At 41.5% G+C, this 72,089-nt stretch overlaps 1 long non-coding RNA gene across 1 annotated transcript; it reads right to left on the bottom strand.

Moving 5' to 3' along the window:
* Window positions 1–18,394: 18,394 nt before the first annotated feature.
* On the bottom strand, window positions 18,395–64,542 carry LOC122562113 (uncharacterized). Its single transcript, XR_015759082.1, has 4 exons — window positions 64,424–64,542; window positions 53,963–54,050; window positions 41,367–41,494; window positions 18,395–19,103 (listed from the first exon to the last, which is right to left on the bottom strand). It is a non-coding gene; the product is annotated as an uncharacterized LOC122562113 (long non-coding RNA).
* Between the last annotated feature and the right edge of the window lie 7,547 nt (window positions 64,543–72,089).

Raw genomic sequence — 72,089 nt, 5'->3', positions numbered from 1 at the left:
TGGGCCAAGGAATAGCAGATGGAGTTTAATTCAAATAAATACAAGGTGCTGCATTTTAGTAATACAAACCAGGGTATAACTTGCACAGTTAATATTAAGGCCCTGGGGTGTATTATTGAACCTAGGGATACAGGTACATAGTTCCTTGAAAGTGGCATTACAGGTAGACAGAGTGGTCACAGAATCCATTTGGCACACTAGCTCGGAGCACTGAGTACAGGAGTTGGGAAGTCATGTTCCAGCTATAAAAGGCACATTTGGAGTATTGTGCCAAATTCCATTATTAAACTGGGAAGAGTGCAAAAAGGATTTACAAGCATGTTATCAAGAATGGAAGGCTTAAGTTATTAGGAGGCTGAATAGGCTGGGACCTTTTTAACTCTGGAGCATAGTAAGTTCCGTGGTGACCTGAAAGAAGTTTATAAAATCATGAAGGCATAAATAAAGAGAGTAGCCAAGGTCTTTTTCCCAGGGTAAGGAAGTTTAAAACTGGAGGACATAGGTTTAAGATGAGAGGGAAACGTTTTAATAGGGGTCTGAGAAGCAACCTTTTCACACAGAGGGTGGTGCATATATGGAACGAGTTGCCAAAGGAAGTGGTAGAGGCACTTGTACATTTGAAACATGAATAGGAAATATTTAGAGGGAAATGGGCCAAACACAGGCAAATGGGACCAGTTCAGTTGAGGAAAGCTGGTCAGCATTGACAAGTGGGAACAAAGGGCCTGTTTCCCTGCTGTAAACCTTTATGACTCTATGTCTCTGTCACTGATATTAAGGTTTCTTCCTTAGAAGGTGAGATGATGAAATGCTCAATGTGAGCTTGAACTTTCTCAGCATCAGGCAACAGATTTTTCATAGAATCATAGAAAACCTACAGTGTGAATCATGCTAATCAGTCTATTGAGTTCACACTGACCCTCCGAAGAGCATCCCTGTCACCCTGTATTTCTCTAGCTGGTACATCTTTTATGGGCAATTTAACAAGGCCAATTTACCTAACCTGTACATCTTTACACATGGGAAGAAACCAAAGCACCTAGAGGAAACCCACGCAAACATGGGGAGAACGTGCAAGCTCCACACAGACAATCGCTCAAGGGTGGAATCAAACGTGGGTCCTTGATGCAGTAAGGCTGCAGTGTCAACCACTGAGCCACCAAACCACCCCTTTTGTTTGTCATAATGGTTTATTTCCCACACCGCATTGCTATCTGCATAGTTTCTGTTCAAGACTCATCAATAAGCTCAAGTGGGATATACTGCTCATTATTTTTATATCATTTGTACCTCCTCACAAACTTTGTTCACATTTGAACAAACAAATTTGCTACTATCACTACCATATTACTTTTACTCTTCTCTGAAATGGGCGTACTTAAATCTAGACTTACCTTCCAGAGGGACTGTTATGTGCTTAGTTTCACAGAGGTATGGCTCATTCTTGCCATACCTGACTGTGTATTGTAAACTGAGGGTTTCTTCTTACATCATATGGGTTGCACGGTATCCTTGGATAAGGCAATGGATGGAGGGGCCTACTTCCTGATCAATACCTCCTGATGCTCAGACGTGGTGACCCTGGCAAGCCACTGCTCCCCGGACCTAGAATACCTTGCAGTGAAATGCTGTCCCAACCTTCTGCCATGCAAGTTCACCTCCGCCATCCTGACAACAGTCTATAAACCAACTCAGGCAGATATGAAGAATGCCACAAACACTCTGGAGATGAAATTTCTGAGGTCTTATTCATCGTAGCCAGCAACTTCAACCAGGTCAACCTCAAGAGGATGCTATCAAAATGCCACCAACACATCTCCTACCCCACTAGAGGAAGGAACATCCTGGACCACTGCTACACAACCACAAAAGATGCCTACTACTCCATCCCACATCCGTACTTTGGAATATCAGATCTCAACACTGTGTTTCTCCTCTCAGCCTACGAGCAGAAGCTGAAAGTAATACAACGCTGGTACGAGGCAGTGAAAGAACGTCTCCAGGCACTGCTTGGAATCATGAACTGGGCTTTACTAAAGTACTCAGTGAAAAACTTAGACAGGTACACCACTACCGTCACAGACGTCATTAGTAAATATATGAAGGACTGCATGCCAAAGAAGTCAATCTGTGTGTTTCCTAACTGGAAACCCAGGATGAACGGGGCACTGCCTACTGAAGATCAGGTGTGGCCAATTCAAGTTGGATGACCAGGAGCTATACACAAAAGTCAGCTGTGACCTCTGCAAAGCCATCAGAGATGCCAATAGACATTACCAGAACAATCTAGAGGCCCAAATCAACCATACAGACAACCGCTGCCTATGGCAAGACTGAAGCAACATAATGATTTAAAACGAAACAGAGCAAGATAGTGTCAAAAGCATACTTCTTCCTGATGCTCAGTTTGAGCAGAATGCCAGTGGTGCGGTGTCACCTGCCCTGACAGCCTTGGACACACCTGTTCCCTCTATCACTATTAGCTTGGTCTTCCTAAGAGTCTAGATTAGAGTGGTGCTGGAAAAGCACAGCAGGTCAGGCAGCATCCGAGGAGCAGGAAAATCAACATTTCGGGCAAAAGCCCTTCATCAGGAATGAAGGCAGGGAGCTTCTAGATTCTGATTTCCAGCATCTGCAGTCCTCGTTTTTTCCTGAGTCAACCCAAAGAAAGTATGGGTTCAGACAGAGTTCTTGGCCATGCATTTAGATCCTGTGCAGACCAGCTGATAGCAGGATTCACTGATGTCTTCAATCTTTCCCTCCTACAAGGCAAAGTGCCTACCCATTTCAAGAAGCAGCTCCCCCCGCACTCCCCAATAATCCCAATACCAAAAAAAGGACATGCAACTTACCTTAATGATGTTGAAGAACAAGGAAATGGCTGAGGAACTGAATAGTTACTTTGCGTAAGTCTTCATGGTGACGTAAGTAATATGCATAAATTCAAGAAAGTCAGAAGGCAGAGCTGAGTATAGTGAGCATGGATCTGGGGTGAGGTGGGGGTATGCCTGCCTCTTCACCAGATACATGGATCAGTCCATCTTCCGTAATTACACTGGCACCATTCCCCACTTTTTCCTCCAATATATTGATGATTGTATTGGCGCCACTTCCATGCTCCCACGAGGAGGCTGAACAGTTAATCAACTTCATGAACACCTTCCACCCTGACATCAATTTCATCTGGACCATCTTGCACACCTTTCTCACTTTCCTGGACCTGTCCATCTCCATCTCCAACAATCAACTCAAGACGGACATCTACTTAAAACTCACCGACTGCCACATCTACCTGGACTACATTTCCACCCAACACCACCACCCCATAAAAACGCTATCCCTTACTCCCAATTCCTTCGCCTCCGCTGTTTCTGCTCCCAGGAGGAGCAATTCCCATCCAGAACATCCCAGGTGGCCTCCTATTTGAAGGACTGCAATTTCCCCTCCTCAACAATGCCTTCCAGTGCATCTCCTCTACTTCCTGCACCTCCACACTTGAACCCCACCCTTCCAACCACACTAAGGATAGAACCCCCCGGTCCTCACCTTCCATCCCACCCATCTCCAGATACAGTGTATTATTGTCCACCATTTTCGCCACCTAAAGTCAGACTCCAAAAACAGAGATATATTTCCCTCCCCACCCCTATCAAGCAACCTGAGCCCACACCTCCCTCCTCACCTCCATGCAAGTCCCCAATTGATTCTTCTACATCTGGCAGAGATTTTCCAGCAAATTCAAACACTGCATCTAATGTGTCTGTTGCTCTCGATGTGGTCTTCTCTACTATGGAGAGCCAGGACGCCAAGTCACGCAACATTTCAGAGAACATCTCTCAGATATACACACCAGTTTCCTCATCTCCCATGCCCCCACCTCACCCCAGATCCAACCCTCCAACTCAGTACCTCCCTCTTGAACTGTCTTACCTGTCCATCCTCCTTCTCACCTATCCACTCCTCCCTTTGCTCTGACCCATCACCATTACCTCCCACCTGCATCTACCTATTGCCTTCCCAGCTACCTTCTCCCAGCCCCACCTCCTCCTCCTATTTATCTCTTGTCCCCCCACCCACATTCCTGATGAAGAGCTTATGCCCAAAACATCAATTCTCCTGCTTCTCCGATGCTGCCTGACCTGCTGTGTTTTTCCAGCACTACACTTTTTGACTTTCTCCTGTGGTGGCCATCACCAAGGAGAAGGTTCTAGAAAAACTGAAAGTGGATAAATCACCTGGATCAGATAGACTATACCCCAGAGTTCTAAGGGGATATTGGAGGTGTTAGTGGTGATCTTTCAGGAATCACTAGAGTAAGGGATGATCCCTGAAGACTGGAAAATTGCTGATGTGACACCCCTGGTTAAAAAGGCAGTAAGGTAAAAGATGGGAAATTATAGGCTGATTAGCCTCACCTCAGTCGACGGTAAGATTTTGGAGTCTATTGTGAAGGATGAGTTTTCTGAATACTTGGAAGTGTATGGTAAAATCGGGCAAAGTCAGCATGGTTTCATCAAGGGAGAATCATGCCTGACAAATCTATTAGAATTCTGTGAGGAGGTACCGAGTAGGTTAGACCAAGGACAGCCAATGAACATTATCTACCTGGACTTTAAGAAGGTCTTTGACAAAGTGCCACACAGGAGGCTACTGAGTAAGATAAGGGCCTATGGTGATAAAGGCAATGAGCTAGCATGGATAGAAGCTTGATTATCTGGCAGAAAGCAGAGTGTGGGGATAAAAGGGTCTTTCTCAGAATGGCAGCCAGTGACAAATGGTAGTCTGCAAGACTCAGTGTTGGGACTACAACTTATCACATTGTACATTAATGATCTCGATAAAGGAACTGAGGGCATTCTGTTACATGATACAAAGATACAAAGATAGGTAGAGAACTAGGTAGTACTGAGGAGGTAGAGAGGCTGCACAAGGATTTGGACAGTTTAGGAGGGTGGGCAAAGAAATGGCAGATGAAGTACAATGTGGGAAGGTGTGAGATCATGTACTTTGGTAAGAAGGATAGAAGCATAGACTATTTTCTAAAGGGGGGAAAGCATTCAGAAGTCTGAAGTGCAAAGAGATATGGAAACTCTAGTCCAGTATTCTCTCAAGGTAAACTTGCGGATTAAGTCAGTAGTTAGGAAGGCAAATGTACTGTTGGCATTTATTTTGAGACAACTTGAATATAAAAGCAGGGATGTACTTCTGAGGCTCTATAAGGCTCTGGTCAAAACACATTTTGTATATTGTGTGTGGTTTTGGATCCCATATTTCAGGAAGGATGTATTGGCCCTGGAACGGGTTCAGAAGAGGTTCACGAGAATGATGCCAGGAATGAAAGGCATAACATATGAGAAACGTTTGAGGACTCTGGGACTATACTCGATGGAGTTTAGAAGGATGATCAGGATCTAATTGAAAGTTACATAATACAGAATGGCCTGAACAGAGTGGATGTTGGAAAGATGCTTCTATCGGTAGGCGACACTAGGACATGAGGTTACAGCCTTAGAGTAAAGGGAAGACCTTTTAGAACAGAGATCAGGGGAAACTTCTTCAGCCAGAAAGTGGTAAATCTATGGAATTCAGTGCCACAGAATGCTATGGAGGCCAGGTCATTGAATATATTTAAGATGGAAATAGATAGGTCCTTGATAGTCAAGGAGATCAAGGGTTATGGGGAGAAAGCGGGAGAATGAGGTTGAGAAACTTCTCAGCCATGATTGAATGGTGGAGCAGACTTGAAGAGCTGAATGGTCTAATTTCTGCTCCTATGTCTTCTGGTCTTATGGCCTAATGACTACCATCCAGTGGCTCTGAGCTCCATAATCATGAAGTGCTTCAAAAAGCTGGTCATGGCTGGTCATCAACTCAAGCCTCCCAGCCTGCCACAATCCCCTACAATTTCTGGCAACCTGTTCTCATGACTATTAATTGGATTGCAGCTCTTTTTTACAACCAAAGATTAGATTCTAGTTGTTAAAGGGATGAGAGTCCCAAAGAAAATGCATAAAGAACTGAGAGCACGTATATTTTCTTTATTCTTCCACAGATGTGGCCACGGCCAGCATTTATGGCCCATCTCAGTTACCCACAGAGCAGTTAAGAGTCAAGCACATTGTTGTGTGTCAGGAGTTACATGTAGGCCAGACCAGTAAGGAGAGCAGATTCCTTCCCCAAAGGACATTAATGAACCAAATGAGTTTTCCTGACTACCAGCAATACTTTCATGATCATCATTAAACTCTTCATTCCAGTTTTTTTGAATTCAAATTCCACAACTTGCCATAGTGGGATTTGAATCCAGATCCCCAGAACATAACCTTGGTTTCTGATTTAATAGTTTAGCAATAACACATCGGACATTACAGCACATCAGTTCTAATTTTTCCAGATATGTAGATACACTGGGAATTAGAAATAAGGAAAGGCTGACGTTGTCTGTGACAAAAGAAAAGTATTTACAAGCTGGAAGGTTTTTGGTGTGCACATATAACAATGTAGATTATGCATTATAGTAATTGCGATAATATTTCCAATTCTGTTTCAGGACTGGTTTCAGTAGTGGATAGGAATAGCTTTGACAAAATCTGTGGCTGTTCTATGTCAAGTAAAATGTGTTTGAATCCCCATATTCAACCCGTCTCTCAACTTGGCTAATTTATGTCTGATCAGCTGTGTGAATCTGAACATATACTGCTTGGCTTATTCAGTATTAAAAAACAGAAGCAACCTTTCAAATTGCAGCCTTTAATTCAGATGCCTAACAGATCTAAGCGCTAGCCTTTTCTTACTGTTGCAACATGGACTCAAGAAGAAAAGAGACATCACAGCAATCTTAATAACTTGCCACCTTTCTTTTATTTATGAACTACACAATACTTCCTCCATAAATTGGTGCTGTTTAATAGAACTGAAATCTATTTTATGAGGTGCTGCACATTTCATAAATTGCCTCATGCTATTGTACAAGTGACTGCATACAACCTCAGTTTTTATTTCACCCCATCAAATTTTATTGCCTTAAACACCACTGCAAAGCAGAATGTGCTTAAAATATGCGAAATGAACATTTTGTAATTATTTCCTTTTCATTATATGGATCTGATATGTGGTAAGATTCTGTGCATGCTTTACATGGCTCTTTATTCATGCTTCATTATTACTTGATCTCTCAATGTGTTATCTCTAAATTAATGACACAGTAAAGAACAACATACTTCCATATATATCAGTGAAAGGACGATACTTTAAATATATTTTAGCCATATTAATTTTCCTGAAATATTATTTCACTCATTGGGAGACTTTAAAACTAAGGGGAAGATTTTTAAGGTGAGAGGAGAAAGGTTTAAAAAAGGATTTCAGAGGTAACTTTTTCATGCAAAGTTTGTTCATATCAGGAATGAACTGCCAGATGAGATGGTAGATGCAGGTACAGTTGCAGCACTTAAAAGGCATTTGGATCAGCACATGAATCAAAAAGGTTTAGAGGGATATTGGCAAAATGCAGGCAAGTGGGACTAGTTTAGTTTGGGAAGCTTGGTTGGCATTGACAAGTTGGACCAAAGGGTCTGTTTCTGTGACAATGATTCCATGAAATTCATAAAATTAGAGAATCAATAAGTAGTTAAAGCATGGAAGGAGATTATTCAGACTATCATGACTTTTGCTCCTTGCAGGAGCAACAGATTTTCCTTTTCCGCTGATGATCCAGTATCCTTTTGAAAGCTATGGTTGAATCTACATTTGCCAAACTCATAGGCAGCTCATTCCAAACCCCTGCCACTTGCTGTGTAAAACATTCATTTCTGATGCAGCAATTGATTATTTTGTCAAACCTCTCAAATCTGAGCCCTTTGACTGTCAATTCTTCAATCGTTTACTGGACCTTTTCATGGGAAGGACGTCTGCAAACTTCATTAATGGATGAAACTTATTTTACAGTGGTTGGGGAATGCATGACATGAAGTGGAGAGTTGAGCAGTGTTCATCAGGGTGAGTGCTAATATTAAATGGCATTGCCAGAGTTGAGGAGAGAGGAAGGGCCTAATCCTTCAAGTAGGTCATAGAGTCATAGAGATATGCAATATGGAAACAGACCTCTGGTCCAACTCATCCATGCCGACCAGTTATCCTAACTTAATCTAGTCCCATTTGCCAGCACTTGGCCCATATCCCAATAAACCTTTCCTATTCATATACCCTTACAGATGTTTTTTAAATGTAATTCTCCCAGCCTCCGCCATCTCTTCTGGCAGCTCATTCCATACATGCACTACCTCTGTGTGAAAATGTTACCTCTTAGGTCCTTTTTAAATTTTTCCCCTCTCACCTTAAAACTATGCCCTCTAGTTCTGGACTCCCCATTCCAAGGGAAAAAAAATTGCCGATTTGCCCTATTCATGCCCTTTATGATTTTATAAACCTCTATAAATTTACCTCTCAGCCTCTGACATTCTGGGAAAACGAGGTAAAACAGCCCAGCCTCTTCAGCCTCTCCCTACAACTTAAACCCTCCAGCCCTGACATCATCCTTGTAAATCTTTTCTGAACTCTTTCAAGTTTCATAACATCATTCCTGTCAGAGGGAAACCATCTCTTTGTCATTAAAAGCTCATTGTTGCTCCAGTATTTTTATGAACTCAGAAAGAACTACAAATGATTACTCAGAGGAAGAGTCATATTGGAGTTAAAATGTTTACTGTGTTTCACTTTCCACAGATGCTGTCAGACCTGCTTGAGTGTTTCCAGCATTTTTGCTTTAATTACAGATTTATGTTTACCTTTTCATAAGCTCAGAGCACTCAAAAGTGATTTACAGCCAATAAAATAATCTTGAAGGTGATCATTTTTGTAAGAAACTCACAGTAAATAGTACACAAAAAGATCCCAAAAACTGCGATGTGTCAATGACCCACAAACTGTTTTGCTATTTTTTTTAAGGAACACACTTTAATAGTCAATAGTCAGGGCTTTCTATGTCTTCTTAATTAAAGATTTTTATCGCCAGTCCAATTTAGCTTCTAGTCAATGGAACCCACTACCTACTTCATCCCCCACCAAAATGTTCTTAGTGAGGGATTCAGTGATCATAATGCTTTGAAAGTCAATAAGTGATGCTTAGGTTCTCATTTATTGGAAATGATCATTGCTTGGCATTTGTGTGATGCAAATGTCACTTGCCATATATCAGCCCAAGCCTACATATTGTCCAAAATGTGCAGCTACAGTATCTGAGGAGTGGCAAATGGTTTGAACACTGTGCAATCATCAGTGAACATCCATCTCTGACCTTATGATGAAGGGGAAGTTGTGGTGAAGCTGTAAAAGGTGACTGGCCCAGAGCACAATCCTGAGTGAGCCATGCCAAGATATCTTACACCTGAGATGACTGATCTCCAATAAACACAACCATCCTTCTTTGTACTAGGTATGACTGCAACCAGAGGACAGATTTTCCCAATTGCCATTAGTTTTAATTTTATTCAGACTCCTTTATGCTACATTCAGTGAAATGTAGTGTTGATGCCAAGGGCATTCAAGTTCTATAGAAATGTCAAGCTGTGGAGTTACTTAAATCACTAGCTTTTCAAAACTTAAGAGAAGAAGTACCTATTACAAAAAAAAAACCTTTGTGCTGTTGAAGTCAATAGCTTCTTGTTTAACTTGGTAATGTGTGACAGAATCATAGAGTCATTTAGCACAGAAAAAGACCCTTCAGTCCATCTCATTCATGCTGACCAGGTATCCTAAACTGAATAGTCCCATTTGTCTTTGTTTGGTCCATATCCCTCTAAACCTTTTCCTTTCATGTATCAAATGTACAAATGTCTTTTAAATGTTGAATTTGTACCTGCCTTTACCACTTCCTCTGGCAGCTCATTCCATATATTCAACACCTTCTGTATGAAAGCATTGCCCCTCAGATTCCTTTTAAATCTTTCCCTTCTCACCTTACACCTATGCCCTCTAGTTTTGGACTCCCCTACCCTGAAAAAATACATTGGCTATTCACCCTTATCATACCCGTCATGATTTTATAAACCTCTATAAGGTCACTCCTCAGCTACTGATACTCCAGGGAAAAAAGTCCACATCCAGCCTTTTCTTATAATTCAAACGCTCCAGTCCTGGCAACATCCTTGTATGTTTCTTTTTGTACCCTACCTGATATAACAACTGGATAGGCCTGGAACTTTTTCACTGGAGCAGAGGCATTTGAGAAGTGACCTTATAGATGTTTATAAAATGATGAAGGGTATAGAGAAGGTGAATAGCAGGTGTCTTTTCTCTAGGATGTGGGATTTCAAGACCGGGGTATCTTTTTAAGGTAAGAGGAGAAAGATTTTAAAAAAGACTTGAGTGGCATTTTGTTTTTACACAACAAGTATGTCATTTGTGAAATGAACTTCCAAAGTTAGTGGTTGATGCAGGTACAGCTACAATATTTGAAAGACATTTAGATAATAAATGTTTGGAGGAATATATGGGCCAAGTGAAGGTAGGTGAGATTAATTTAGTTTAGGTTTCCATGTTGTATGACTTTACGACTCTATGACCCCACAACATCCTTCAGGGCAACCAGAACTGTATGCAGGATTCCAAAAGTGGATTTACCAATTTCTTGTACAGCCGCAACATGACGTCCCAACTCTTATACTCAATGCTCTGACTAATGAAGGCAAGCATACCAAATGTCTTCTTCACCACTGTGTCTAATTGTGATGTCACTTTCAAGGAATAATGAATCAGCACCTCTAGGTCCCACCGTTCAACAAAACTTCCCAGGATCCTACCATCAACTGTCAGAAGTCACATGAGGCCAGGTTGTAGTCCAATGGATTTATTTAAAATCACAAGCTTTTAGAGCGCTGCTCCTTCCTCAGGCTGCTACTCTGCTATTTCATTTTCAGCCTGTGTATTTTAATTAAACAGAATAACCATCTGCAAGGATGGCTTTTTTCTAGCTATGGTCAGAGACTTGGACTTCTCCCCTTATTGCATTACCCTCCTCCAATAATTCTGATATGACCCTGAACAAAACCTGAACATAATCTGATTTGCAATAATGCTCCAAGATACATAAATAACACCTTTGGTTTATTGTTTCCTGCTGGTAACTCATAGCACATATCAACTGAACTTATATACGATGTACTGCATGGCCAACCAGCATAACATCAGAGACATATGTATTCCAAGTTCTAGCTGAGAATAAGAATTTATAGCAATCTGTAAAGTAGCTTCCACAATGGGAAACTGAGGAGTGTGAAACAAACTTATTTCAGTTGACCGAATATTTAAATACCAGGCTGAAATATTAGGCAACATGCAAACCAAACTTGCAAAGCTGATGCTTGCATATATCATTCCACGTGAAGTATTACACACTGTAATTTAAATCTGAAATATCATAGTACAAATCTCAAATATCAAGGTACATTAAACAGCATTTAAATAATTCTCGAGCAACACCAAATTACATTATAAAAATACTAGGATTTACAATATAATTAACTACTTGTCATTTAGTTTAATAAAACATATATACTAAATAAATACAATAAGTTAGCACTTAATAAATAATCAAAACCATTGTGATATTTTTTACTCAGCGAATTTGATGCTTTAACCACACAATATTTCTCATGCTTAGGCCTGACAGCACATTTCAATGCTTCTACTGTGTAAGTGAAGTAATCAGAGTGTTTTTTTTTCAAACTTAGATATTTATTTAGAATGGGCAAGAATTCAGAAACAAAGCTTGCACTGAAGTACATGTTATGCTATAATGCGAATTCACTATAATACAATTGAGGAATTGCGGACACTTTCTATGGAGCGAACGTTTAAAGCATGTATTCATTATAATATGATTCCAGCCCCATTAGCTTAAATAGTGCTATAACATGGGGTTGCGCAAGAACAGAACTACTGCGATATAGCAGAACTGACTGGAGTGATGTTATGGCTTCAGAATGCCCTAAAGCACTTTACAGCCTCTGTAATACTTTTGAATGTAGTCACTGCTGAAAAACAGAACAAGATTCTAGCCACATTTTTACCTGTGGATGTGAATGTCAGACAGGCAGCATTTATTGCTCATCTTCTGGTTTCCCTTGAGAAGGTGGTGGTGAGTTGCCTTCTTGAACCAATGCAGTCCATGGTGGTATAGGTACATCCACAGTGCTGTTAAGGAGAGAGTTTTAGGATTTTGTCAGTGAAGGAATAGTGATATAGTTTCAAGGATGCTGTCTGACTAGAGGAGAATCTTGAAAATGTTGGTTCATCAATGTATCTGCTGTCCTTGTCTTTCTTGGTGGTAGAGCTGGTTGGATATAAAATTGGCTGTGTAATGGGAAACAGAAGATAATGATTCATGGATAAATTTTCAGGTTGGAAGAAGGTTTATAGTGGAGTAGGAGATGGTATTGGGACTGTTGCTTTTCCAACTTTATAGTAATGATTGAAACCTTGGTACAAAGAAGACAATTTCAAAATTTGGAGATGATACGACTGTTGGAAGCATTGTAACCTATAAGAAGGACATTGTAAAACTACAAAAAGGTTTTTGACAATGTGACAGATAACGTTCAATGCAGAGAAATGTTAGATGACATATTTTGAGAGAAAGAGTTTGGACAGATATTATAAAACAAAGGGTACTACTCCAAGGGACATGCATGAGCAGAGAAACCAAGGTTTATATGAGGTAAGGTAAGACACTTAATAAAACACATATATATTAAATACAATAAGTTAGCACTTAATAAATAAATACATTAAAGATAAGATGCAGGTCAGGTGGAGAGATCATTTAATAGAGCATACAATATCTTAGGTTTTATTAATAGGTACATAACATACAAGAGCAGGGATGCTATAATGTATAAGAAGCCAGTTAATTCTTAGATGAAGTATTGTGTACAGTTATGAACACCACATTTTAGGAAGGATATGGACAGCCTACAGAAGAGGTTTATGGTTCCAGAGATGAGAATCTTCAGTTATGAGTCAAGATTAGAGAAGGCTAAGAGGAGATCTGACTGAAGTTTTTAAAATCATGAACTGTCTGGATGGAGTAAATGGGAAGAAACAGTTCCTGCTTTTAAAAGAATCATGAGACAGCTCACAGATTTAAGGCAAAACAAGTAAATGTGATGTGCTGCAATAAATCTTTTTCACAGGTGGCTTCTGTCTGGAATGCACAGCCCGGATATGTGGTGATGACAGGTTTTAGCAAGGCATTCAAGAAGGCATTAATTAATTATTGAAATCGAAATAATATGCAGAATTATAAGGAAATAGAACATAGGACAGTACAACACAGTACAGGCCCTTCGGCCTATGATGTTGTGCCGAACATTTATCTTAATCTAAGATCAACCTAATCTACACACCCCTCAATATACTGCCGTCCATGTGCCTGTCCAACAGTCCTTTCAATGACCCTAATGTTTCTGATTCTACTACCACCGCTGGCAGTGCATTCCATGCATCCATCACTCTCTGCATAAATAACCCACCTCTGACATCTCCCCTATACCTTCCTCCAAGCACCTTAAAATTATAACCCCTTATGACAGCTATTTCAGCCCTGGGGAAAAGTCTCTGGCTTTCTACTCTACCCATGCCTCTCATTAGCTTGTACACCTCTATCAAGTCACCTCTCTTCGTTCTTCTCTCCAGTGTGAAAAGCCCGAGCTCACTCAACCTCTCAAAGTCAAAGTTAAAAATCACACAATACCAGGTTGTAGTCCAACAGGTTTAATTGGAAGCACACTAGCTTTCGGAGCGATGTTCCCCAACTAGGAGGGTTCCCTCCAAGTTAGGGAACACTTTAGTGGTCCAGGACATTCAGCCTCGGACCTTCGGGTGACCATCCTCCTTCGGGACAGGCAGCAGAGAAAAGTGGCTGAGCAGAGGCTGATAGCTAAGTTTGGTACCCATAGGGAGGGCCTCAACCGGGATCTTGGGTTCATGTCACATTACAGGTGACCACCATTGCACTATACACACACACAGATACTCCTAAACACACACACACTCACATACACACGGACACACATACACACAGACGTGCACACAGACACCCACACACACCCTTACAGACACACACACTCCCACACTCACACATGCACCCCCTCACAGACTTAAGACACTCTGCACTCACTACACACACACACACTTTCCCACACTCACAGCCCCCAACCCAGACAGACACACACACACACAGACAAAGACCCACATGCACACATATATTTTGTGGGGTGAATTTGTACTTTCAGGGTTACATTGTACTTTGCTCAAAAACTGCATGCATTCATGTAAAACTCTGAGCTCAGAAACTGCATGAATTTATGTAAAACTCCGTTATCTCACTTTTTAGAGTAGAATCAATCTAAGCATCATGGCATAGACAGAGAACACAGGGGGCCAACACCTTCAACATATTGTCTAGCTATCACCATTGTTAACAGCTAACCCGAGAATGCAACTTTTTAAAAAAAGGTTTTGTGATTTACACATGAAAGAAGTGAAACTATCACTGTATTCTAACAGATGAAAGGCTTAACAATCAATTTTTCAATGTATAATTTCAGTTACATCACACTGTAAATTTTTGTTATAAATTCTGTGTTACGATTGAGCCCTCCACTATCACCTGATGAAGGAGCTTCGCTCCGAAAGCTAGTGTGCTTCCAATTAAACCTGTTGGACTATAACCTGGTGTTGTGTGATTTTTAACATTGTACACTCCAGTCCAACACCGGCATCTCCAAATCATCTCTAAGTCAAGCCCTCCAATCCAGGCAGCGTCCTGTTAAATCTCCTCTGCACCCTCTCTAAAGCATCTACATCCTTCCCATAATGAGGCGACCAGAATTGGACACAATATTCCAAATGTGGTTTGACCAGTGTTTTATAGAGATGCAGCAAAACCTCATGGCTTTTAAACTCTATCCCTCTGTTAACGAAAGCCAATGACAGGAGAATTGCACAAAATCTTGATGCTCAGAGAGCCAGTTCAGTCAATGAGCCCAATGGTCTTCTTCTGCACTTTAAAAATTCTGTGATTCTGTTTGGTGCTGTCAAATGTGCTAAATTCAAAACTATGTTGCTCATACTTAAAATTAAACGTGACGCATCCAATGGGTGTTCAGTGAAGCAATGCTAATAGTTCCTTGTTTAATTATTAATTGTTATGAGTTATCCATTGATTTGACAGTAAGGTGCTTTGTACTGCTAATTAATTATTGAAGTCATACTGATAAATCATTATAAGAGTACACTTTAATTCTTCTTACTTTTATATCTACTTATTCCATCCATTCCAAAAGTGGAGCTTAGCTTTGCCTGGCATAGACTGATTCTCAGCTTCCTACTAAAATACTTTGAGTGTAGTTTTTAATGGCTATAGGGAAATCAAGAGTGTTGTTACGAAGGAAGGTTCAGAACTTATTAAGTTTCAGGCACTGTGGCTCAGTGGTTTGCACTACTGCCTCACAGCACTGGGAATCTGGGTTCGGTTCCAGCCTACGGTGACTTTCTGTGTGCAGTTTGTAGGTTTTCCCAGCATCTGTGTGGCTTTCCTCTGGTTGTTCCAGTTTCTTCCCACAGTCCCAAAATGTGTAGATTAGGAAATTGGCCATCATAAGTTGTCCCATAGCATGCAGTCATGTGCTGGCTCGGTGGATTGGCCATGGTAAATGTGGTATTACAAGGATAGTATGGTAATTTGGGTCTGGGTGAGATGCTTTTTGGAGGGTTAGTGTAGAATCAATGGGACAAGTGGCCTCTTTGCTTACTGTGATTCTACCATCCTTTGAATAATGGGTAAGGTGTTGGAAGGGTTATAAAAGATAGGATTTATAGTCATCTGGAAAGGAATAATTTGATTAGGGATAGTCGGCACAGGTTTGTGAAGGGTTGGTCATGTCTCACTAATCTGTCATGGAAATTAAATCGACTCGACTCGACTCAAATGCTAGCAAGAGCAAAGAAAACTTTTATTACAGGCCTTTGCAAAGGGACCCTCTGCACTTGACAAAATGCCTTATGCAAGGGGTACTTGAGAATAATTCAGATACTGTTTCTTATCATGCTCTCAAGGGCAAAGACTGGGAAAACTCAAGTTGTTATTCTCTCATCCCCTGGTCTTGGAAATAACAGTTCTTCAGCTTTTGCTGAATTCGACTGTCGCAAGGTCAAGTCGAATGTTTACACAGTTCAAACAGAGACAAACTGGCTGCAAACCTCATCAAAGTATTGTTTATAAAGCTCAGCACAGCATTAAATTTTAGAAAAGCATTCTCTTTCAAATTTCACTGTAAACGTAAAATTTGTTAATTTTCCATTACATTTTTCCCTTTTTTGTCATTTTATGACAACAAGGGCAACAACCAAAAAAAAGCCAGATTTAAAAAAATACAGAGCCAGATAACTAAAAATCGATGATCTTAACAGCTGCTGTGTTGTAAGGAGCACTTGAAATGGTCCCAGCCACCTCTTCGCCTTCCAGTCTTTCCTCCTGAAGTCTTTCACCACTATCCAGTCTCTAGGTTCCAGATCGTGCAGCTTCCCTTCTGCTGGTTGGGATAGTGCTGCTTTCACTTGATTCTTTATTTGAGATAAAAGTGTAGAGAGTTTTATACAATAACACAACATCTCATCCTCACAGTGGCCTGTTATCTGTCTTACCTTAGGTCTTGGGTCAATTCCTGTGTTGGGCGGCCTACCGAACAAAATCTCAAGCGGGCTAAGATTAGCTCTTCCTCTCCTCCTAGATCTCATATACATCAGCACAATTGGAAGTGCCTTTGTCCATGCCACCTCTAGATCCTCACAATATTTTGTCAATTAAAATTTTTTTTAGGGTAGCAATTTTCTCGTTTCACTGCCCCACCGCTCGCTGGGTTGTAGGCACAGTGTTGTCTCATGTTTATTCCCAAATAATCACTGATCTGCTGTAGGGCATTATTGACAAATGGTGTCCCATTGTCGCTACTGAGCCTTTCAGGGATGCCCCATCTCGGGATTATTTCAGTTAGCAGAGCCTTGGCTACTGCACTGGCATCCTGTTTAGATGTGGGGAACGCTTCCACCCATTTGGAAAACATATCAACTATTACCACACAATACCTTTTCCCTTCACTGGGTGTTATTTCAATAAAATCCATCTGTAAATGTTCAAAGGGCTTTGGGGTTGGGGATATGCTGCCTGACTCATCTGTATTCCCCTGCCCACATTATTAGTGGCACAGATAACACATCGTTCACAATACTTCTGGGAGTAATGAGTAAATCCCTTAGTGTACCAGTGTACTGAAATACTGTCAGACATCCCCCTTTTTGACACATGGTCCTTACCATGTGTCAGCTTGGCATAGAATGGAAATAATGATCGTGGTAGACAGAGTTTACCATTGGGGCCACACCATACTCCTTCCCTCACGCTGCATCCTGCTTTCATCCACTCACGCTTTTCTTCCGGCCTGGCCTGTGACTATAACTCCCGTACGTCTGCTGTTGGGGTACAAATTTTTGTCATACACATGTCAATCTGATCACTTGGCGGCTGCTGGGCTGGCATTCTTGCTGCTGAATCTGCCCTCACAATAGAATTTTTATTTTTTGTTTGGACTTCACATTTACACACAGAAATTGATTTGGGCAATAGGGCCGCTTCCAGGAGATCAGAAATCAGGCCACGGTGTGTGATGGGCTTTCTGGTGGAGGTTAAGAAGCCCCTGTGTTTCCACAGGTTCCAAAAATCATGTAAAACCCCGAATGCATACCTGTTATCGGTATAAATATTCACTGTCCTTCCCTCAGCCAATTTACAGGCCTCAGTCAAGGCAATCAGCTCCGCTGCTTGCGCTGACAGATGAGAAGGGAGTGATGACATTGACTACCTCATGGGCAGTCACTACAGCATATTCAACACAGTTCTGGCCTGTCTCCTTGCTCCTGAATGCTGACCCATCCACAAAGAATTCCATAACCGGATTTTGAAGTGGTGAATCCTGCAAATCTGGTCTGGGGCTGCAAATTTCATTTGTTACAGCAACACAATCATGTGGGTCTCATCTCATTCTGTGGGGAGAAGGCTAGCAGGGTTAAGGACATTACATCGCTTTATTGTAATGTTAGGCACATATTGTATTGTATCTCAGCCAATGTGCTGCCGACATGTGTGCTGACTTTTGCTCGGGAAGCAGTAAGGATGCTGCAGAAGCACTGATCATGGGATTAAAACAAGAGTCTCCAGACTTCTGTGTAGAGCCTCATTATATATGGTGGGGGACTCACAGTAACCTTGACAAAGTCGCGTGAAGATATATGATTTCCCTTTGAATGAAAAAGCGAACAAGAATTGACTATCTGGGTGTACCGGTACAGTAAAGAAGGCATTTGCTAAATCTGTAAATACAGAGAACCATTTATTGTCCGGTGGAATTTGAGCTAATATAGTATATAGCCTCCCTACAGGCGGCTGCCAGCACTGCAACAAAACCATTAAAGTCTCTATTCTCTTCTGCTTGCGGGTCGGTTGATCTGATATTGATGTTTACGGCTGGCCATCTATACTTGATTTTGGTGACATCGGCAACCAGATTTCACCCCAGGAGACATCTCATCTCATGTGATGTGGGATAGAACTCGGTACAGAGCTTTGTCAGTTCTTCGGTGAACTTATTACCTCCAGTCTCGCATGGGTCAGGCAACTGCCCATAGGCACTTGCCAAATCCTTAATGGTCCATGGTTGGTGGACCAGCACTGGGCAACCTTCTAGGCCTGCAACTTCAACCATTGGTGTTTGCAAAACTACCTGGTTAGACGATAGTACACCAAACCCCTCACCGTCTTACTCATCACCCGTCGTGGGGAGATCGCGAGCAGGCCCTGGATGCCTTTCCGTCTTGGAGTGGCCGTTGTCATTTTGGGCTTCTTGCTTCAATTGGTTGCGGGTACGATTTGCTACCAGCGATCCAGCAGACCCTGAGGCGGCCGTCGCTGACTTGGAATCTTCGCCAGGTGGATCTTGTAGGGCTGTAGGTCTTGGAGGGCAGTCATCAAGGTCAGGATCTGAAACAGACTTAAGACACTGTACAACTTCAGTAGGTTATTTTCTGCGCACATCTGCATGTACGCTGGTGTTTGTATGTGCATTTGGTCTATCCTTTATTTGAGATCTCCTTTCTCTGATATCAGCCTTAGCCTTCCACATGTTATAAGCACTCCAATTCACAGGTTCTACTTTTCCCTTCCGTTTCTCCTTCTCTATCTCCTCTAACCTCGACCTCAATACTTCCAATTGCCTTTTACTAAAACCTCCCCCCTCCGGAAAACCACATTCTAACTGCTTTACAGACTCTAGGCCATAATTATTTAACATGTACTGTATTTTTGGTTGGCCATTTCAATTCCTCTGTGGACGCTCTTTTTGTTTGCTCTTGCCGGAGCCTATTTTCAGTGTTACTGGAAAAGTGTTCAGCTTTCTCTCTCTCACGTGGTACCATTAGCTTTTTCCCTTTGACTTACTTTTTACCTCCGGAGGTCCCATCTTGCATTGAGCGCGTCTGCCTCAATGCCTTGGTTTTCGTAAACCAAGAAACCATGTACCCGGTAGGTCTTTGGCGAGTCCAACTTAGCCAGTGGTGGTTCCAAGTCTAAAACCACTTTTAAACTTGCTATCTCTCAAACACTCCAGAAACGTCAATCCTTTTCCTTGAGTTTTGCTCAAATACCATGCGAGAGTTGACTGAACCCTTTTCCTCTTAGAATGAGTCTCTATCTAGGATTACTTAAGCCACGACTCTTACCCTGAACCTATTCAGTTTTGTGACCCTGGCGCCGGGGCAATCCACAGACTCCCAGTCCTGTCACGCAAAAGGCCCAATTCAGCGCTTGAGATGAAGTGAAAGACCTTCATGGTGCTGGCGCCAGCGCCTTCTGGGAATCCTCAGAATCTCACCCAGTTGTGGGGTGCCGGGTGAGCCCCCAAGTTTAGTGTCATGTTGTTATGTAAATTAAATTGACTTGACTCAAATGCTTGCAAGAGCAAAGAAAAATTTTATTACACGCCTTTGCAAAGGGACCCTCTGCACTTGACAAAATGCCTTATGCAAGGGGTACTTGAGCATAATTCAGATACTCGTCTTATACTGTTTCTTATCACACTCTCAATGGCAAAGACTGGGAAATCTCAAGTTGTTATTCTCTCATCCCCTGGTCTTGGACATAACAGTTCTTCAGCCTTCACTGAATTCGACTATCACAAGTTCAAGTTGAATGTTTACAAAGTTCAAACAGAGACAAGCTGGCTGCAAACCTCATCAAAGTATTGTTTACAAAACTCAGCACAGCATTACATTTTAGAAAAGCATTCTCTTTTAAATTTCAGAGTAAATGTAAAATTTGTTGATTTTCCATTACAAATTCTATTGAGTTCTTCGAGAAGGTGACAAAACAGCTGGATGAAGGCACAGTGGTTGATGTGGTGTATATGGATTTCAGTAAGACATTTGGTAAGGTTACACACAGTAGGCTATTGCACAAAACACAGAGTTTTGAGATTGAAGGTGATTAAGCGGTTTGGATCAGAAATTGGATAGTTGAAAGAAGACAGAGGGTGGTAGTTGATGGGAAATGTTCATTCTGGAACTTAATTACCAGTGGTGTGCTGCAAGAATCTGTTATGCTGTTTGTCATTTTTATAAATGGTCTGGATGTGAGCAGAAAAAGATGTGTTAGTAAATTTGCAGGTAACGCTAAGGAACAGAGAGCTGTGGATAGTGCCACAGGGTGTTGTGGGTTACAGAGGGACATGGAAAAGATGCAGAGCTGGGCTAAGAAGTGGCAAATGGAATTTAATTTGGAAAAGTGTGAGGTAGTTCGCTTCAGAAGAAGTAACAGGAATGCAGAGTACTAGACTAATGGTAAAACTCTTGGTAGTGTAGATGAACAGAGAGATCTTGGTGTCCAGGTATATAAATCCCTGAAAGTTGCCACCCAGGTTGATAGGGTTGTTAAGAAGGCATATGGTGTGTTGGCGTTTATTGGTAGACGGATTGAGTTTCGGAACCATGAGGTCATGCTTCAGCTGTATAAGAAACTAGTAAGGCCGTACGTGGAGTATTGCATACAGTTCTGGTCACAGCATTATAGGAAGGATGTGGAAACTTTGGAAAGGGTTTAGAGATTTACTACGATGTTGCCTAGTATGGAAGGAAGGTCTTATGAGGAGCGACTGAGGGAACTGAGGCTGTTTTCATTGGAGCGAAGAAGGTTGAGAGGTGACATATTCGAGATGTATAAGATAATCAGAAGGTTAGATAGGGTGGACAGTGAGAGCCTTTTTCCTTAGATTGTGAAGGCTAACATGAGGAGACATAGCTTTAAATGGAGGGGTGATAGATTTAGGACAGGTATCAGGGTGAGTTTCTTTACTCAGAGATTAGTAGGGGCATGGAATGGCCTGCCTGCAACAGTAGTAGACTCGCCAACATTAAGGGCATTTAAATGGGCATAGGAAATATCTATGGATAATAACTGAATGGTGTAGGTTAGATGGGCATAAGATTAATTTCACAGGTCGGCGCAATATCGAGGGCCAAAGGGTCTGTACTGCGCTCTAACATTCGGTGTTCTTGAAGTGTTGTTGCAGTTGCATTCACCCAACTAGAAGGCAGTCTGCCCTTGATACCCACTGACTCTATTTTTTCTCGGGATTTTTGATGCCCTACTCATAGAACATAGAACAGTACAACACAGGAAGTGGCTCTTTGCCCTATGATGTTGTGCGGAACATAATATCAAATGAAACTAATCTCTTCAGCCTGCCCTTGGTTCATATCTTTCCATTCCTTGCATATTCAGATGTTTATCTAAAAGTCCCTTAAATGCCCTTATCGTATCTGCCCCAACCACCACCTCTGGCAAAGAGTTCCAGACTCCTACCATTCTCTGTGTAAAAAAAACTTGCTCATCACATCTCCTTTGAACTTTCTCCCTCTCACCTTAAATGCACACTCCATAGTATTAGATATTTCACCTCTGGGGGAAAAGGTTTTGACGGTCAACCATGTCTATATATCACATAAGTTTATACACTTCTTGCAAGTCTCCCCTTAAGCCTCTGCCGCTGAAGAGAAAATAACATGGGTTTTGCTAGCATCTCCTTATAGTTCATACCCTCTAATCCAGGCAGCATCCTGGTAAACATCTTCTGCACCCTCTCCAAAGCTTCAATATCCTTCCTGTAATGTGGGGGACCAGAACTGAACACAATACACCAAGTGTGACCTAACCAAAGTCTCATAAAGCTGCAGCATGAAATCCTGACTCTTGTACTCCATTCCTCGACCAGAAAAGGCAAGCATGCCGTATGCCTTCTTTACCAACCTATCTACCTGCACGGCCACTTTCAGGGACATAAGTACTTGAACCCCAAGATCCTTCTGTACAATAATGTTGTTCAGAGTCCCATCATTAACTGTATACATTCCCTTAACATTTGATCTTCCAAAGTACAATACCTCATACTTACTCAGATTAAACTCCATCTACCATTTCTCCACCCATATCTGCCATGGGATGTCAGATTAATGTCAAAGAAAGTCAATCTTATCTCATTTCAGGTACCCAGCACTTTTGACAATATTGAGACCAGGGTTGTAATAATATCAGGAGTGGAATGAGTCTGATAGAACGTAAATGGAGAGTCACTAAGCAGAGTATTGCTTGATAGCGCAGCCAATGACATCTCCTATTACTTTGATAACAATTGACAGTAGCTGATAGGGTGACATTGTCCAGGTTGGATATGTTCTCCTTTGTGTACAGTATATACATGGATAATTTTCCAAACTGCCAGGAAGATTCCAATGTTGTATCTACACAGTAATAACATGGCTAGAAGTGCAGCTAATTCTGGAGCACAGTTCTTCAGTACTGTTGTCAGAATATGTCAGGACCCAAAGCCTCATTATCCAGTGTCAATGGACATTTCTTGATATTATGCTGTGTGGAATCATAACTGGTTGCATGTTTTTATGCACAGGGTGAGTGATATGTGCAAGCCATGTCCTTCCACAATCCCTGCATATTGATTGTAGCTTCAGTGCTGTCTACATTAAATGCAATGCCTCAACTGCAGTAATCACCATCTCTGCTCAAGGATCCCTGACATCTGAGGCTATCTCCAGTCAAGGAGTCAGATGCTTATGACAGATGAGCAATACTCGTCATTATAACTTCAAATGACCAAAAGGATGAAAGAAGAGATTGCTCATCTCTCACTTCACAGCTACAAAGACACTAGACCAGACATTTCAGAAATATTGGTGAAAGTATATTTACAAACGTGCAGGGTTATTTACAATGAAGTGTCATTCACATCATCAGTGAGTCCTCAGTAAGACATTTTCCATTTCTTCCTCTGCTTCCCACTACATCTAGCTGTGGGCCTGACGTCTGCAGTGAGAGTGGAGGAAGCCTGCTCTGTTGTTGAGCCTGTTTGCCAGGAAGACTTTATAGCCATTTTAGCTAGACACGGCACGGTGGGGCGGCACGGTGGCTCAGTGGTTAGCACTGCTGCCTCACAGCACCAGGATCCCAGCCTTGGGTGACTGTGTGGAGTTTGCGCGTTCTCCCTGTGTCTGCGTGGGTTTCCTCTGGGTGCTCCGGTTTCCTCCCACAGTCCAAAGATGTGCAGGTCAGGTGGATTGCCATGCTAAATTGCCCATAGTGTTAGGTGCGTTAGTCAGAGGGAAATGGGTCTGGTTGGGTTACTCTTCGGAGGGTCGGTGTGGACTGGTTGGGCCGAAGGGCCTGTTTCCATACTGTAGGGAATCTAATCTAATCTAATCTAGTCAGCCCAGTCTCACTGGTGTCCTACCCAGATGCAGGGCCTTCTGTAGGCTTCATCATCATAAGCAGAGGGACTTGGAGGGTGGGCATCTCAGGAGTGTTCAGAGAAGAAGCTTCTGGGCATCCCAATTTGTGGCTCTTCTTTGATATGGGTGCTTGCTGGCACCGTTCTGTTTCAGAGAAAAAGGAACACTTGGACTGTGTGCTATGCATCTATGGCTACAAGAACAGAATGCAATTCTTGCAGATACTGAGTGTGGTGGACCTCAGTCTTCATTACTGGCTAAACCGCTCCACAGAGACATCCATTGGAACCATGTACATTGGAACCAGCATGATGCTAATAACGTTGATGGACCTCTCTATCATTCGGTCTAGCTTACTGACTGTGTCTTACAAACTTGCCTATTCTTGTGCCTCTGTGCATTTTGATGAGGTCAAAGAGAGTATCATCTGCTTGGGGCTGAGCATGAACCTGGTCTCTGCCTGTTCCTACAGTGTTAGAAACCTGGGGTGTTTCTTCCTCAACCAGCTGTGGACGCGTGTCAATGATAGACTCATCAGTCGGTACTCCCAAATCTAACCTGTAGAGAGAACAACCAGAGGTGAATGTCTCTGAGTTAATGGCGGTTGCTTTTTTCTCAGAGGTAGCACTAAATGGAAGGTCTCCTACACTGGTGTCTTCCGAGCAGGTATTTGCTGAGTGCTGATAGTGCCTGAATAAAACAATTGTGGGGACTAGTGGTGTAAACTTTTACAGGTTAAATGTCAGGTCTCTGTGTCCACATGAGCAGTTGCCTTCTTCACCAGTAATTTTTTCTTCAAATGGGGTGAGGAGCCTCATGTCTGCCACTCTCAACCTGGCTGAGATATATTTTCCTGCAAGGACAAAATGAGAGGGGCTGAGTATGATGAATGTGGATGGGAAAGGTGCTTGTAGTGATACACAAGCAGGAAAGGTTGTAAGATGGTCCCATTGAGTGAGTTGGAAATGCAGAGGGCAGGAAGGATTAATTATTTGGGAGGGTGAGATGGATGAGAGTCATTGAATGGACATGTTGCATGAAATAGTGAAGGTTGTGATCCATAACGTTTGGTGACGGGTATGTGCAGGGGCAGAGTTAGAATAAAGAATGAGTAGAGCTGATTCTGGGTGAAAAGTGCCAGATTATCAGATCGACCATGACTACTGAATGGCAGGGGAGGCTCAATGGGTTGACCCCTTTTGTCTTATAGTGACAGTTATCCTTGTGGAGTGCAGGAGGTCACTAACCTTCTCCTGACACTGCTGTTTGACCTGAACACTACATTGGCCTGAACTGCTATCTCTATCCAGGTTGGTTGCATGTGATGGCATGGCTTCCTTTGTCGGACAGCAGGAAGAAGCACTGACCTTCTCTTGATCACTCCATCCACCGGTGCCTTCCCTCTGAAACATTTACTGGGTTACAACTGAGGAACAGATTTGCCCTTCACACTGGTGAAGGGCAAATCCAACCTTGTAGCATCTGAAGTGCTGTGGAGCTGGGGTTCAAATACAGTGCCAGTAACATGAATGCCACAAAGCCCCAGCAGCAGTGAGCATTTCTGCCACTCTTTCCACACAGTTCCATGAGCTGGGTACCATAGAGATCAGTTGCCTAATTAATGAATTGGAAAGCATGACCTAAGCCATGGAGGACTGTTTGAATTAAATCTCACTTAGAAAAGCTGCCAAAAAATGTTCAAGCTCTCGTTTTGAGGTATGCCTGGTACTGCTCCCAGTCCTGAAGAAGGGTTACACCTGAAACATTGACTTCTCCACCACCTGATGCTGCCTGGTTTCCAACCTCCTGACTGTGCTCTTTATGGAACCAGGTTGCTCTCCTGGTTTTATGGCAATGACAAAGCAGGGGGTGTGCCCGGCCATCAAGTTGCAGATGACTCTGTTTCTGCTGATAGCCCTGCTGCAGTTATGATGGTCCAAAGTGTCTCATGGATGTTCAGTCTTGAGCTGGAGTTCAAAATCAATCCCATTTAGTCCAGTGGTAATGTCACACAGCACAACAGAGGTTATCCTCAATGTAAATTAGGAATTTGGCTTCAAAATGAATGTTCTAGGAGAAAGTGAGGACTGCAGATGCTGGAGATCAGAGCTGAAAATGTCTTGCTGGAAAAGCGCAGCAGGTCAGGCAGCATCCAAGGAGGACGAGCAGGAGCAGGAGCAGGAGCAGGAGATTCCTGAAGAAGGGCTCATGCCCGAAACATCGATTCTCCTGCTCCTTCGATGCAGGCTGGCCTGCTGCGCTTTTCCAGCAACACATTTTCAGTTCAAAAGGAATGTGCTTTGTTTATTTTATATCAATACTATTAGGCACAGAAAGATGTCTGTGTGACAAGTACGTCGGTGAGGACACAACTAATTCATTCATTTCCCTTTTTGTTTTGTTTCTCACCACTAGCCTGGTCTGGTTACTGGGCTCTTTAGGACAAAATCAACTCAGTCAGTATTGCTGCTACTGAGCCACTCTTGGTGATAGAATTGATGTTCCCTCATCCAGAGTACATGTTGTTCCCTCACCACCCCCAGTGGCTCTTCATGTGTTGTTCGACATGGAAGAGCAGAGTCATCTGCCGAGGGAGGACTGTATGTGATAATTAGAAGGAGATTTCTTGGCCTTTTCTAGCTTAATGCCATCAGACTTCATAAGCCCTGGAGTCAATGTTGAGGAACACTGTGTTGCCATATCTGCTGGGCTTGTTCTGCTGATGGGGCAGGGCATACCGAGGGATGGCATTGGTGATTTTTGGGATATTATCTGCAAGGTATGATTCTATGTGTTTGACTATGTTGGATATTGTCAGAAAGGAAGTTAAAGTGCAGCGTTTGTGTGTCAGAGAAAAAGGACAAAGGAGCCTCTGTTAAAGAAGGCTTTAACAGAGAAAAGCCTTCCTGTACAGCTGAGAAGGATGTTTTGGAATCCGCCATTGTTTATTTCGCTTCTAATGGTGAATCCCGCTGTCCTGATCAGCCTCACACATTCTGACCTCCAAAACTGAAAGGGGTTTCAAAACTCTGTTACTCATGTTCTGGATTTCATTCGCCTATTTCCCCTGTGCTCACTGAGCTGTATGGGGCAGTTCCTTAAGCAATGTCTTGACTTTAAGATTCCCATTCTGGATCAGTGGTGCTGGAAGAGCACAGCAATTCAGGCAGCATCCAACGAGCAGCGGAATCGATGTTTCGGGCAAAAGCCCTTCATCAGGAATAAAGGCAGAGAGCCTGAAGCGTGGAGAGATAAGCGAGGGGAGAGTGGGGGTGGGGAGAGAGTAGCATAGAGTACTATGGGTGAGTGGGGGAGGAGATGAAGGTGATAGGTCAGGGAGGAGAGGGTGGAGTGGATAGGTGGAAAAGGAGCTAGGCAGGTCGGACAAGTCCAGACAAGTCAAGGGGACAGTGCGGAGCTGGAAGTTTGAAACTAGGATGAGGTGGGGGAAGGGGAAATAGCTCCTTTTCCACCTATCCACTCCACCCTCTCCTCCCTGACCTATCACCTTCATCTCCTCCCCCATTCACCCATTGTACTCTATGCTACTCTCTCCCCACCCCCACCCTCCCCTAGCTTATCTCTCCACGCTTCAGGCTCTCTGCCTTTATTCCTGATGAAGGGCTTTTGCCTGAAACGTCGATTTCGCTGCTCGTTGGATGCTGCCTGAATTGCTGTGCTCTTCCAGCACCACTGATCCAGAATCTGGTTTCCAGCATCTGCAGTTATTGTTTTTACCTTTAAGATTCCCATCCTGAGTAACAACCAGGTGAGAGAACAATGATTTTAGGGACTCATGATATAAATCATGAAGAAGCTAAGGGTCTTTAAGTGCTTAAATGAGTTGCCTGATTACATATTTTTGTACAACAATTGATTGCTTTAGAGTGAGAGCAGAGCTATTGAGTCAAGTTATGGACTCCACTGACAAAATTGTTGATCCTGAAAAGATCACCTTAGTTGCAATTACTGTACATTCTAAGAAATGTAAAGATCTATAAGTTAACTCATTCGATTTAGAACTGGATTCATGTTTACATCACTCTGAGATATGTAAGATGAACAACAGCACAAATAAAATAGAGCCTGGGTAATTGGGATTTTCACTAGGTTAGGGCAGAAGGTCATGGATTAGATTGTTGGGATTGTAACATTATAGAATGTTAGCACATAGGAATACACCTAAAATCTCTGCTTTACCACAATTATATTAATATTCTTCAGAGAAAATGTGGAATTGTACATTATATTATGTGTAAATTCAGTTGAAATTTAAAACCTTAGTATTTAATATCTTGTTAACTGCTTTTAAGGGCACAGATCAAGCTAAATCAGACGCTTCCAGCAAAGGACAATAATTGTGATAAGAAAATCTGAATACAACAAATTCAATGTTGATTCCATTTAGGGATAAATTATTGCAACTACAAGCTTGGTCAGCAGAAATTCCCTCCTTTTAGATAACTTCTAATTAGATTTGATGCCAAATAATCTATTTGCTAATGGAATAAGTACATAGATACTTTCAGAATTCATAGGTGTGGGCCATACAGATAATTGATGAAACAATGATGAGAAAATATCAGAGATATTTTACTAAAGTGTTTTTACCTAGCCAAAATTTACGTCCTGTTCAGTTCTGACAAACGTAACATGTGTAAATGGTTTACCTTCACTTGAACTGAATCAGGAGGTTCAGACTTTGGAACTTTGAGAATTAGGTTATTTCTGATAGTTTAGTCCTTCCCTACGCTTCAGTTACTGCCATCTTTCAAACTGATGGAGTCAATCTCATGGTTTTCAATTGATTTCATTGTACTCGTTTAACAAGGATAGACAATGGAACCTTTTCCGTTTCTGAAAAGATAAAAAATGAGTCGGAAAGTGGTCCTAAACTACCTTTACCTTGTAATATAAAATACTTTGGCCCAGGTTTTGCAGTGCGTGGCAAAGAATGGCAGTCCTTCACTCAACTCACACCTGTCCATGCCTTTCCCCATATAGGCCATGATCTATTCGAATAGAATGAGCGACAGAGCATCTCCTTCTTGAGAACTGCAGGACTGAACTTAAATCTGGAACAAAGAGTCATCATTTGTAGGGTTGGGGGTTAAAAACCATTGAACTTACCACAATGTTAGCAAGGTAGCTCCAACCCAGAAAGTCCACCGTGAGTGCATAGGTATCAAACATATTTAGGAAGGCAAGTAGAATGTTTGTCATTATAAAAAGTGATTAGAATACATGAATAAGAAATATTTTGCTGCAATTGTACAAGGTGTTCCTGAGAACATTCTCAGGATACTATGTCCTCAAAGTTTTTTAAAAATAAATTTGCTCATGGAATATGGACATTCTTGATTTGGCCAGCATTTATTGCCCATTCATATCTACTCAAGTATAGTGGTGAGTTGCCTTCTTTAGGCATGGCAGTCCATGTGACACAGCTAAATTCACTGTGCAGTTAGGGAAGGTGCTGCAGGATTTTGACCCAATGACAGTAGAGCTACTGTAACAGAGTGACAAGTCAGGGTTAAATAGGATTAGGGGATCTTATAGGTGGTGGTCCCATGTCTTTGTTCTTCTTGGTGGAGGAGATAGTGTGTACTGAAGCAGCTGTTAAATGAGACTTGGTGAATTTTTATCGTGCTTCTTGTAGATGGTTCACATGTTATGTGGCTATGAGGAATTGATGTGCTGGAATTGACTGGAGAAGGCAGAGCGGCAGAGTAAACTGATGCAAACAACATGATGAACTTCTTCCTCCTGATGAGAGGCAACAGTATTGTTCATCAGCTCGTAACACATTCAAATGCTGACTTTGACACTAGACATAGCCCTTCTCCACTGGAAATGCATTTGACAAATTGCTTCTCTTGCATCCCAAATCTAAGCATACTTCAGGTAACATGTTTGGAATATTCCTTCAAATGTTAGAGCTGAGATCACACATATCAAAACCATCACTTGAGATTAGATTTGAAATCCAGAGGTAAAAGTATAATGAGGTGTCTGACCTGCAAAAGCACTGACAGTTGCACTGCACTTACTTTTTAAAAAAATTGTTTATTCATTTGTGGCATGTGAGTGTTGCTGGCTGGCCACCATTCATTGCCTGTCCCTAATTGCACTTAAGAAGGTAATGGTGAGTTGCCTTCTTGGACCACTGCAGCCCACCTGGTATGGGTTGACCCACAATGCCCTTAGGAAGTGAATTCTAGGATTTTGACCCAATGACAGTGAAGGAATAGTGATAAATGTTCAGGTCAGGATGATGAGTGGTTTGGAGGTGGTTGTATTCCCATGTATGTGCATGTGCTGCCATTATCCTTCTAGATGGAGGCAGCTGTGGGTTTGGAAGGTGCTGTCTGAGGATCTTTGGTAAATTTCTGCAGTGCCTTTTGTAGATAGTACCTATTGCTGTTATTGAGGATTAGTGGTGGAGGAAGTGGATGCTTGTGGATGTAATGCCAATCAAAGAGGCTGCTTTGTCCTGGATGTCCTATCAAGCTTTGTAAGTATTGTTGGGTCCACACTCTTCCAGGCAAGTGGGGACTATTCCATCACACTTCTGACTTGTGCTTTGTAGATGGTGGACATGCTTTTAGGAGTCAGGAAGCAATTACTCGCTGCAGTATTCCTACCCTTTGAGCTGCTATTGTAGCAACTGTGTTTACGTAGTGAGTCCAGTTGAGTTTCTGGTCAATAATAACCCCCAGGATGTTGATAGTGGGGGACTTAGTGATGGTGACACATTGAATATCAAGGGGCAGTGGTTAAATTGTCTGCTATTAGTGATTGTCATAGCCTGGCATTTGTGTGGTGTGAATATTGCGTGCCACTTGTCAGCCCAAGCCTGGATATTGTCCAGATCTTGCTATTTGAGCATGGACTGCTTCAGTGCCTGAAAAGTCATGAATGGTGCTAAACATTGTGCAATCATCAGCAAGCAGCCCCCTTTCTGACCTTCTAATGGAGGGAAGGTCATTGATGAAGCTGCTGAAGATGGTTGGGCTGAGGATACTAACTTGAGGAACTCCTGCAGAGATATCCTTGAGCTGGGATGACTGACCTCCAACAGCCACAGCCATCATCTTTTGTGTCAGGTATAGTGATATTTATGAAATTGCTATCTTAGAGATCCTGTCCTCCAATACTTTATGGAATTGTAAATTAGAATAATTAATTTGGTGCTAAGGCATGTACATAGTGTGAAATAAAAAAGAAAAGAGGTAGGATTAATGAGGGTGCGAGGTGAGGATGCATCATAAAAGAGACAGACAGTAAATGCTAAATAAATTATATTAAATATTTTCTCATCATCAGAATTCCAACAACTATTGTAAAGTGAAGAAATGAAACTAGACACTTATAAATGTTCAATGCCTGTAGCTGACAAAAATAAACCAGGGATAATAAGCATTACCGCTGTTTGGCAGTAATGTGGGGGTTTTAAAAAATATATAAACACATATAAACAGGGAATAACATTGCTCGCTCTGGGCTTTGCTTGTCACTAGTTCATTGGCTGCATGGGTGTACTTTCTGGTGGTGGAATATTAAAAAAGTTATTCTCACTTGGTGTTTAAACAAAAAGAAAAAAAATATAAATGGGGATTTGGAATCTGATCAGTTCAGTGGACTGACTTAGAACTAGCTGGTCACATAGCTAGTTTGTCACTATGGGTTTTTGGTTTTGTTTTTATTTGTTTGTAGGGAACTGGCTCTTGAGCTGACTGGCCACAGCCAGTGGACCAGGGGCGCCTGCCTCTTCAACCGGCTGGCCACAGCTAGTAGTATGGTGGAGCCTTTTTTTTTGATGGACCTTTTCTTTCCCTTTTTGGAGGAACTGACTTAAAGCTGATTGGCTACAGCCAGTGGCACTGCTGCTGTTATTCCTTTTCCTTTGGAAACTGGCTTTTCAGCTGGCTAGTTGCAACCAGCATTACTGTTATTTTGGAGAAGATATGGGAGTGGAAGAGGCAATTCGGTGGTGGGACTTATTCTTTGTTCCACAGTCAGCTGTTTCAACTGAACTTCTTACCTGCCCTGCCTCGGTTCCTGTGCACGGGCTGAACCTCCTGTGGTGGGTCCGATCGCATTGAGTAAGCCAATTTGTTGTATGGGGGCTAGGCCTCTGGGAGTGGATTGTGACGGTATGAGTTGATTGGACCTCTTGGGGGAGCTAAGCCTTCATGTGCAGTGTGTGCGCCCTGACGACAGGAGGTGGGCCTGCCATTGGGAGTGAACTCTGATGTCGGAGGCAGGCTCTGGTTTGGGAAGTGGATTCTGAGTCAAATGGCGAACTCTGGGAGTGGCCCTGTGTTGGGGGCGGCCCCGATTTGTGAGCGGACTCTATCATCACTATGATCCGAAGTGAAAAGTCGTGCTGACATGTGATGCCTCCCTGTACAGTATCCACAGTGTTGGCTCACCGCTCGCCCAATGGAGAGGCACGCCCTATATCATATACTTCCCAGACTTTGGTTGATGCTGAATGCAAATATGCCCAGATGGAGAAACAAGGTTTGGTCATCATTTTTGATGTGAAGAAGTTCTACCAGTACTTTTACAGATGGTAATTTGTCATAAGGACAGATCATAAACCCATGCTAGGGTTACCGAAGGAAGAAAATGTGATGCCACCCACAGCTTCCGATAGAAATCAATAATGGGCCCTTATTCTCAGTAAGTACAAGTAAAAGCTGGAATACAGTCCAGGAAGTCAAGTGGCTCAAGTAGATATCTGGAGTCACCTCCCACTGGCAGATGCTCCACCAGTGGTGCCTCTCTAGGAAGAGTTTTAAACTTCCGTGGACACTCTTCTAGTAGCCGCTGACAATACCTGACTGTGACACAAAAAAGATCCTGTCCTGGCAAAATTAAAAGAGCTGATGGAAATGGGGGAGGCAGAAGGGCCATTGCAACCAGGACTGAAAACTTTCTGGACCCAGCGAGACCAGACCACTGTAGAGGATGGCATATTACTTTGGGGAGCAACAATGATTGCCCCAAGTAAAGGTCTTCACCAGATACAGGCCGAACTCCAACACGGTCACCCAGGAGTTTCCAAGACGAAGATGATAGCAAGAAGCTATGTCTGGGTGGCCAGGGCCAATATTGCTGCACTGGTGGGGTTGGATTTAAGATCCAAGAAATTGCCACCAGCGGTCGCCCCACATTCATGGGAACGGTCGGGTAAACTGTGGACTTGGTTGCATGTCGACTATGTACTCCTTTCATGGGTTCAACGTTCCTGGTCACTGTGGATGCCCATTCAAAGTGGTTGGATGTACATAAAGTCATTTTGGCAAACTCAGGGATGACAGTTGAGAAGCTGTGAGAATCATATGTGGTATACAAACTCCAGGAAGTATTGATCACAGACAATGGAATGTCATTTACCTGCAGGGAATTTGAGTATTTCCTGAAGTTGAATCACATTTGGTACACTAGCTCAGTGGTTAGCACTGCTGCCTCACAGCGCCAAGGACCCAGTTCCATTCCACCCTTAGGTGACTGTCTGTCTGGAGTTTGCACATCCTCCGTGTCTATGTGGGCTTCTGCTGAGTACTCCAGTTTCCTCCCACAGTCCAAAGATGTGCAGGTTAAGTGGATTGGCCACACGAAATTACCCTTAGTGTTCAGGGATGTTTAGGTTAGGTGCATTAGCCACAGGAAAGGGTAGGGAATGGGTCTGAGTGGGGTCCTCTTTCAGAGGGTCAATGTGGACTTGTTGGACCGAGTGACCTGTTTCCACACAATACGAATATTATGGATAAGGACAGCTCCATACCATTCATCATCCAATGGTGTGGCAAAAAGAGCGGTCTAAACATTGCAAAGTTAAAAATCACACAACACCAGGTTATAATCCAACAGGTTTATTTGGAAACACTAGCTTTCAGAACGCTGCTCCTTCATCGGATAAGGGGGGGGGGGGGGGGCTAAGGAGGGCTAGTGAACCGGCAGCAGGAACACCAATGCTAGCCACAAGTCTCCTCTAAGCAAGAGTTGGAGGTGCTGGTGTTGGACAGGGGTGAACAAAATAAAAAAAATCACACAGCATCAGGTTATAGGCCAACAGGTTTATTTGAAAACACTAGTTATCGAGGCACTGCCTGCACCTGAAGAGGCAGCACCTCAAAAGCTGTTGCTTCCAAATAAACCTGTTGGACTATAACCTGGTATTGTGTGATTTTTAATTTTGTCCTCTAAGCAAGACAGACAATTTAATTCAGGGGACAAAATTTGGTGCTGAAACCATGGAAATAGCCCTGTACTGTATGAGGAGAGGTCAGTCCCATGCTTTATAATGTTTTGGCAGTCCTAAACAAACATATGAATCACTTCAAAGCTGTTACTTCACAAATGAGACAGAAGCAAAACATACCTGGCCCCTCAGAAAAGCAAGAAGGCTTGTCAAAAAGCATAGGTTCTCTCTCTCCATCCAGACGCAAGAGATGGACTACTGTCTGGTACACCCTGTCCGTGTCAGAGTCAGACCTGGGACAAAAATGTCACAGAGAAAGCTACAAGAGAAAGACCAGGCCTACACCCTCAGACTTAGAAGGGAGAACGGATGCAGTGATTGGAGCCAGGTTGATCTTGTTGACTACAGGGTCCTTGATTGGGATGTTAACCCAGGCCAATCAGAAAGCGCTGGCTGAGCAGAGGATTTAGAATCTCTTCGGTTCAGGGCACAGACTCTAAGCTGGGTGGCTACACTAGTGAGTTGACAGGACCAGGGTCTCTGTATCATTATTTCAGTGGGTAGTTCCTGAACTTAACTTCAGTGTATGAGCCCTGGAGAAAGTGAGGACTGCAGATGCTGGAGATCAGAGCTAAAAATGTGTTGCTGGAAAAGCGCAGCAGGTCAGGCAGCATCCAAGGAACAGGAGAATTGACGTTTTGGGTATAAGCCCTTCTTCAGGAATGAGGAAAGTGTGCCCAGCAGGCTAAGATAAAAGGTAGGGAGGAGGGACTTGGGGGAGGGGCGTTGGAAATGCGATAGGTGGAAGGAGGTCAAGGTGAGGGTGATAGGCCGGAGTGGGGTGGGGGCGGAGAGGTCAGGAAGAAGATTGCAGGTTAGGAAGGTGGTGCTGAGTTCGAGGGATTTGACTGAGACAAGGTGGGAGAAGGGGAAATGAGGAAACTGCAGAAATCCGAGTTCATCCCTTGTGGTTGGAGGGTTCCTAGGCGGAAGATGAGGCGCTCTTCCTCCAACCGTCGTGTTGCTATGGTCTGGCGATGGAGGAGTCCAAGGACCTGCATGTCCTTGGTGGAGTGGGAGGGGGAGTTGAAGTGTTGAACCACGGGGTGGTTGGGTTGGTTGGTCCGGGTGTCCCAGAGGTGTTCTCTGAAACGCTCCGCAAGTAGGCGGCCTGTCTCCCCAATATAGAGGAGGCCACATCGGGTGCAGCGGATGCAATAGATGATATGTGTGGAGGTGCAGGTGAATTTGTGGCGGATATGGAAGTATCCCTTGGGGCCTTGGAGGGAAGTAAGGGGGGAGGTGTGGGCGCAAGTTTTGCATTTCTTGCAGTTGCAGGGGAAGGTGCCGGGAGTGGAGGTTAGGTTGGTGGGGGGTGTGGACCAGACGAGGGAGTCACGGAGGGAGTGGTCTTTTCGGAACGCTGATAGGGGAGGGGAGGGAAATATATCCCTGGTGGTGGGGTCCGTTTGAAGGTATGAGCCCTGGACCAAGCCTTCGTGTGTAGATTGTTCTGCTATAACACAAAAATTGTGTTTCTCTGCAGCCTCGCGCTATAGAAAATTGTGCTGGAGAAGATCGCTAATAGAAAATCACTATACCCGTTCAGTAGAAAGTTTGTGTTATCCAAACAATGGTCATAATTCGTCAATCACGTTATTGCCAATTTGCGCTGCTGAAACGCGCATTATTACAGAACTGCCTGTACTGAGTTTTTGTGTGTGGACTGTGCCTTTGTGTGTGGCCAGGCCTCCATGAATGGAATGTGCCTTTGTCATGTTTTTTGTATGTACATTATGCCTTTGTAGGTGGACTGGGCCTGTGTGGGTGTTGTGTAGGATGACTGCCAGCTGGTCCATGTGTAGGCTGACCGATAGCATTGAAGGTTGTCTGTTTTCACTGTTTCGTATTACTGTCTAAAATGAGATGTGTTCCTATGAAATGTTTTATATCACATCTTACTTTTCTGTGATGTGCTTTGCTGAACAGTGTCTGTTGCTGTGTGCTATTATTTTTGTGTGGAATTTGACTTGTTGTTCAACCTTTTACATCTAGGAGACGGTAAGTTTTGCTTTTTTTTTATGCAATGTATTTAGATTTTTGCAGTACTTTTTCTAAGGGGAAAAATTTATCTATGTTTCGACAAAATGTTTTATGTTTTTATTTATAATGAGATTTGGAGTGTTCTATGTTAACATCTCTATTTCTCTGCTGAGTTTTGATGTACAGTGGTGAATGTTATCAGGTGCTGTGACTTCATGTGGACTTTGAATAAAAATATACATATAACCGGGGGAAAAATAAACCAAGGGATTTAAAATCTCCTCAGTTCAGGAAACTGAATTTGAGCTGGCTGTCTACAGCCAGTTTATTTACTTGTGAAAAGTAAGGGTAACTTGCTGACAGGATACCAGCTTCTCTATGTTGTTATTTCAGTATTGGAGAAACTCAGCAGGTCTTGCAGAAACTGTAGAGAGAAAACAAGTTAACATTTTCAGTACTGTAACCCTTCATCAGAAGTGTAAATCTATCCTGCTTTATTTCTTAACTAAGATCACAAATACTCAGATGAGTTCATTTTAACCTAACACAATCTATTTTTTGGGTAGGGATAGTTTTGGATGAGATGCATTTGACATTCTTTTTTATTTATAGTCAATTGACTCCAGTTGTGTGAACAATAAGATATAAAATAGGAGTCTAACATGAACCTGAAACAAGGTTTGTTTTCATTTATCTCCAAGAAACCAGCCTTATATTTCTTTCTCTGGAGCTGTCTCCAGTAACTGAACGTCTCTCTGCAAAGAAATGGCCAAATTAATGAAAGCATTGGAAGTAGAATGCACTAGATGCAGCTTTGGCACAAGTGCCAAGAAAATACTGAGAAAACACAACATGGAAAAATATGGGACATTCAGGGACTTTGAAGGTTAGCCAAACAGCTGTGATAGAAGTCAGTCAAGGTGAGTAGTTGGACTGTGAGAATTCATGAAAGACGCAATAAGATTTGTTTTTTTAAGACAATGGACAACATCAACTTATTCAATTAACCATATAGACTAAAACTTTTAAATGGCAATACACACTCAGCTAGAGAACTACCATCTCGCTTTACAAAAGGAATATTTAACATTAGATTCCCTCCTACTTTGTAAAGTTGTAAAATTGAGATAAATACAATCTAAAGAAATTACACTAGATTTTGAAAATAGTTTTTTCTAAATTATATTTGATTGAATATCAAATGTTTTCAAAGTGGCCTTAAACACTGTGCATAATTTAAAGGAGAATAACCATATTATAACTATCATTTATATTCTGTGACACAATATTCATTATTAAATTGACATTTCCTACAATAAATGTTTTGATGCACATATAAAGAAGCTGTCATCTCATATTTACATGCTTACAACCAAATCCTAGAATTTTGAAATTATGATTCTAAGTACTGATGTTGCTAAATTAATAAAAACTATTTTTGCTAAAATATACCTTGCATGTCTTTTTTCTATGATAATTCTGCTAAGTTGAAAATGTCTGGGATAGAGGATGTTTTAGTTGAGGACCCATTTTATAGCTGACCAAGGTCCTTTACTGGTCTAAAATTTCTTTTAACTGAGGTTATAAGTTGACTTGCTGATAGGTAATGATAGTAGAACAATTCACATCTCTGATTGACTGGCAAGTTGAATTTGATGTAACAATCCAGTGTAAATCTTATGAGAGTCTTAGTGAAGTTTGATGATTATCTCTTACTTACATTTGACTGTTATGGTTATATAGTTCAACATCTCCCTCATTTTCCAGGTTAAAAAAAAAATTCTGGATGCTGTAAATCAGAAATTAAAAACAGAATTGCTGCAAAAGCTCAGCAGGTCTGACATCATCTGTGGAGAGAAATCAGAGTTAACATTTCATTCTGAGTTCTCCGCTACTGTCACTCAACCTGAAATGTTAACTCTGATCTCTCTCCATAGATGCTGCCAGACTTGCTCAACTTTTACAGCAATTTCTGGTTTTATTCCATTTTCCAGGTTACTGTGTTTGTTTGGAATTGCACTAAGATTCATGGCTCTCTTTCAGGTTCATCCTTATCTATTTTAACATAATTCATGTGAATAAGATGGCATCTATTTTTTTCTTCGCTACATGTGTGCCTTAAACATGTCTACATTACAAATCATTTGCCATTATCCTGCATATTTGGAGGTTACTTTCAACTTACAAGCAACTTGAGATCTGGCGTTCAAAACACAAACACAGGAATTAGGAGCAGGAGTAGATTACTCAGCCCATGAAGCCTACTCTGCCATTCCACAAGATCCTACCTGATGTGATTATTCCACATTCTCATCTAGTTCATACAGCCTTTCACCTCTTTGCTTATCAAGAGCCTATCTATCTCATCCTTAAATATATTCAAAGAATTTGCATCCACTCTAAAGACTCATAGGATTATTTGATCCACCATGACTTATTGTGTGGCAAAGCAGTTTAATGGGTTGAATGGCCTACTTCTGCTCCTATGTGTTTTGATTTTATGGACTCTGGACCCTCTGAGGAAAAAAAAATCTCCTCATCTCTGTCCTCAGTGGAATACCCTTTATTTTTAAACAAACACCCTAAGTACTACATTCCAATATCTTTGCTGGGTTTCTGTATCTAGACTAATCAGATAAACCACAAATGATGGTCCCAGTGTTAAGTACTGAGATATTGATCTAATTATTTGTATATATAATCACATTCACAGCCCATGTCAGAACATGCTATTCAATTTGCTCCTTTTTGGTCAGTATTTATTTCTTAACAGTTGGGCACTGTTAACTACAGGCAAAAATTGGTGAGAAAGGTCACATTTATACTTTCTAACATCTCTTTTTTTTTTACCTAATCTTGCACCTCTAAGAACAACTTCCCAAACATTTCAACATGAAAGGCACTCAATGCAAATTGTTATTGTTGGGGGTGAAAGCAGAAGAGAGGAAAGCAAAGACATTTAAAACATTTCCTTTATGGTCAGGACTAGGAACCTGTTCTTCCTCTCACTAACTGCAAGACACAGGTGCCAATTGTAGCATCTCTGTGGCGGAAATAAGTTAAATCGCTGGAAAAAAGGAATAAATCCTGGAACCTTAACCACCTATGTGACACAGTTAATCACTGGATAAACAGAATTAGGGAAACTGCAACCCTTTTCCCAAAAAAATAAAAGCTAGTTTGTTTCATTATAGTACTCTTTACAAATAGTTTCATCTGTTGTTAAGGGAACTGAATGTGGATCTAAGCTTCCCATAATTAATGCAAAATAAGCAATACCTGGTATACTGTATTAACAGAATTTGCCATGTAGTATTTGGATATGTTACTTTGTACCCATTTGCATTACATACTTTTTTGTTGACCTTGGGACATTTCAAACATCTATTGTCAATGAAGTACTTTTTGAAGCATAGGCATCTTCATGAAACAGGACGTACGGCAGCCAGTTCATGCACAGCGAGTTCCCACAAATAGCAGTATAAGAGTGACTAAGTAATATGTATTTTAATAGTGACTAGATAATATGAATGAGCTGCCAGAGGAAGTGGTGGAGACTAGTACAATTACAACATTTAAAAAGGCATCTAGATGGTTAAAGGAGCAGGAAGGATTTCAGGGGATAAGGGCTAAATGCTGGCAAATTAGACTAGATTAATTTAGGATATCTGGTTGGCATGGACGAGTTGGCCCGAAGGGTCTGTTTCCTTGCTGTACATCTTTGACTCAGTTACCTATCATTGGATAACTAGATGTGACTTTACCTAAACATGATTTCCCTTCTTAGGTTGGACGAGAGGGAACGTTCCAGTTACCCAACATTGTTAACTGACCAAACTTGGAATCCAGTTCAATTACAGCTTCAAATTTAAACTTCATAGCCTATTTTCAAATTACTCTTCTTGTCCTTGTATATCACTCGAACCTCCTCAAGGCCTTCAATCCTCCAGATTGCAGAACTGCTCCACTTCTTCCATCTTGTGTATCCCCTCTTTCAGCAATCTAATCTCTAGAATGCCTTTAGGAAATACACAAATGAAGTAGGAGTAGGATGTTTAGCCCTCAAGACTGCTCTCCCAATCAATTAGATCATGGCTAATCCTCTACTGAAATGTCATTCTCCCGCACTATCCCAGAGTCTTTAATATTTTTGATATCTGTAAAAATATGTATTTCCCTCTCTTTCTCTCCTTTATTAAAAAGACCCTTTACAATCTATATCTTTAATCAAGATTGAAAGGTGTGATTTGCCTTTTTCCTGGAGGTGACAAGGAGGAAGTAAGTATCTCTCTAGGCTCCTCTCTCTCTTTCTCTCTCCGTCTCTATCCAACTCTCCCAATTATTTGCCCTTCTTGCCAGATCACCAATTAGTTCTGGACAAAGATGACCATTAAGCCCTTAATGATGAGGTAGAGTGCATTGCTGACCATAATATGCATTGTAATACCCTGATCATTTCTACGTTTCTTCCTGGTGCACTCAACACAACAATAAATTCTTCACTCTTTCAAGTTAAGAACTGTTTAACTAACCGTTCACAAGTATTTTATAGCGAGAGAGTCCGGTTTCAATAACAACCAATTACATGTGCATTAAAATAAAATTAGTTATCGATCAACTGATCTTGGATTAACTGTCACCTGCAATCTGGGAGATAATACTCAATTATCAGTTTTCAACTAATTAAATCATTCTTAGTGCAAAGGAAAAATGTGCTGTTGGTATGGAAGTTGCAGGTGACTACAACATCATTTCTGAACATTAAGGAACTCACCTTTGAGATACAGGTATTGAAGCTCCTGGAGAATATATTGCTACAGGGATAAAAGCATAGAAGCTAGATGAAGAAATTGGCCATTCAGCCCAGAAACTTCTCCACCATTCAATATGATAATGGCTAGTCAATCAACTCATTGTCATAATCCCACTTTCTCTCAATAGCTCTGCTGCTTTTAATTCCAGGCTGTCCATGCATGTTATATGCCTCCTTCTTTAAGACTAGAGCCTCAGTGACTCGAGTCATCCAGAGTTCCCTACTCTTGCAATCCTTACCCTTCACTTTCTTAATTTGTATCAAGGGGTAAGCTTATGATGATGATGAACAGGATGTGAAATCACAGGAAGAAAGGAAAATCTTCCTTGTGGGCTATGATACTAATACTGTGAAGGATGCTGATGAAGAGGAGGATAATGTCCATGAACCTACCTCACATTCAGAAACTCCTTCTCAGGCTGTACAGAACTCCTTTGTTGAATCCCTCCTATCACATCACCAAGAAAGTCTGGAAATTAGTCAGTTCTTCTTTAACATGTTGGTTGTATTCTTGTGCAACTCTGTTACAGAAAAATCATGCTTTAGAAATAGTGTTTAAAGTGATGGCGCTGTAATCATGTTTTAAAAGTTCACATACAGAAACAGTATCCCCAATTCATCAACCACAACAAATGTTATAATATAATGACCTGTACTGTTAGTGAGGATTTGACATTCAGAAACTCACAGAGCCAAGTGGAAATGAAGAAGTAGAGATTAGGTGATGATATATCACATTCCCAGTAGAAAAAAGAAATAAATTATCCATGACTTTGAGCTGAAGAATTGAGAACTAATCTGAAAGGAAGGCAGTTAACGAACTTAAGAAATAAGAGTAGCAGCAGGCCATCTAGCCTCTCAAACCTGCACCACCATTGCATAAGATTTGAAAATGGTGGCACTGGAAAAGCACAGCAGGTCAGGCAGCATCCGAAGAGCAGGAGAGTCAATGTTTCAGGCATAAGCCCTGAAGGGGCATCAGGAATGTCTACTCTCCTGCTCCTCAGATGCTGCCTGACCTGCTGTGCTTTTCCAGCACCTCACCTTTTGACTCTGACTCTCCAGCATCTGCAGTCCTCACTTCCACTATTGAACAAGGTCATGGCTGATTTGCCCAAGACCTCAGTTTCTCTTTTATGTCAACTCTGCATTGCTATAAACTCCCTGATATTTCAAAAATCTATCTACCTCTTCTTTAAATACTTCCAGTGATTTAAGCTTTCACAACTCTCTGGGGTAGAGAAGTCCAGATATTCACTACTGTCTGGGAGAAGAAATTAATTCACATCTCAGTTTTAATTCAGTGTCCCTTTTTCCATAAATATGTCCTCTTGTGCAAGGTTACACCACTAGTACAGACATCTATTTTATCAAGTCCCTTCAGAATCTTGTGTTTCAATAGTACAACCCCTTATTCTTCTAAACGCCAAAGAATAAAAGTCAAAACTGTTTAACTATTCTTGATAAGTCAAAGATTCTTCACAGAAATCAGTATCAGGAATCTCTTCTGAATGACCTCTAATGCCAGTATAGGCTTTTAAAAATATGCGAGCAAAAAACATACTTTAGGTGTGGTTTTACCAACATCCTGGACAGTCGTAACAAGACCTCTCTGCTTTTAAACTTCAAACTCTTAGCAATAAAGGCTAAACTTCAGTTTACATTCTTTATTACTTGATTTACCAGAATGCCAATGTTTTCCCTTTCATGCACAATTACACCTACATCCCTCTGTACTGTACATTTTTGGAGTTCTTCTCTAATTAAACATTAGTCTGCCTTTTGACTCTTCCTAACAAAGTTCATGATCTCTCACATTCTCGCATTTAATTCCATCATGCTTTTGCCCACTCGTCACAACATACCTTTCCACCTATTTTTGTATCATCAGCAAATTTGGGTAATTTACACGCTGCCCCCTCTTCCCAAGTTACTGATATAGGTTGCAAATAATTGAGGTCGTAGAACTGTTTAATTTGAAAATCCAGCAATTCTGCCTTTCCAACCAGAAAATAACCCAGTAATCACCACACTCGGTCTTCTGTTGTTAACCAATTCTCAATCCATTCCAATACCTTATCCCCAATATTATGATTCCTATCTTATGAAATAGCTTTTGATGTGGGAGTTTATTGAATACTTTCTCAAATTCCAAACATATTTTAACAGCTACCAGTTCTACTTTATCAATACTGCTTGTTATATCCTTAAAGAACTCTATCAAATTTGTCAAACAAAATTTCCTTTTCACAAAATTATATTGACTCTGTTTGATTGTGTCAAGCTTTTCTAAATCTCCTGCAATTTTTCCTTAATAATGGATTTAAGCATTTTCTAGCTATGTAGCAGGTATTATGTTAACTGACTTACAGTTTCTACCTTTCTGTTTCCCTTCCTTCCTGAACAAGGGCAGCACATTAGTGGTTTCCAAAGTACTGGAACTCTTGAATCTCATGAGTTCTGGAATATTGTGACCAATGCTACCACTATCTCTATATCCATTTCCTTTAAAACTCTTGAATGCAAACCATCAGGTCCTGGCGACTGGTCTTTTTTTTTAACATCCCATTTGTCAAATACTTTATCCCTTGTGATAAGACTATTATAAGGTCTTTCCTCTAGTTAGCGGCACGGTGGCACAGTGGTTAGCATTGCTGCCTCACAGCACCAGAGACCTGGGTTCAATTCCCTGCCTCAGGCAACTGTCTGTGTGGAGTTTGCACATTCTCCCTGTGTCTGTGTGGGTTTCCTCAAGGTGCTCTGGTTTCCTCCCACAGTCCAAAGATGTACAGGTTAGGTGAATTGGCCATGCTAAATTGCCTGTCGTGTTAGGTGTAGGGGAATGGGTCTGGGTGCATTGGTCTTCAAAGGGTCGGTGTGGACTTGTTGGGCCAAAGGGCCTGTTTCCACACTGTATCTAATCTTAGCAGCCTACTATAACCTTTGGGAAGGTTATAGTGCATTCCACCATGAAAACGGATGCAAAATATTGGTTTAAAATATCTGTTACTCTTCTGTTCTCCTTATCAATTCCCCGATTGTTACCTCCAAGGGTGCCACTCTTATTTTAGCTACTGCCTTTTCTTTAATATAGAGCACACTGCCATGTGAAATTTTGATACCACTCTCTTGGGATATGCAACATCTGATCCTGTGATTCTACAGTCAACAAGTATCATTTGCAATTAAATGAGGGAAACTTGTTCTTTGTTTACACATTCATAGAATGTATAGCAACTGTTCCATGTCTAAGAGGTGACCAGTAGTCAGGCCTTCGATTCCTTGAATTTACAGTTTGCAGCCCTGATGGCAATAGAAAATTGATTAGATGTTATTTAATCTAAAAACTTTGACAGTCCAAGATTCAGGTTGATTTCTCTGAATTTTTATGATCTCTTAGCTACCATTAATGAAGCCAAGCCAGCCTATTAATTAATATAGAAACAAAATTCAGAACTAAATCTTCATAAACAGAGTATCAAATGTCATGCATCTAACCTTGGGTACTAATTATACTCCTTTCAAGAGATGTGGATAGTGCTGGCTGGACTAGCAGTCAATGCTTGCTCATAGTTGATTTTGAGAATGTAATGGGGAGCTTGCTTTTTGAAATGCTGCAGTCCATTCTCAGTCGGTAAACCCACAATGTTATTAAGGAGGGTGTTCCAGGATTTTGACCCAGTGATACTGAAGGAACAATAATATCTTTCCCAGTCAGGATGGCGAGTGACTTGTGGAGCTTGATAGCAGGCTTCTCAGGAGCAACCTGAAGAGATACAGACAGCAATAGGCTTCTTGAAGGCCCAAACAGACATAAGAAGAGGACCCTGCTAATCCTTGGAGCCTAAGATCAGAAATCATGTCCCACAATACAGCTCCCATAAACACCAGAACAGATGAGTAAACAGAAGGCACACTGAGAGAAAGATATTGTTTGGGTTGAGTTGGTCAACTAAAATTGAAAGTAAAATGTAAAACTGTAAAACTCTTGCATTATTAAGTAAAAACAGTAGGACACAAGACACCTTAGGTCAGCCTGCCCATTACTGATACTGCATCTAGGAACTATTTACATTTCCCATTAAGTTGTGAACATGAGCACATGAGCACATCATAGAGTCATCTATCCACTGACTTACAAGCTGGTTGGGATTTTTGACTGCTCGAGTGAAAGAAGATCAATCTTACATTCTTTGTCAAAATACCAACAATGTTAGAAGATTCCCTCCCCACTTCGGTTGAATTAATATTTTAGTGAAACTTTGAATCGATTGAAGTTAACCAAAATCTAATTTCCTGTATTTGAATAATATTCAGAAACCTTCAAGAATTGGAGACAGTATCTGAAATAGATTATTCTTTTTTTGTTCGATCACAAGACCACATTCAATGGATCATGATGGAATTGTTCAGTATTGAATGACAAAAAAAAATAAAATCTAATGTGGTATAGCCCAGAGGTGATAAAAACAACAGTCTGTCCACTAAATGCCATAAACTCCAAAGTGAACTTACAAAATAGAGAGCAGACTGTCGGAGGTTGGTGAAAAAGATGATTCACCAGCACGTCTAAGAGGCATTAGTTCATCAGATCAGAGCCTTGTGCTGCACTGTTGATCGACTTGCCCTGTTTATCATAGAGTATCACACTTCAGCAGCAAGTGTAACATTTGTATTTTCATGTTAGGACTATTTTTACACTATTAGTTCTAAGATTCAAGTAGCTCAGCTAGCTAATTGAAATGTAGCACATTGGTATTGAATCACAAATTTAACCACTAACACTATGATGATATTTCAAAAGTATTTCCTTGACTGTAAGTGTTTGAAGTGTCCTATGGTGCTAAAAGGCATGAAGTTAAGTTAGTTCTTCTTTCTAGTAATCAAAAACAAAATAATGCATTAAAATGCACAAAACATTATCTTTGCTGAAATTTTGCATCTCGTTAACAGCATCACATACTTGTTTAAAGTAGTTTCAGTTTCTATGGGATGTGGGCATCGCTGGCTGGACTAGCATATACTTCCCAATAGCCCTGGAGAAGTGTTGGTGAGCTGCCTTAACATAGAACATAGAACAATACAGCACAGAACAGGCCCTTTGGCCCACGATGTTGTGCCGAACAGCCTTCTTGAACAACTGCAATTGATGTGCTGTAGGGGCACCTACAATGTTGTTAACAAGGAGCTCCAGCATTTTGACTCAGTGACACTGAAGGAGCGGTGATATATCTCCAAGTCAAGATGACGAGTGTTTTGAAGGGGAACTTGCAGGCGATGGTGTCCCCATATATCTGCTACTCTTGTTTTTCTAGATGGTTGTCAGTTTTAAAGGTGCTGTCTCATGAGCCTGGGGATGTAGTTGCACACCATGTCAGACAACATAAGTTACAAGAACTTTGGCAATAAACTTTGTAATGAGATTGTTATTTTGGACTCAATAAAGAGATGAGAGACACCTGAAGGATCTCTGCAGGAAGTGAATCCATAAGGGAATGTTTGATGTGACATGCATAATCTTTGATGCTATGGACCATCTGAGCAGAAAGTCAATGGCTGACCACCGGGAAAGGCAAAGGGAATCGGCAGAGAGTGCAGGAATCCCCAGCGGCCATTCCCCTTGAACACAAGTATAGCATGTTGGTGGAGGGCGCGGGGAATATGATCACTCAGGGGAAAGCGGCAGTAGCCAGATTGGTGGCGCTACAATTGGCTCCGGTGCCCAGTGGGAAAGGGTAAAAGTAAACAGGACCTTAGTGATAGGAGACTTGATAGTAGTTGGGGGGGGGGGGCAGATAGGAGATTCTGTGGTCTCAAATGGGAATCCAGAATGCTGTGTTGCCTCTCAGGTGCCAACATCCAGGATGTCTCCCAGCGGCTGCAGACCATTCTGAAGGGGGATGGGGAGCAGCCAGAAGTCATTGTGCATGTTGGCACAAATGACATATGATAGAAATAGGGATACACTCCTGCAGAGTGATTCTAGAGAGCTAGGAAAAAAGTTAAAAACCAGGACCTTGTTTCTGATAATCTCCAGATTACTACCAGTGCCATATGCATGTGAGGGTAAGAACAGGAGAATATGGCAGATATTTAGCGTGGCTAACAGGGATTCAGATTTTTAGATCATTGGGATCTTTTCTGGGACAGAGGTGACCTGTTCAAGAGGAGCAGGGTTGCACCTGAACTGGAGGGGGCCCAATATCTTGGCCGCAGGTTTGCAGGTGCTGCAAGGGAGGATTTAAATCGGATTGATAGGGTGATGGGATCCTCAACAGCAGGGAGGCAAGTATGAGGCTTGAAGGAGATACAGTAATCACAAATAGTAAGTTGAAGAATAGTAAGTTAATACTAATAAATGCCTGTTGGGTTAAATTGCATTTATTTCAACGCAAGAGGGCTGACAGGTAAGGCTGACAAATTAGTGCGTGGATATGTACATGGGACTGGGATATTATAGCCATTACAGAAATATAGCGAAGGGAGAGATAGGACTAGCAGCTTGATGTGCTAGCGTACACGTGCATTAGGTAGAACAGAGGTGTTAGGAGGAGGGGAGAGGGAGTTGCATTTTTGATTAAGGCGAATATCACAGCAATAACCAGAGATGAAATAACTGAAGGATCTTCCAGTAAGGCTTTGTAAGTGGAGTTAAGAAATAAGATGGGGATGGTGATGTTACTAGGATTGTATTGTATGCTCCCAAATATTCAATGGGAATTAGAGGAACAAATTTGAAGAGAGACTGGGGAGACTTGCAGGACCAATAGGGTTATCGAAGTCGAGGATTTTAATTTTAATGGAGGTATTTCAAATACATTAAAGGAAAAAGAATAACTGGAGAGAGAGAGAGAATAGGGCCCCTCAAGGACTAAAGTGTACATGTATGTGTAGAACCACTGGAGATGGATGAGGTTCTCTGTGCTTATCATACTGAAAGACATGAAGACTTGGGAACTTGGGGAAATTAGTGGTGATATCTTGGGGCTAGTCCATATCACAGTAGAGGGGGTGTTGGATGTATTAGAATGTATGAAGGTGGATAAATCTCCTGGTCCTAACCAGATATATTCAAGAATACTGCAAGAGGCTAGAGAAGAAATTGCAGGGGCCCTAACTGATATTTTTCATCATTGTTGGCCACGGGTGAGGTCCTGGAAGACTGGAGGGTAGCAAATGTTGTGTCTTTATTCAAGAAGGGCTGCAAAGAAAGGTCTGTGAGCTATAGACCAGTCAGTTTAACATCTGTGGTGGGTAAATTGCTTGAAAAGATTCTGAGGGATAAGATACACATGCATTTGGAAAGACAGGGTTTGATTAGGAGTAGTCAGCATGAATTTGTGAGTGGGAGATCCTACCCCAAATTTATTAGAGCTCGTGATGAAGTGACTAGGGAGGTTGACGAGGGCAGGGCAATAGATGCAGTCTATATGGATTTTTATAAGACCTTTGATAAGGTTCCACATGGTAAGCTGCTCTGGAAGGTTACATCAAATGGAATCCAGGGCAAGCTAGCAAATTGGATACACAATTGGCTTGATGGTAGGAAGCTGATGGTAGTAGTGGAAGGATGTTTATCCGACTGGAGGCCTGTGACTCGTGAAGTGCCTCAGGGTTTGGTGCTGAGCCCATTACTGTTTGTTATCTATATTGATAATTTGGATGAGAATGTACATGGCATGACTAGTAATTTTATAGATGACACTAAAATAGGTGGTATCGTGGACAGTGAGAAAGGTTATCAGAAATTGTAACTGGACCTTGATCAGCTGGGGAAGTGAGCTGAGAAATGACAAATGGAGTATAGATAAAAAGAGGTCTTGCATTTTGGAACGTCAAATCAAGCTAGGAGTTCCATGGTGAATGGTAGTGTCTTAAGGAGTGTAGTAGAACAGAGGAATCTTGGAGTTCAGGTGCACGGTTTGCTGAAAGTGGAGTCACAGGTAAACAGGGCAGTGAAGAAGGCTTTTGGCACACTGGTCTTCATCAGTCACGGTATTGAGTATAGAAGCTGGGAAGTTATATTGCCATTATACAGGACGTTGGCTAGTCCACACTTGGAGAATTGTGTTCAGTTTTTGTCACCTTGTTACAGGAAGGATGTTATTAAACTGGAAAGAGTGCAGAAGGATGTTACCTGGACTCAATGGTCTGAGTTATACAGAGTTTGGACAAACTAGGAGGAGTTTTAGGAGACTGAGAGGTACCTTATAGAGGTGTATAAGATCGATCATGAAAGGCATGGATGGGGTGAATGCACTCAGTCTTTTTCCCAGGATTGGGGAATCGATGGCTAGAGGACAGCAATTTAAGGTTAGAAGGGAAAGAATAAAAGGAAAAGGAAATCTGAGAGTGGTAAGCATATGGAATGAACTGCCAGCAAAAATGGTTCAGGCAAGTACATTAACAACATTCAAAAGGCATTTGGACAAATATATGGATAGGAAAGGATTTAAAGGATATGGGCCAAGCACAGGGAAATGGGGTTACTGTGGATGGACATTTTGGTCGACATGGACCAGTTTGGGTCAAAGGGACTGTCTCCATGCTGTGAGACTCTATGACTCTAATGGTTACTATATAGTATAGTAAATGAGAACAATGATGTAGTTAACCAGTAGTACACTGTATCATATCCAATCTGCTCAATGTGCCTTAATGCAAAGCCATTGTACACAGCCAAAAGACCATAAGACCGTAAGCCATTCTGCTCCTTGAACTTGCTGCACCATTCAATCGGATCATGCCTGATCCAAACTTCCTCATTTGACTTTCCTAGCTTTTCTGCAAAACCCTTGATTCCTTTTCTGATCAAGAATCTCTGCCACTCTTCATCATTGCACACCACTTTTGACAGCTGGCCACAATGCCTTCTCTTTCTTTTGTCTTGCATGCACCATCAGCATGTCCGCCATCATCTCACTGAAATGGGTGGCATCCATAGAGTCAACCTCCTCAAAGTCTGAAGACGAGAACACATAGGCCTCAGAGGAAGCAACAGCAAGGCTGCTTCCTGCACCTCCACTATTCCAGATACTGACACCTCACTGGGAATGTTAAGCTTAGAATGTGCGTAAATACATCCTAATGAGAACCTCACTGCCAGAGCTTCACAGCTGGCTGAAGGAGAGGTGTCCCACACTGCTGGAACTTGACAGATTCTGGAGAGCAGGGAACTGCTCAGCCCCAGGCAGGAGAGGTCACTGTGGTGTCAACAATTAGGGACTTAATCCATATGCATAGGGAGCAACAGGAAGTGCAGACAGATATGTGAGATCACAAATAGAAAGAAATAGATCACAATTCGGTCATTTGGCCTCTGAACTGCCACTCAGTATGATCATGGCTGATCCAACATTTCTCATGTCCATTTTCCTGCACTTTCCCCACAACCCTTGATTCCCTAACAGCACAAGAATCTGTCTGACTCAGCCTTAGGTATAAGTAATGCCCCGACCTCCCCGTGGTGAATTCCAAAGACATTCAACTCTCTGTGGGAAGAAATTCCTCTTCATCTTAGTCTTAAATTGGTGTCCCTTTATTCTGAGACTATGCCCTTTGATCCTAGACACTCCCATGAGGGGAAACATCCTCTCAGCATTTACCTGTCAAGCCTTTTAAGAATCCTACGTATTTCAATAAGACCACATTTCATTTTTCAAAATTCCAAAGGTAGAGTCCCAACCTATTTGACCTTTGCTTATAAGCCAAGTCTCCATGACAGCGAACCTTCTATGAACTGCCTTCAATGAAAAGATATTGTTCCTAAAATAGGGGGACGGAAACTGCTCGCTGAACTCTGGTCTCACCAGCACCTTGCAAGTTTCAGTGAGACTTCGCTATTCCTATATCTAACATCTTTGAAATAAGGGCAAATATTCTATTAGCCTTCCTGCTGGGTCTGTGTACTAGCTTTCTGTTTTTCAAGGACAGGTAGCCTCAAGTCTCTTTGTGTTTCAGCTTTCTGCTATTTTTCTCCATTTTTGCAGGAAAATAAATAAGAAGATACCTGATTATTGTCAAGCAAAAGTGCAACATTTTCCAAACATGTTTTTCACATTAAGTTCTTTGTTTTCCAAAACTCTGTTTTTATTGTTCCAGTGTTGGTGAAAGCTTATGTGTTAAGGAATGTGAATCCTAAAGTAATGATAAATGGATGTACGGTTTTCAGTGCTATGACGATCTGTTCTTTTCTTAACGACAGGGCCAGAACATCATTTGGAACTATGAGATCATTTGGAACTCTAGGAAGTCATGTGATTCAAGATAAATGGCTAAATAATCTGTCTAGTGAGATAATAGCTGCGAGATTCACTAGATTTACCAGCATAGCCAGGACAGAAGTAAGTTGCACTTCTGAAGAGAAGATGCAAACCAGCAACTGTTTTTGGAAGTTTTCAGGTTATCAGAGATGAAAAGAAGTCTTAAGCTGCTTTTGCACCCTCACAGCGGACAAAGTCATAAGTACATCAAACAGTTTGCCTGTCTTTGAGAGAGATGGAGGAAATCACATCAGGTCAATATGCAGAAAGTCACCAAAAGGAAATACTTGTGACCTTATTAATTCAGTAATAAGTTTCAAATTGAAGATAGTTGTTATACTTCTCTGAGATTGAATTTCTGTAATGGATATTGCTGGGGAAAAGGGTTGAATTTTTGCTGCTTGTAAAGTCATTCTAAGTTGTCTTATTTACCTTTCCTTCCTTTCTTTTATGTGATAACCTCATGTGCTTTCATTATATTAATATTAATAGTTACATTCAATGAATATGTTCAATGTTTGACCACTGTAGAAATCAAACTTATACATTGCTGAGAAAAGGCATATGTTCTGATTGGTCAGTGCATTGCCCTGAGAAAGGAGCCAAAAATTGGCAATTCTATGACAGAGTTAACCTGCCTAGCTCAAACTTGAAATAAAGGTTGGCAGTTAATGATCAATTAGCAGTGATGATACATTCCCCGTGGTGATGTATCTACCAATCAGGGCTCACTTGTCAACAAGGAGAAAGTGAGGACTGCAGATGCTGGAGATCAGAGCTGAAAATGTGTTGCTGGAAAAGCAACTTTTATCACTTGTCAACAAATCAGCAGTCTCCTCTTGTACGGTATAAATGTTTTTTTTCCCTTATAATGTTGTTCTTCGAAATTGGTCTGATGAGTTCACAATGAAAAGCAATACTCAAGTTCTGTGCCATCAAATGACTAGTACTAAAACCTATGGTCTATCAAGAGCTGAGATCATAACACAACCAAATGTTTCTCCTTCATATTTTAAAGATATAGATTTCCATTAGAATTCCATATTGCAAGAGCTGGCACAGCAGACTCCATGCACATCTCTATTTTGTCTAAGACATGACAACTTGATAGGACTATGATCTTAGTTTAATGTTCTGACAACTTTATCACTCACCTGCTGATCACAGACATATTATGGTGTGGAAACAGGCCATCGAGCCCATTATGTCTGAACTGGCCTCCTGAACATTTTGATTAGTGTCAATCTCTTGGCATTTTCCCTCTTGAATGCTTCAGTTGAACTTGCTTCCATCGCACTGCCATACCATTCCAGATCCTAAAAACTCTTATCTCACCTTGCTTTTGCAAAACAGTTTAAAACAGCTTTCAAGCCTCTTATGATCAGAAACAGTTTCTCTCTATCTACTCTGTCCAAGCCCGGTGTCATTTTGAAAACCTCTATCAACTTTTTTCTTAAAACTTCTCCTCTGCAAGGAACACAGTTCCAACTATCACCTTGACTGATGTTTCTCATCTCTGGGACCCTTCTTATAAACTTCTTCTGTACTCTCTAACGCATTCACATTTTTTCTGAAGTGTAGTGTCCAAAACTGTTCACAATACTCCAGCTGAGCTGTAACCAGTGCCCTATATAAGTTCAACGTGACCTCTTTGTTCTCACTACTAATCAAGCAAAACATACTCAATGCTTTATTAACAGTTTTCTCCACCTGTCCTATTATCTTTAATGAGTTATGCACATAAAATAATTGAGACTGAATTTCCTCCTACGGTGCCTAGGGAATACTCAGTTCTAAGCCACAGAGTGAATTGAAAAAGACAGAAAACCAATACTTCCAGGTCCTGGTCCAGTCCAATGTCCGAGCATTCCAAAGAATCTGCTGCATAGGGTTCAGTTACAGCAGTTGCAAACAAAGATATGGACATGCATGAAGGTGTGATTGCCTCCCCAGGTCATTCTCCTCTCCCAATGGCTAATACAAATTTTGTGATTAAAAAGTGGTTTTGCTTTTATTCGAGGAATTAATTCATCCTTAAGCCTTGTGCCTTGTTCCCTGGAATGAAGGAGGAATGAGGACCAAGCATATTCTAAACATAGACTGCTGCAATTTGCATCAAGGAAGATCTGGGCTCTTAACATACTCTTACTTATGAGAGGATGATAGCAGCAAGCAAAATACTTAAGTACAGGGTATAAAACAAATACTGATTTCAATACAGTAACACTGCCCTTTTAGCTGTCAACGTGAACTCATCACATTCATTTACAAAGAGCAGAATAGTGGTGGTTAAAAGACATAACGATTGGTTTTGTGTTCCTGTTGTTAGACAGTTGGGAGAGACAATTGCAGAGACATCTCATTGTGTTGTCACTGGATCAGTAATCCAGAGACCCATGCTGTGGGGAAACTATTTTAAATCCTACCACAGCAGCTGTGGACTATAAATTCAACTATAAATCCTGTATCTAAACCTGATTGCAGTCATGTTGACCATGAATCTGTCACCAATTGCTGTAAAAACTGATTGTTTGTGTAAATGATATGGCCCTCTTTCTTCTCTAGAAGATCACTCCTGAAGACTTAGTAGAGAGGCATTATTAATTCAATGAGCTTCTCTGAATGTTCTTCTTTGTAAAAAGAAAAATCACACTCATGCCCTTTCCCACAGCATCTTCTGATCAAAATGGTCAAACCAACAAAATTTCTAATGGACGTCACACTTACCCAAAATCTATCTCGCTGTATAGTGTGTGATATCAAAGCATTTTGGGTACTCGTGCAGAAAAGATCATTCCAAAGGCCTAACCAGATCCTAGAACAAAACACAGGTATCAACAAGATGGTACAACATCACTGGCAGCAGTATTAATAAGGTGCATAAATGCAAACAAACCACGAGGGGCAGAATCAATGAAGCAAAAAGAAAATTTCAGAAGATAATCAAGCTTTCATGTTGTTAAACTCACACACCATGCCAATGGTATAAGGCAATCAGAAGCTTTGACAACTGAATACTTTAAAAGCTAAGATCAATACAGGAACTTGTGCCAACATATTACGGCTATGCATACCAAAGACATGCACCTCAGCTCCACAGTAGAACCCACAACAAACTGTCTCACTTTGTATAATAGATTGCAATTCTGAGCACTGGCAGAATCACACAGCAGTTCCAATATGCAAGCTGATGTTGACATCTCAAAATCTTCTGTTAGATACCAATGGTCTAGCAATGACCATTAGGACTACCAGTATACACAGATCTTGGTATAGCCTCAATTCATCAATTTCAAAACACACTCACTGGGTGGAACAGACCACTTGTAATGCAATTAAATCAGGCAATAATCTTAAACACCAGTACACGGTATGATCAACAATTTTAAGTGTGATGCAGTATTGCACCTCAAAGGCAATGAAACTCCATTTATTGATCCTCCAAGAAAGTGCAGTGTGCACATTCAGGAGATGCTTTATGAAGAGCTAAACAACAGAGAAAAATACCAATTGAAAGATTGACCAATTGAAAAACTGTAAGTATAGCTCCATCAGATGTGATTTAAAGAAAGAGTATAAATATGATACAAGCATGGATTTTTCCAATGTACTTTCAATTGTAAGGTATCTGCATTAAAAACTGATGCTTAAAGAATTAAATTCTACATTTTCTTAGCAAATTTACTTTCTGACCTGACTGTGAAGCATGATGATGGGTCTGTCCATTTAGCTGTAGCATCCCAAGAATTCAAAACATTTGAGACATCATTTGGACCATACTGATTCCAACAGTTACCATTTAGGCTGTTAGTTTGCCAAAACCTATTCCAGCAACTCATGGACATTGCTGAGATTGTACATGGTTGTGTTTGCATAGCTGCCAATATCATGGTCATAGAGAACACAAATGCAGAGCATGACCACATCTGCACCAACAGATGGCCACAGTAAAACCACATTGATTAGATTAGACTCCCTACAGTGTGGAAACATGTCATTTGGCCCAACAAGTCCACACCAATCCTCCAAAGAGTAACCCATTTCCCTCTAACTAATGCACCCAACACTATGGTCAAATTTCCCATGGAAAATTCACCTGACCCACACATCTTTGGACTGTGGGAGGAAACCAGGTGCACCCGGAGGAAATCCCCAAATGTGGTGAAAATGTGCAAACTCCACACAGATAGTTGCCCAAGGTGGGAATTGAGAACCTGGGTCCCTGGTGCTGTGAGGGAGCAGTGCTAACCACTGGGCCACCCCATGTTAGATTAGCATTCAACAATGCCAGCCAGTCTTTGCATCCATTTATTCCAAAATGGTGTCTAGCTCAATTCAGGTAAATCTAGGTGTATTAAACAGATATCAAGCCCACATTATAAAGAGCATTTGCGATATTGTCTCAGACTTTTCAACTTCTTCTCATCATATATTGCCAACCTCGAGGGAAGGTATCTTGGTCGAGAGATTTGCTGAAGAAGGACATCCAAAATGTGGTGCAAGATGACCACCAATACGCCTTTGATTCTCTCAAGCAGATTCTGTCATCAAAATTCTGCATATTGCAAAATTACAAAAGATATACAGCTGAAGTGGCTGCAAGACAAAAATCCTGTCATCTGCACAAGATAACAATTCCAATACAGAGCATGAGATATTTGTTCTTATTAGGTGGCACGATAGAAATTTCAAATACAAACTTATTTAGCAAGAAATTTGCATTTGGAAACTGATTATGAGCCTTTAGAAATGACCTGCTGTAAACTTCCAATGAGTGTATCACCAAGTTCACAGCATCCACTTGTCAAGCTGCAAGGATATGAGTTCAGATATAAGCCAGCTGCCAGGATAATTATGTCTAATATACTGAGTAGATGCACAACCACACAAAGAGCCAAGTATTTCTTTTGATCTAACTCTTGAGATACTAGACTGGATTTGAAGATGTGTTTAGAATTGGTCTGTTACAATTTGACCACAGACATTGTGAACAACTGCTGTCAGCAACTACCAAAGATAAGCAATGGCAGGAGTTGCAAGAGACAATCATGTCGTAATGACCTGACAATATTATCTGAGAACATTTGCTAATTTTGACCATACAAAGATGAACTTGGTATGTCACAATAAGCCATATTCAAGAGTAAAACATTTCCTAATAGCCAAAGCATTAAACCAAAATATTACATCCAAATGGGTATTGTACACACAAAACAGCTAGTATGTGAATCTGTGCACTGGCCAGAGATAAATCAGGACATTTAATGACTGGCGATTGGATGTGAGGCATGCCAAACACACCAATCTCTGAAGTAGAAGTGGGGTCACTAAATCCACAAAATGTTCCATTCACTGTTTGGATGAAAGACATATCTGGCAAGAAAGAACAGGTTGTGATTTTTGGAGGTCAGTCATCGGAGTTGAATTAAATTGAATTTATGACCAGGTGTACCGGGGCACACAGTGAAAAGTTTTGTCTTGTGAGCAATACAGGCAGATCATAGGGTTAAGTAGAATAGATAAGTAAACAGAATAGATAGGTAAACAGTGGCAAAAGCAAAAACACAGGTGCAGGTGAATGTTAAGAGTTTGCAAGTCCTTTCAGTAGTCTAACAACAGTAGGGTAGAAACTGTTTTGAAACCAGCTGGTTCATGTGTTCAGGCCTCTGTACTTTCTCCCCAATGGTAGAGATTGTAGAAAGACACAGGGTAGGATGGATCTTTGAGAATGGCAGCTTTTCCTTGACAGTGGGCCTGGTAGATGTGTTCTACAGATGGGAGGTTGGACTTTGTGATTGTCCAGGCCGAGTTCACCACTCTCTGTAACCGCCTGTGATCTTGAATGGCACAGCTACCATACCAGGTAGTGATACATCCAGACAGAATGCTCTCAATGGCACACCTATAAAGGTTGGCAAGGGTATTCACCTGATGAATTCACCTTTATTCCTGATGAAGGGCTTTTGCCCGAAATGTCAATTTCGCTGCTCCATAGATGCTGCCTGAACTGCTGTGCTCTTCCAGCACCACTAATCCAGAATCTGGTTTCTAGCATCTGCAGTCATTGTTCTTACCTAAGGGTATTCACTGTCATGCCAAATTTCCTCAGCTGCCTGAGGAAGAAGAGACGTTGTTGAGTCTTTGTAACCAATGCATCCACATGAAGAGTCCAAGATAGTTTGTTGTGGATGACCACTCCCAGGAGCTTGACACTCTCCACTCATTCCACCTCTGTGCTGTTAATGGGTAGGAGGACATGAGTAACATCCCATCGAAAGTCAATAATGAGTTCTTTGGTTTTGCTGGCATTGAGAGCTAGGTTATTCTCAGTGCACCATTTTTCCAGGCCTTCCACCTCTTGTCTGCAGTCTGTTTCGTTGCTACCTGAGACTCGACCGACTATGGTGGTGTCATCAGTGAACTTGTAAATGGCATTAGTCTGGTATTTGGTGACGCAGTCATGGGTATACAGTGAGTACAGTAGGGTGCTGAGTACCCACCCAGGGAGGCTCCAGTGTTGAGTGTTAGTGAAGATGAAACATTGTCCCCAGTCTTCAGTGATTGTGGCCTGTGGGTCAGGAAACTGAGGATCCAGTTGCAGAGAGTGGGACTTAGTCCGAGATTACCAAGTTTAGTATTCAGTCTCGAGGGGATAATATTGTTGAAGGCTGAACTGTCGTCAATGAGTAGGATTCTTACGTAGCTGTTCTTGGTGTCAAGATGTTCTGGAGAGGTGTGAAGGACAAGTGATATGGCATCTGACGTAGATCTCAGTTCCACGATATCTCTGCAGGAACTCCACAGGCGATATACTCAGCCCATTCATTTTCAGTTGCTTCATCAATAACTGTCTCTCAATCCTAAAGTCAGAAGTGAGGATGCTTGCTAATGATTCGACAATGTTTAGCACCATGCACGACTTCTAAAATACTGAAGCAGTCCAAGTCCAAACGTAACAAGGCCTGGACAATATCCAAGTTTCAACTGAAAGGTGGCATGTAATATTCACTCCACTCAAATAACGAGAGAGAATGTAATCATCATCCCTTAACATTCAGGAGGGAAAATCTCCTACTTAATTTAAAACACAACACAAAAGATTTATCCTGTGCAGTAATCTGTGAAAATTCACCATGCCAAAAACTATTTAAAATGAAAATTAACAACTTTATTTCTTAAAGTGTAACAGAGAATAATTAACAACAACTATTTACAACTCCTTTCTCTAATCTATCTTTTACCTTCTCCTTCTACATTACTAGTCCAATAAACACCTCCCCTCCCCCCTATTAAGATTTACCAAAATTCAAATTTCAAAAACAGCCAGCAGTCGAATTTTCTTTTTATATCTTCCTCTGTAGGTTTGCTCTCCAGTTCGGTGTTGATGTTTTTCTCTGTGCAAACTCTTTCTCTTGGCAGGTACCTCTCAGAGAGTTCTAACTAGCAGCCTACATCTGGTGGTCTTTCGGCAGTTCTTCCTCAAATGTTAAGGTTTTCTCAGTCTTATACTCCCCTAAGCATCGGACTGTGTCATTGGCTTTTTAGATTGTCAATATACTAAATTCAAACTAGATTGGAGTTTGGTATTTTTGGGGGGTATAATTTAAACTGATTGGGTGAACTTGAATGTGTTTTGTCGTCTCCAGAAAACCCAGCTAATCTAGCTTTTGACCAAGTGTTACATTGTTACCTTATTCAGAACATTTGATACTATGTCAGGTAGTTCTGCTCACTTTTAACCCTCTTAAAGGTACAGTATACCCACATCTTCATAACATCATTCACCCAAAACTGAACTACACAATCCATGTAAATAGTGGCTACAAAGCAGGTCAGAGGCTAGTTAGGCTACAGCAAGTAGGAGTCTCCTGACTTCTCAAAGCTTGGTCATCATTGGCAAGACCCAAGTCAGACATGTGACTGAACACTCACCACTTGCCTGGATCAGTGCAGCTTCAATACTCAAGTAACTTGACACAGAGCCAAATAAAGCAGCCCACTTGATTGACACCGTATCCACAAACATTCACTACCTCCACAACAGTGTTCAGTAGCAGCAATGTGTGCCATACATAAGATGCACTGCAGAAATTCACCAAGACTCCTTAGAGAGCACATTCTAAATCCATGACCACAACCATCTAGAAGGACAAGGGAAACAAAGACAGGGGAACACTATCACACGCAATTCCTCTCCAAATCACTCACCAGCCGGACTTGAAAATATATGGTCATTCCTTTGTTGTCACTGGATCAAAATCCTGGAATTCTTTTCCTGTGTTGTGGATATCCCTACACTAAATGGGCTACAGGGATTCAAGAACAATTTCACTACCACCTTGTCAAGAGCAATTAGTATTGGGCAATAACTGTCAGCTCAGCTAGCTATGCCCACAGCCTTAAATGAATTTAAAATACAAATTTATACACAGATATAAAATTCAGTGGGCACCCATTGGATTTCCTAAGTGGACACATCACAAGCACTTGATTCCCCTAACATTAGACTAACTCATCATCACATGAACTAGGTATGGTTCCATTATAGCAATGATATTGCAAGCTATCAACAGTAATTGCTATTTAGGCAAAAGTGAGGACTGCAGGTGCTGGAGATTAGAGTTGAGAATGTGGAGTTGGAAAAGCACATTAGGTCAGACATCATCTGAGGAGCAGGAGAATTGACGTTTCGGGCGAAAGCCTTTCATCAGTGACTGCTATTTGCCATTCATATGCTAAAACAAAACCTCTGAACAGACTAAACTATCACCAGGACATGCTATTAAAAATATAACAATATGCAAGCTTCAATAAAAGCAAATCCAGACTGGTATACAACAAACTGATGTGCTTTTTTAGGATGATTTTCCCTGTAAAATTATTCTTTGATTTACATCCCATGCTTTCCTACTTTAAACAGAACAGGGAAAATCTTAGGCTAGTGTTTATGTGAAATATGCCACCATAAGGCTTAGCCAACTATATACAAAATTTTCACCTTGATATTGAAACCCACAAGGCAGGAGATTGAGAATTGATGTAAGATAAAATGTTAAATTTTGAGAATGTCACAAATTTGCTGCTTCGGACCCACTGCCATTTAAAAAACTAAATAAGTAAAAATGGGCAAAAATCAAAACATCCAGAGTGCAATTGGGAACTCAATTTGGTTGGCTTTCCAGAGGTTAACAAACACAACGGTGAAAGGAATATGGAAACTGACAATATGACAAGATAAGTCACTTTCCCAGGACTCCTTGTGAGCTAGGAACAGCAGGAAGTTTTTATACCTTCATCAGTCCTGGGTACCAACTGTCTACCCTAGTCTTCATTCCCTGCTGGTTAACCATTGATCCTCTAACCACACCATGTCCAATCACCAATCTCTCCCAACTCTCTTTGCCCACATTGATGACCTCCATCCCAGCTTTCAAAACTGTTGGTTTCCCCTGCCCTCCAATCCAATTGCACCCCTCTCTGTCATCCCAATTAGCACAGGCTGAGCCTATTCAGTCTGTAAGGTGGGAAAAGGAGACCAAATTTAAGGAGCCTGACATCATGATTGGTATAACCACTGCATATCCATCCTTTCATGATTCTTTCCCTCTTTCCATGATTGGAGAGACTACTATGCATATTAAAATCAATTTAGAGGTCATCTTATCCTGCATCTTAAACTTTAAAACAATCATTATGAACCAAATAGCTGAAGAGCTTCAACACATGTTTTACAACAAGCCACACCTTTTTAAATAGTCAATATTTTGATAAGTTGTCTTTCAGTGATAGTATGAAAGAGGTTTGGCAAAATGGTAAGATCTCATTCTGACTGACAGTACAATCTGACTGCAACATTAGCAACTGGACTTTTTGACAGAACATTTTTCTCAAAGTTTCAGGATTCTTGGTTTTATACAATGCTTTCTCTGCCAATACTCTGTGTGAAGCAGCTCAGTTTATACAGTGGTCTGTTTTGTTTTCCTCAATTCATGATCATCGTTGTCAGCAATCATTCACTAACGAGTATAATTGTCCATCTAGGAAATTCCATGTTACCAGTTAAGGGCAGTTCAGTTGGTCCTTGCGTGGCTAATGATCCTAATCCTAGAGATTCATCTCCAACCACACATTTGGCAGGTGTTGCTTGGTGATGAAAGTGATACTGGATCTCGAGATCATTGGCCTTCCTTTCTCTGGTTCTGTTTCTGTACATCCTCTTGTAGGTGGGTGATCTCAAAGTATTGTGTCCCTTCATATTGGAGCTTCCTCTAATTTGGTTTCTTTAAACAAGTGTCTCGCAGACATTGTGTTGCTGGAAAAGCACAGCAGGTCAGGCAGCATCCAAGGAGCAAGAGAATCGACGTTTCGGGCATGAACTGCCCGAAACGTCGATTCTCCTGCTCCTTGGATGCTGCCTGACCTGCTGTGCTTTTCCAGCAACACATTTTCAGCTCTGATCTCCAGCATCTGCAGTCCTCACTTTCTTCTCGCAGACATTGACACGCATACTCCATTTCTTGAGAGAAGCTTCAAGGAGTCTTTGAAATGCTTCCTTTTGAGTGCCTTCCTTGAGCTGGACAAAGCAAATTTGCTTCGGTAGTCAGAACTCAAGCATCCTAAGCATATAAATGGCCCAGTTGAGTTGGTTTTGGGTGATCATGGCCTTGATGCCGGTGCTATTGGCTGCTTCAAGAATGTTGGTGTTAGTATGCCTGTCCTTCCAGCTGGTACAGATAGTCTGTTTCAAACAGCATTGATGGTGCTTCTCAAGAGTCTTGAGGGGTATCTATACGTAGTTCAGATTTCAGAGCCATATAGAGGAATTGGAAGGATGAATACCTTATACACTAGGATCTTGGCGTCAAGCACAGAAGACAGGGTCATTGAAGACTTTCATCCTCAGACATGTGAAGGAGGTACTTGCAGATTAGCTGTAATGTTGGATCTCCACATCAAAGTCAGCCTGAGATGAGAGGTGGCTCCCCAGGAAGAGGAAATGTTCCACATTTAGGTGGATTTCTTCTTTGACATTAATGGAGGGGTGTACTGGAACTTGCCCAGGAACACATTAGTGAAGGAAATCTCAGACAACTTATTGCAAGAAAGGTCCTGAGAATCAGCAATGCCTTCAATATCCTTATAAGATTGTGATTGTGCCAGCTTCCAACTGGATATGGAACATTGGCAATGTGTGGAATAACAGTTCAGGAGATTCTGAGTGCAACAAGGGTCCTCGGCTGCTTTAGGAACAAAGATGCTACGTTCCTTTTTATTCATACTCTCCCAATCTTCTGTGCACCTCCATTTGCATGTTTAACAAATCAAATCAACTTGTACTTATTTATGATAGGATTTGAGGTGATGTAAATCATGACTGGCAAATGCGGACAGACTTGGTCCTCTGGTTGTACCAATTCATTTTTTTTCAATGAGTCAAAGTAATAAATCACTTTCTGTCTCACCTTACTGCAGCAGTGCAATAATTAATCATTTTGTCTGGCGGCTGTTAAGCACCATCCACCAACCAGTAATATGTGAGCTTTCAATAAACCCTGATACCCTTTAAATTTAATTTAGCTGTATAAATAGAGCTGCATTCAAAGAATCATAAAATCTAATTGCACTGCAGAGGGTCAGCCTTATTATTTTCTTCTAAAAATTGCTATTAAGACTGCTGTCTCTATGAGCGCAGTGGAAGGTGAAAGTAAAATTGTTCTTTTATCAGATAATCATTTTTAGTTCATGCACAGCTTTTGTGCCATCAATAAGCTTGGTGTGTTAATGGGTAAATCCATATTTCTATTTATATTCTTTTGCAAAATATTTCATCGACTGCATTGTACCTAATAACAGGGAAACAGGAATGATGATGCCTTTCTCTGACAAGAAAAATACAGAGTGCTGAATCTTAACGATACATGATAGCATTTATTGTCTGGTCCTGCCAGTCCTGAACTGAAATTTTGAGTTGACTGTTAAAAATTACCACGTGGTTGAGCAGAAATTGTAGAGCTGGTTAAGTTGATTTGGAAAGGATTGAAAGTCCTGCAAAACTTCATGGTTTTATAATGATGTTACCAAACAGGTGGAGAGAAGTTTCTGAATTCTAGGGTTGATCATTACTTTAGAGATAGGATTTATCATTACGTAATTGAATGTCTGACATAAACTGTGATATAACTGTGGCCTCTGTAGCTTCGCGACTGCAGGACTCTACTAGACGGTTGGAACTAAAAGCTCTGTGAACCTAACATCATGTACATGTTAATAAACATTGTCTAAATGTAAATAAGTAACTCGATCTGCGGTTATGTGAAGAACAGAAGAACCCACAATAAAACAGTTATGACTGTAAGTCAGATCAGAGAATTTGAGAAAAAATGCCATGTGCTCATTGTGTGGTGTAAGAATGGCGACTCCAAATGAAAACATTTATATATTTTTAAAGAAATTATCATTGAAAATCATGGAGATTTCAAATAGTTACTACAACTATGAAAGTAGAGTATGAAATCATGTCAACATTATTATGACGCACAGCTGCAGTTACTCTTTGTGGTTCAAATGAAACCTCAGATGGACGGAAGATAAACAATAACAGAGGATAAATTATTCTCCATCCTCTCATCTCCACAATCGATCTTAGACTGCCCTTCTCACTTCCACCCCCGGCTCACTTGATTCGCTCTCTTAAAGGGACAATGTACCCATTACATACATAACAGCAGTGGTTCAAGGGAAAGACCGAATCTCTCATTTTCAGGACTACCAAGGATCAACAATTCATGTACCTTTGCCAAGACCAAATTAGGGAGAAGACATGAAATTCAGAGGATGACCAATAAGTCTGCGTCGCTTTTCAAACGAGATGTAAGTAAAAACAAAAATCAACTACGCCTGCAAATCGGCCCTGTCCAATTTAATTATGAATTGTATTGCAAACTCCAATAAAATATATAATCGGCAAGGAAACCTCAAAAAGTAAGGAGGCCGACAACAACATTCCAAATAAAGGTATTAAAGCGTCAAGGAGAAAGGGCCGTGTCATCTGCAAGAGCACAAGTTCACAGAGAGCTTGGACTATAACCTGGTGGTTGTGTGACTTTTAACTCGCTAAATCAAATTAATGTATCCACAGCTACTGCGCTGGGATAAGAAGCTAATCATGCTGACATCATTGATCTTTACCTGCAACCGGAGGCTGGTGACACTATCTTTCCGTCATATCCAGTATACAATGATCCTGATACAGAGTAACTATCTCACAAGTAATCCTGACACTTTATTTGTCTGCACACTGGCAATATTCTGCTAAATTCACTTACTATCTCCAAACCTTCCTTCCCTTACACTTTTCGACTGCGCAGTTGCAATTTCCATGCAGTGAACTGATTTCTGCTCGCCATTCTCAATTGTCGCTTCATTTGCTATCCCCCGAGCATCTCCGTTCCTAGTCCATCGTTGCCTCCATCCCAAACTGCACCCTGCTCCTTTGCTCTAGAGTAATAACAGTGAGAGATCAAGAGGGCGGCTGAGGTATGTGAGCAGAGCTCATTGAAAACAATGAGCGAGGGGGCCAAGTGTCGGGAGTTGAGGCAGGGTCGCCAATCGCGACACCAGGATTTCAAATGAACCCGTTTAAAATATTTGAAAAAATTATTGCTCATTTTTATTTTTGCAAGCAGCTGCCTGCGGCATCGCGAACAGTATGATAATAGGCACTGCGAATCATAGGTAGGGAGTGCAGACTCTGCAGTTGCAGTGGCAGTGAAAGCAACTTAATTAAATGCAGACTTGACTTCCTTACTTTCCTGCTGTAATTGTCAGGAGCTGTGTGACAGCAAAGCCAAAGGCTTGAATTGCAGCTTTGCGACCAAAAAAAAAACAAGACTTGGGCATATCCGTAAATAACCAGGAAAAAAGATTAGTTAATAATCTAATCATTCTTGCAACTGCATCGTTTAAAAAAGTTGTTAGGATTTTAGCAGTGCGTGGTCTACATCTAACAGACGGTTTATTTGTCTTATATCCTGTTTGCCCAGTTGCTAGTCCTGTATTCTCTCTCCTTGACTATATAACAAGATTGCAGTCGGATTATGAGTCAGATATTCAGTTATCCCTCATGTATCCCAGATATTGTTAATTGCTAATCACTACTCATGGATCAATATGAATGACCACAACATGACTTAGAATACATTTTCACAACTGACAGGCATAAATCCAAAAATCTGAAATTATTAACCTTCTTGAGTTCTCTGCCCACAGGCAGGTCTGATCTGGAGTGTCATAACTTCCTCCGTGGATAGAGTAAGGGGACAAATCCAGATTCAATTCTAGTTGAATGGGAATGGCACCCCATGCTGTTGCCATCAATCTGAGACACATTAACCATCTAATCAACTGGTTCCTGTCTTTGGAGAAGAACCTTGTTCCAGATGCAACAACTACTGCATATTAATGGAGTCCACATACAAACACCTTTCAGCCCCCTGAAAATGAGGCTTTAGACCTGGAATATCAGGACCCTCATGGACTAGTCCAGCAGCGACAGATCTGAAAGTCACACCACTATCATAAGTCAAAAACTCTTGACACTGTAACGTTGACAAAGGAAGCAGGAAAAGGCCAGCTCAAAGAATAAAGTGGCACATCCACAATCTTCTGGAAGGGTTAATCTGAGGAAGAACAGTAACTCCAAATGATTAGATTTTCCCATAAAACAAGCAAGTTGTCTGTCTCAATGATCCACACTGTGGGAATAATGAAAATTGAATCACACTTTGTCTCATCCTAATCCAGCAACAATATACCATAGTAATCAGAGCATACGTCCCAACCCTAGAAGCAAAGGTTGAGGACAAAGAGGAATAGTACTCCAGCTTTGATCTGTTAGTGTTCTGTGTGCCAAAAAGACAAATCTGATTCTCTCTTGGTGATTTCAATGCTAGAGTTTGGAGGCACACAAACCTAAAGAAAGACATGATTGGCAAAGAAGGTGTAAAGAAGATAAACAACAGCAGAGTCTTCCTCCTGATGAAATGGCTGGACTACAGCCTGGTCAAAACAAGCACCTATTTTATTTGAGAGGTAAAGACGATAAATTAAACTGCATTTACTTCAATGCAAGGGGCCTGACAGGGAAGGCAGATGAGCTCAGGGCATGAGTAGGAGCATGGAATTGGGATATCATAGCAATTACAGAAACGAAGCTCAGGGATGTGCAGGATTGGCAGCTTAATGTTCCAGGACACACATGCTACAGGAAAGACAGAAAGGGAGGCAAGAGAGGAGGGGGAGTGGCGTTTTTGATAAGGGATAGCATTACAGCTGTACTGAGGGAGGATATTGCAGGAAGTACATCCATGGAAGTTATTTGGGTGGAACTGAGAAATAAGAAAGGGATAATCACCTTACTGAGATTGTATTATAGATCCGCTAATAGTCAGAGGAAAATTGAGAAACAAATTTGTAAGGGAACAAGCTGGGGCTGTTTTCCCTGAAGCATCGGAGGCTGAGGGGTGACCTTATAGAGGTTTACAAAATTATGAGGGGCATGGATAAGATAAATAGACAAAGTCTTTTTGCCTGGGGTCAGGGAGTCCAGAACTAGAGGGCATAAGTTTAGGCTGAGAGGGGAAAGATATAAAAGAGACCTAAGGGGCAACTTTTTCACGCAGAGGGTGGTACGTGTATGGAATGAGCTGCCAGAGGATGTGGTGGAGGCTGGTACAATTGCAACATTTAAGAGGCATTTGGATGGGTATATGAATAGGAAAGGTTTGGAGGGATATGGGCAGGTGCTGACAGGTGGAACTAGATTGGATTGGGTTGGGCTATCTGGTGGGTACGACTCTATGACTATGAGATCTCAGTTATCTGTAAGAATAATAGGGTGGTTATGGTAGGGGATTTTAGCTTTCCAAACATAGACTGGGACTGCCATAGTGATAAAGGTTTAGATGGAGAGGAACTTGTTAAGTGTGTACAAGACAATTTTCTGATTCAATATGTGGATGTACCTACTAGAGAAGGTGCAAAACTTGACTTGGGAAATAAGTCAGGGCTGGTGACTGAGGTGTCAGTGGGGGAGCACTTTGGGGCCAGCGACTGTAATTCTATTAGATTTAAAATAATGATGGAAAAGGATAGACCAGATTTAAAAGTTGAAGTTCTAAATTGGAGAAAGGCCAATATTGACGGTATTAGACAAAAACTTTCAAAAGCTGGTTGGGGCAAATGTTCGCAAGTAAAGGGATGACTGGAAAATGGGAAGCCTTCAGAAGTGAGATAGCGAGAGTCCTGAGAAAGTATATTCCTGGGTGAAAGGAAAGGCTGGTAGGTATAGGGAATGCTGGATGACTAAAGAAAGTGAGGGTTTGGTTAAGAAAAAGAAGGAAGCATATATCAGATATAGACAGGATAGATCGAGCGAATCCTTAGAAGAGTATAAAGGCAGTAGGAGTATACTTAAGAGGGAAATCAGGAAGGCAAAAAGGGGACATGAGATACCTTTGGCAAATAGAATTAAGCAGAATCCAAAGGGTTTTTACAAATACATTAAGGACAAAAGGGTAACTAGGAAGAGAATAGGACCCCTCAAAGATCAGCAAGATGACCTTTGCGTGGAGCCACAGAAAATGGACGAGATACTAAACAAGTGTTTTGCATCAGTATTTACTGTAGAAAAGGACATGGAGGATATAGAATATAGGGAAATAGATGGTGACATCTTGAAAACTGTCTATATTACAGAGGAGGAAGTACTGGATGTCTTGAAATGCATAAAGGTGGATAAATCCCCAGGACCTGATCAGGTGTACCCTAGAACTCTGTGGGAAGCTGGGAAGTGATTGCTGGGCCTCTTACTGAAATATTTGTATCATTGATAATCACAGGTGAGGTGCCAGAAGACTGGAGGTTGGCTAACGTGGTGCCACTGTTAAGAAAGGTGGTAAGGACAAGCCAGGGAACTACAGAGCAGTAAGCCTGACCTCAGTGGTGGGCAGGTTGTTGCAGGGAATCCTGAGGAACAGGATGTACATGTATTTGGAAAGGCAAGGACTGATTAGGGATAGTCAATATGGCTTTGTGCATGGGAAATTATGTCTCATAAACTTGATTGAGTTTTTTGAAGAAGTAACAACGAGGATTGATGAGGGCAGAGATGTAAATGTGATCTATATGGACTTCAGTAAGGCGTTTGACAAGTTCCTCATGAGAGACTGGTTAGCAAGGTTGGATCTCATGAAATACAGGGAGAACTAGCCATTTGGATTCAGAAGTGGCTCAAAGGTAGAATAGAGAGGGTGTTGGTGGAAGGTTTTTTTTTCAGACTGGAGGCCTGTGAAGAGTGGAGTGCCACAAGGATCGGTGCTGGGTCCTCTACTTTTTGTCATTTACATAAATGATTTGGATGCGAGCATAAGAGGTATATTTAGTAAATTTGCAGATGACACCAAAATTGGAGGTGTAGTGGACAGCGAAGAAGATTGTCGCAGGTTACAACAGGATCTTGATCAGATGGGCCAATGGGCTGAGAAGTGGCAGTTGGAGTTTAATTCAGATAAATGCGAGGTGCTGCATTTTGGGAAAGCAAATCTTAGCAGGACTTATACACTTAATGGTAAGGTCCTAGAGAATGTTGCTGAGCAAAGAGACCTTGGAGTGCAGGTGCATAGCTCCTTGAAAGTGGAGTCGCAGGTAGATGGGATAGTGAAGAAGACATTTGGTATGCTTTCCTTTATTGGTCAGAGTATTGAGTACAGGAGTTGGGAGGTCATGATGCAGCTGTACAGGACATTGGTTAGGCCAATGTTGGAATATTGTGTGCAATCTGGTCTCCTTCATATCAGAAAGATGTTGTGAAACTTGAAAGGGTTCAGAAAAGATTTACAAGGATGTTAGCAGGGTTGGAGGCTTTGAGCTACAGGGAGAGGCTGAACAGGCTGGGGCTATTTTCCCTGGAGCGTCGGAGGCTGAGGGGTGACCTTTTAGAGGTTTGCAAAATCATGAGGGACATGGATAGAATAAATAGACAAAGTCTTTTCCCTGGGGTGGGCCAGTCCAGAACTAGAGGACATAGGTTTAGGGTGAGTGGGGAAAAATATAAAAGAGACCTATGGGGCAACGTTTCAACACTGAGGGTGGTATGTGTATGGAATGAGCTGCCAGAAGAAGTAGTGGAGGTTAGTACAATTGCACCATTTAAGAGGCATTTGGATGGGTATATGAATAGAAAGGGTTTGGAGGGATATGGGTCAGGTAGTGGCAGGTGGGACTTGATTGGGTTGGGATATCTGGTCAATCGGCATGAATGGGTTGGACTGATGGATCTGTATCCGTGCTGTACATCTCTGTAACAAGACCTTATGGCAATACACCCACTCCGTGTGTTGGCATCTATTTAATTACATCAGCATCTTAGTGAGGGACCACATTTTACACATGACTGGTGCCAAGACTGGAACTGATGACTGCTGGACTGACCACTGCCCAAACTTAGTTAATTATCTCCATCAGTCTTGTGCAAAAATGGCTACCACAGTATATTCAATATCAAAGGACTCAAGGTCTCTGTAAAGAAAGACCTACTCACTATGTACATCATGGCCAACCTGGCGATACTTTAAAAACAGGAACCAACTGCATCATCTGCAGTTCAGAACACCCCAACATCTGTCATTGAGCTACAATCTGCAGGTGATCCTTGATTTTGTGCACACTCAGAAGTTATACTCTAAATCATCATTAATGCATTCTTGGAGGCACTGGAAAGAATGGCATTAAGCTAAACATTCAGAAGACATAAGTTATCTACCAGCTTTGCTCCCTCAAAACAACACTTTCTCCTGACTATCAAGATCTATGGTGACCACTGAATAACTTGGATTAATTCTCATGCATCAGGAACTTCCTTTCATTCGGACAGAAATTGACAATGAAATTGACACTGTCTTGGTTAGCACTGCTGCCTCACAGCGCCAGAGACCCGGGTTCAATTCCCGCCTCAGGCGACTGACTGTGTGGAGTTTGCACGTTCTCCCCATGTCTGCGTGGGTTTCCTCCGGGTGCTCCGGTTTCCTCCCACAGTCCAAAGATGTGCAGGTCAGGTGAATTGGCCATGCTAAATTGCCCGTAGTATTAGGTAAGGGGTAAATGTAGGGGCATGGGTCGGTTGCGCTTTGGCGGGTCGGTGTGGACTTGTTGGGCCGAAGGGCCTGTTTCCACACTGTAATGTAATCTAATTTAATCAAAACATTCCCTCTAATATGCCAGTGTAATATTTGGCCAAATAAGAAAGATATTGTTTGATAGCAAAGATCTTAAAACTGACCCAAAGCTTATGGTGTTCAGGGTTGCACTGATACCAGTCATCCTTTATACATAGGAGACATGAACAATGTATAGCAGAGACATCAAATACCCAGAGAAATATCACCAGCAATACAATTGCAGGATTCTGAAAATGCACTGGCAGTACTCTAATATCAATGTCCTCTCTTGGGCCAACATCCCCAAAATCAAGATACAGTATATGGTGGGCCACCTCTTGCACTTGTCTGTTATAAAACGTCTAAAATAAGCTCTACACTTTGAGTTTTTTTCATGGCAAGTGGTTACCAGGAGAGAAGAGGACATTTATCAAGGATGTCCTTAAAATCTCTCTGAATAACAATGTGACATCCCCACCAACTCTGGGGAATCTCTACCCCAAGATCGCTTAAACTGGAGAAGAAGCAACCTCAAATATTAACAGGGTATTGAGTTTAAGAGCCGTGAAATCATGTTGCAGCTCTATAAAACTTTGGTTAGACCGCACTTGGAATACTGTGTCCAGTTCTGATCGCCGTATTATAGGAAAGATGTGGAGATGCTTTGGAGAGGGTTCAGAGGAGGTTTACCAGGATGCTGCCTGGAATGGAGGGCTTATGTTATGAAGAGAGATTGACTGAGCTCGGACTTTTTTCATTGGAAAAAAGGAAGAGAGGGGACCTAATGAGAGGCATAGATAGAGTTGATAGCCAGAAACCTTTTCCCAGGGCAGAAATTGTTAACACGAGGGGTCATAGTTTTAAACTGTTTGGCGGAAAGTATAGAGGGGATGTCAGAGGCGGGTTCTTTACGCAGAGAGTTGTGAGAGCATAGAATGTGTTGCCAGCAGCAGTTGTGGAAGCGAGGTCATTGGGGATATTTAAGAGACTGCTGGACATGCATATGGTCACAAATTTGAGAGTTCGTACATTAGGTTTACCTCACATGAGGATCAATGGACGGCACAACATTGTGGGCTGAAGGGCCTGTTCTGTGCTGTACTGTTCTATGTTCTATGTTGGCCATTTCAAACATTTCTGACAGGTCAAGATGGAGGCCAAGAGCAAACATTAGAAGCATAGTGTGATAAGCCAAGCATTCTATGGATCCACTCCAATAAACACCATGTATCCCACCTGTAGCAGCATTTGATGATTAGTATTGGATTATTTAATCACTGCAGAATGCATAACTCCAGGGTAGAAGAAAGAATCGTTCTTGATTACAAGAGACTGCTTAAGAAGAAGGAGATAAAGAAGTAAATTCTGCCTATTGGGTGTACTTGGAGCTAGGATCACTGTTGGGCAAGGTGACGAAAATTCAGAACTAGAAGCTAGGCCAGTAACCTAACATCTTCCCATCTCCCTGGTACTTTCCCTGAGGGAAACTAAAAAGTCAATAAGTAAACAGGAACACTTGGAAATGAAAACACTGATCCTACTGAAATGCTTTTCTGAGGCATACAAAATAAGTCAGACCAGTATGCACCATTTGCAAGTTTTAAAAGGTTTTCCTTCTGTGTTACAAGAGAACAGGCTGA

Source organism: Chiloscyllium plagiosum, unplaced genomic scaffold, assembly GCF_037043375.1.
Source record: "Chiloscyllium plagiosum isolate Xiang-an unplaced genomic scaffold, Cpla_swu_hap1 HiC_scaffold_2, whole genome shotgun sequence".
NCBI classification, from domain to species: Eukaryota; Metazoa; Chordata; class Chondrichthyes; order Orectolobiformes; family Hemiscylliidae; genus Chiloscyllium; species Chiloscyllium plagiosum.
The sequence above is the reverse complement of the archived record's forward strand: the minus strand, read 5'-3'. Positions and strand labels throughout refer to the sequence as shown.